A 72089-nucleotide genomic window follows, 5' to 3' on the forward strand; every position below is an offset into this window, starting at 1 on the left:
TGATTATAGGAGTTGGCAAGACAGCACAAACAGATGTGGGACCAGGCTGTGACCTACCAAACTGCTCCAGTGATTCTGGATGTCAGCGTAGCACTGGAAGGGGCTCTCGGTGGGCATCCGGTGACTGATGCTGACGATCTGACCCCTTTTCATGCTACACACAACACAGACGGAAGCTATATATCAAGTGTACCTATAACATATCAGTAAAGACATACAAGATTGACAGGTTGTACAGATGTCGGATCTTAATTTGTCAAATGTGAGAAAGTTTTGAGAAAGGAAAATAATCCCGCAGCAACAGGAAACATGAATTATTATTTGATTATAATTAAATGGACATACTTATCGTAAGGGGAAATCAAGTCTGAAATTTCAAAGTGAAAATTACAAACTTCAGAAGCCCTTTTAAACCTCAAATTAAGATTCAGTAAATTCAGGAGGTAAATTGAAATTGCAAAATGTATGTTAACTTCCTGAATTGAAATGGAATTGAGCCCAACCCTGATTTTGATGTTCTTACATTTTATGTTATTCTCTGTTCATACATAAGTATTCAAGTTCCATGACATATCAACAGTTCAATCCAAACTGTCATCGCAATGTTTTTTTCCCCTCAATTTATGCCATTCCAGCCACTACAATGAGCCTGCCCTCCTATAGCTCCTCCCACCATCCTCCACTGGTTTACACGGTGTCTTCGTTTTCAAACTCCTGCCTGTGTGCACGTACCTGTGTACAAACCCCTGCCCGTGTGCTCGTAACACTTGTTATTATGAATACAGAAAGAATCTGCATGGTGCTTACAACGCTAGGGTTGTGGGTTCGATTCCCACAGGAGACCAGAATGAAAAAAGCAAGAAAATGTACAGTGCCTTCGGAAAGTATTCAAACCACTTGACTTTTTCCACATTTTGTTACGTTACAACCCTATGAAAGAATCCTCAGCAATCTACACACAATAGCCCATAATGACAAAGTGAAAACAGGTTTTTAGACATTTTTTGCAAATGTATTAAAAATACAAAACAGAAATACCTTATTTACATACGTATTCAGACCCTTTGCTATGAGACTCAAAATTGAGCTCAGGTGCATCCTGTTTCCATTGATCATCCTTGAGATGTTTCTACAACTTGATTGTAGTCCACCTGTGGTAAACTCAATTGATTGATCTAGAAGAAAAAGAAATGCACGCCTATTTAGCCGAGGTGCTGGCTAGCGGAGTGGAAAACTTGAAAATAAAGGAGAGCCACACACTCCTGTCTATATACGGTCCCAACAGCTGCAGGGATGCAAACTGGTAAAGACCCAAAAAGATGACACTTTTTTTTGTTGGGCTGAAACATGCACAAAATCTCTGCTAGTGGGAAATGCAGGTTTTAACTAATTAAATAGCAAAGAATATATGAGCTACATGATCAGTCTCTATGTGTAAAATAAAACATTTAAAGAAAGCAATCCAATCTTATTTGTTGCCTAGACTTTACTGCAAATGACACTCATGTCTTGAGAAAAAACAATACACTAATATTGCAGTTAGCCATGACGGCCTTTATAATAGAACGCTTGTGACCACACACGTCTAAATATTGTACTTGGGAAAAAAACATTTTAAAGTAGAAATAGAATGAAACAAATAGGCATTCTATTTTTGCTCTATTATAGTGGTCACTATGGTAGACATTGATCAGGTGCACAAGGCTACATGTGTGCAAAAGTAAAAAATTAAATAATCCCCTCTCACTCACACACAAGTGTTACTGTAAAGTTCAACACAATAAAAGCAATATCTTCGGACTACATTGCACATTATTACATTGTACACTTTCTGCCTGTGGACATCTGTTCTACAACGTGCCAGACACCCTTTCTTGACATAACTGATCTCTTTCAGGCAGAGAGTACACCTGGCATACCCCTTTTAATCCACTGTTTTGAAAAAGTGAGAAAGAGGGAAAGTGTGTGGTGTTCCTTTCACCTCTGGCATGACGTGGCCCTTTCAGGGTATAGATCGCGGCATCCCCCTCCTTCTCTCTCTCTCTCTCTCCCCTACACCCATGTTCTGTTACCTCAGGTCATAAATTCCTGGAGGAGACTCTCTCCCCCTGGCCATGCAGAAAGAGAGACATATAGAGAGAACAAAGGATTTCACATGGCTAACTCCTAAATCCCCAAAATGGGAATTTGATACAAAATGTCCACTTGTGAGAAGGTGGGAATGGTCTGCGGACACTTAAAGGACGGGTAGGACGAGTGTGTTTCATTTGGTGACCTCAGAGAGGACAGGAAACACATAACTTGTAACCATATCTACTGTTTGTTTGTCTATGCATTTCTGTGATTATTTAGTTAGTTAGTAAATAAATGATTAAGACAATTGGCTGGGTTCGTGTAGATAACCAACATTTTGTGAAGTTTGGAATGAGACTAACGTGAGGTAAAGAATAATTCATTAATTAGAAGACTAATTGATCAGATATTAACATATCTGAAGAGTTATATTAGGAAAATTATAACTTTGCAATCTGAAGATTTTCCTTGGTGCCCGACTTCCTAGTTAATTACATTTACATGATTAGTTTAATCACGTAATAATAATGACAGAGAATTGATTTGATAAAATAACCGTCTTCACTTTAATGATACCAAAGACACAACACCTCTGTAGTGGCATCCAGCATAAGCCAGGCCTAGCTCCAGCTACACTTGATCCCTGAATCCACTTGTTTCACAAGCAACGCCTCATTTTCACCTAATTCACTCATTTTGAAAATGAACCACATACTGTCGAGGGAAAACATTAGTTCACTGATAGTAGATAGTTAATTTGCTAGTCACACAAATTGCCAGGGTCCAGTAAGTAACTAATGCGTTATAACTTGAGGAACGGCAAGGAGTCGTATACATGTTAATACTATAGCCAATTGGTTAGGTTACTAACGTTAGCTCATCTGATGTTGTAACGTTAGCTAGCTGTTATTAGCCAGCTAATTTTCACACCAAAAACTCAACTATTTGATCAGTTAAGTTGGCTAATGTTGCTCAACATTTCTCTGGCTAGCTAATGCAGAATTCGATCCAGCTAGCAAGATACTTAACAATGCTAACAATTCTTGTTCCACCACACTTTCTCCCTCACCTCAAACTTTCTAAATGCCAGTTGTTTTTCAGTTACAGCTCATGAAGTACGCTTCATCACCTTCTCACCCCTGTCTCTGTGGTCAGGCTTCTCACCTACCTCTTTGTTATCGTTCAGGGGATGCGTTTCTGTAACTTGGAAACTGCCTTTCCAATCTCTGCTGTCTTTCCAGAGCGCGCACTGATGCTGCAAATTGGTTGTCTCTTCAGTAGCATGCTGCATTCTGTTGTTATGTGAACGATTGGCTGAGCCTTGGATACAGTCAGTATTGCTCCAAATGCGCATCACTCGTTCGCTTACAGCCCGTAGTGATCCAAAGCTCCCATTTGATCTACACGAATCACGTAGGTCACCTATTTTGGATTCAAAACAGCGAATTTCGCCGAAAGGTGACTAGTTTGCAACCCTGCACAGTTGACAGTGCATGTCAGAGCAAGAACCAAGCCATGAGGTCGAAAGAATTGTCCGTAGAGCTCCGAGATAGGATTGTGTCAAGGCACAGATTTTGGGAAGGGTACCAAAACATTTCTGGAGCATTGAAGGTCTCCAAGAACACAATGGTTGAAGGTCCCGAAGAACACAGTGGCCTTCACCATTTTTAAATGGAAGAAGTCCGGAACCACCAAGACTATTCCTAGAGTTGCCGCCCGGTCAAGCTGAGCAATACGGGGAGAAGGGCCTTGGTCAGGGAGGTGACCAAGAACCTGATGGTCACTGACAGAGCTCTGGAGTTCCTCTGTGGAGATGGGAGAACATTCCAGAAAGACAATAATCTCTGCAGCACTCCACCAATCAAGCCTTTATAGTAGAGTGGCCAGACGGAAGCCACTCCTCAGTAAAAGGCACAAAACAGCCCGCTTGGAGTTTGCCAAGAGGTATCTAAAGACTCTCAGACCATGAGAAACAAGATTCTCTAATCTGATTAAACCAAGATTGAACTCTTTGGACTGAAGTACAAGATATTGTGTTGGAGGGAAACAATTGCCAGTGAACCTACTTCTGTTTTAGCAGTATTCTATGGAATATCAGGCAGTGAGACAATTGCTTATTTTACTGCAATATTTAACAGATGGCTGTGTGTGTGTGTGTGTGTGTGTGTGTGTGTGTGTGTGTGTGTGTGTGTGTGTGTGTGTGTGTGTGTGTGTGTGTGTGAGTCTAGTCAGGATTGAGGCAAAGATGAACAGAGCAAAGTACAGAGAGATCCTTGATGAAAACCTGCTCCAGAGTGCCCAGGACCTCAGACTAGGGCAAAGGTTCACCTTCCAACAGGACAACGACACTAAGCACACAGGCAAGACAAAGCAGGAGTGGCTTCGGGACAAGTCTCTGAATGTCCTTGAGTGGCCCAGCCAGAGCCCGGACTTGAACACGATCGAACATCTCTGGAGAGACCTGAAAATAGCTCTGCAGCAACACTCCCCATCTAACCTGACAGAGCTTGAGAGGATCTGCAGAGAAGAATTGGAGAAACCCCCCAAATACAGGCGTGCCAAGCTTGTAGCGTCATACCCAAGAAGACTCAAGGTTGTAATCGCTACCGAAGGCGCTTCAACAAAGTACTGAGTAAAGGGTCTGAATAGTTATGTAAATGTGATATTTCAGATTTAAATGTTTCATACATTTCAAAAATGTATAAAAAACTGTTTTTGCTTTGTCATTATGGGTTATTGTGTGTAGATTGATGAGGGAATTTGTTTTAATCAATTTTAGAATAAGGCTGTAACCAAACAAAAATGTAAAAAAGTCAAGGGGTCTGAATACTTTCCGAATGCATTGTCTAGCTACAGCATATTTTCAGATATTATAAGATTCTCTCTGTAAGCACTCTCTACTGTAAGTCGCTGTGTATAAAAATGTCTACCAAAATGTGATCACGTGACCGCTGTGAAATTGCTGAGTCTACCTTTAAAAGGAAAATAAAATGTGTCAAAGTGCTGACCTTGGCAGAATGTAACACCAGTTGCTGGACATGGAGGTCTGGATAACAGCATCTGGCTGGCTATGGAAGTTCCTCAGGACCATGGGAGGGATGTCAAAGTCTGCCAACTAAAAGTCAACCATACAATCCTTAAAAAGTAAATGTTACGGAGTACAACTAGAGATAACTAATGAGAACAAATGATTATAATGACAACCTGATGAATGGTTAAGGTAGAAATACTTGATGAAGGTGTGTAGTTTGTTAATGTCTGTCTGGCAGTGTGATGCATGGTACAAGATATTGTGTTGGAGGGAAACAATTGCCAGTGAACCTACTTCTGTTTTAGCAGTATTCTATGGAATATCAGGCAGTGAGACAATTGCTTATTTTACTGCAATATTTAACAGATGGCTGTGTGTGTGTGTGTGTGTGTGTGTGTGTGTGTGTGTGTGTGTGTGTGTGTGTGTGTGTGTGTGTGTGTGTGTGTGTGTGTGTGTGTGTGTGTGTGTGTGTGTGTGTGTGTGTGTGTGTGTGAGTATGTAGGGTTGTTTTGACTGGCTGCTGGGCTCACCCTGATTGGAGGGAGTCGGACAGTGTTGGCCTCCACACTGACACACAGCTGGCTTTCATTGGCACTCAGCTCGATCACTGGCAAAGGTAACATAGAACCTTGTCATTCTGCTGGATTAGAGGCCAGTAAACACTTCATTTTAAAGTGGCCTAAATAACCCAAAATATAATTCAGTATAATTCCATCAAATACATATGATGAGGACTGTACAGTACAGGGGTGAATCCTAACATCTTTCTACTCAAGTAGATTTTTCACTTAGTCATGCCATATCAATGTCAGGTTGAAGTTTATATGTGCAGCACAGTCTTGTAGAGTCATCACCATATGTATTTCGACAGTAAAGCTATACTCCAGCAATTTGAATTGGATATCAAATCAAATTTAATTTGTCACATGCGCCGAATACAACAGGTGTAGCCCTTACTGTGAAATGCTTACCTTCAAGCCCTTAACCAACAATGCAGTTCAAGAAATAGAGTTATGAAAATATTTACTAAATAAACTAAAGTAATTTTTTTAATAAAAAGTAACACAATAAAATAACAATAACAAGGCTATATATAGGGGGAACCGGTACCGAGTCAATGTGCGGGGGTACAGGTTAGTCAAGGTAATTAGTACATGTAGGTAGCGGTAAAGTGACTATGCATAGATAATAAACAGCGAGCAGCAGCGTGTAAAAACAAAGGGGGGCGAGGTGTCAATGTAAATAGTCCGGGTGGCTATTTAATTGATTGTTCAGCAGTCTTATGGCTTCGGGGTAGAAGCTGTCAGTATCTGGTGTGACCACCATTTGCCTCATGCAGCGCGACACGTTGTCCCACTCATCTTCAATGGCTCTGCAAAGTAGCTGGATATTGCCGATAACTGGATCAAGCTGTCGTACACGTCAATCCAGAGCATCCCAAACATGCTCAATGGGTGACATGTCTGGTGAGTATGCAGGCCATGGAAGAACTTTGTTTCAGAACATTCTCTAGCAATAGCTCTGGTTGACATTCCTGCAGTCAGCATGCTAATTACACGCACCCTCAAAACTTGAGACATCTGTGGCATTGTGTTGTGTGACTAAACTACACATTTTAGAGTGTGCTTTTATTGTCCCCAGCACAAGGTGCACCTGTGTAATGATAATGCTTTAATCACCTTCTTGATATGCCATACCTGTCAGGTCGATGGATTATCTTGGCAAAGGAGGAATGCTCACTAACAGGGATGTAAACAAATCTGTGCACAGAATTTGAGAGAAATACGCTTTTTATGCGAATGGAAAATGTCTGGGATCTTTTATTTCAGCTCATGAAACTTGGGATCAACACTTAACATGTTGTGTTCATATTTTTGTTCAGTGTAATAAGTAGTCTAGCAGTATTTGGTCCCATATCGTGTGAACCCAATGACATCAAGATTGTGACTACAAACTTGTTGAGTGCATTTGCAGTTTGTTTTGGGTGTATTCTTTCCAATAGCAACTGAATGGGGAATGGTATCTGGAGTAATTTTCTTTGTAAATGAGCAGAGATGTTTCTGAACACTTCTAAATTCATCCTGATGTTGCCATAATTCAGATAATTCATGAATGGATCATGAATAATGCTGAGTACAAAAGTTACAGAGGCTACAATAACAGATGCTAACCACTCACCATGACGAAAAACTGAAAAGTTAGCATTTTTTCGGGGGTATCATCTTTGTGCCTCTGTAACTTTCTCACTCATTATCATTATCTCACTCATGATTTTTTTAATTAACATGGCAGTATCCAAAAGAATATAAGAGCGTTTATAGCCATCTTCTATTTTCACAACTCTCAATTAAAAGGTGACATTCTGTACTGTCGCCTCATATGAACTAATTTGATCTCAAATATAAAATGCTGGAGTACAGAGACACTTTTTTAAATATTTAGCTTCGCTGTCCAAATACATCGTGAGAACTATTTGAATTTACTTTTTGAATTGACTAAGATTTATAATTTACTGAGCAATTAACAATAACTCAGAGTTAAGCCTAATGCACTTGGCTAGAGCATCTAGAATTGTCTTTATAGCCTTTCCACTATAGGAAACCTTCAACCCAGAGCCATATATAGTATGGAGACCTCTATATCTCTATTTATGGCTCCGCGTATACCACTGTGGTTCGAGAGCTAAAGGTTAAAGGCTTTGAGAAATAGCTTAAACAGCTCAAATAACTTCTAAACCAATGTTGTAAAGGATACTGAAAGTGTAACAGCTGAACATTCACACTCAAACACCTACCAATGGCGTTGAGCTTCCCTGAATCAGCCAGAAAATCCCTCCCTAGAAAGTGAACAAGATCAATAGACATGGTTAAGTAATCAAACCTAGAGTACTACATTGTTGCAGTACAATGTAGTTGGATTAGTACTAGTCATCTATTGATGAGTGTGTGCGTTTCTCTCTATGTGTGTGTATACACGTGTGAGACTTGTGTGTGTGTGTGTCTCTCTGTCTGTGTGTGTGCACGCGCATGCATATGTGCGTGTCTACGTGTGTGTCATTCTGGCAGCCATGAAAGACTAGATATAAAATAATAAAGTTGGCAAGGAAGGTTGCGTTTAGCACAGAACAAACTCCCAAGTCGAAGGACAGTCTGGCCTTCCCCCGGTCTGTTATCATAAGACCTGGACACGCTTAATGATGCAGCATTAATGCTAACATTACTGTAGTTGTCTAAGCAGCGCTGTTCTCATAGTCGTAATCTAATTAAGTGCCAGACAGGCTGTTCATGGATCCCATCCATTCAAATAGCGGAATATTTTGGAAGGAAACAAAAGGCAATCCAGGTTAAGTGCAAGTACATTTTCACTTTTTCTCGTTTCATTCAAGGGCAAGAAAACATTTGGGAATAGACAGCGGCCTGTATGTAGGCCCTCATTGTAAATAAGCATTTGTTCTTAACTGACTTGCCTAGTTAAATAAAAGGTTCAATAAAAAAATGAAAATTGTACTAGTCATCTATTGATGAGTGTGTGCGTTTCTCTCTGTGTGTGTTTGTGTGTGTGTGCGTGCGCATGTGTGAGACCTGAGAGTGTCTCTCTGTGTGTGTGTGTATGTGTGTGTGTGTAGCGTCCTGTGTGAACTCAGAATCAAATACACACTATCATATCAAATAGGCCCAAGGTGAAGGTAATGGATGGTGGTGTAACATATTTGCAGAGTCACTACGATTATAGACATGCCTTCTCAACAGGTCTGCGATTAAACAGTGACCTTTGCAACCGCCTAGCGAAATCACTTCCAACTAGAAGCAACATTTCACAAAAGAGGGAAACAATTCAATGTTATCAGGCCCAAGAGAATGGGACCTGTAACAGCTTATTAACTATCCCCTTTTCTTACTTTGTAAATGACAAACGCTTTAATTGGATGATGAGCCATAAAAAAGAGCAAGGGAAAATACCAGGGATTAGGGAGGGGCTTTCAAAAGGGGCTGCAGTTAGGGCCTGCGCTATGGTAAGGGTTAATGTTTTTAAAAAGTGAGACTAGGGTTATGGTTGTGAAAAAGGCTGGAGATATGGGAAGGACTGTGTTTGCACCACTATCAGATTACTAGTCATCTATTGATACCACTGTCAACTTTCTACAGCATGGCCGTTTCTGGGGTTTGTTACTGTGTACAGTGCCTTGCGAAAGTATTCGGCCCCCTTGAACTTTGCGACCTTTTGCCACATTTCAGGCTTCAAACATAAAGATATAACACTGTATTTTTTTGTGAAGATTCAACAACAAGTGGGACACAATCATGAAGTGGAACGACATTTATTGGATATTTCAAACCTTTTTAACAAATCAAAAACTGAAAAATTGGGCGTGCAAAATTATTCAGCCCCTTTACTTTCAGTGCAGCAAACTCTCTCCAGAAGTTCAGTGAGGATCTCTGAATGATCCAATGTTGACCTAAATGACTAATGATGATAAATACAATCCACCTGTGTGTAATCAAGTCTCCGTATAAATGCACCTGCACTGTGATAGTCTCAGAGGTCCGTTAAAAGCGCAGAGAGCATCATGAAGAACAAGGAACACACCAGGCAGGTCCGAGATACTGTTGTGAAGAAGTTTAAAGCCGGATTTGGATACAAAAAGATTTCCCAAGCTTTAAACATCCCAAGGAGCACTGTGCAAGCGATAATATTGAAATGGAAGGAGTATCAGACCACTGCAAATCTACCAAGACCTGGCCGTCCCTCTAAACTTTCAGCTCATACAAGGAGAAGACTGATCGGAGATGCAGCCAAGAGGCCCATGGATCACTCTGGATGAACTGCAGAGATCTACAGCTGAGGTGGGAGACTCTGTCCATAGGACAACAATCAGTCGTATATTGCACAAATCTGGCCTTTATGGAAGAGTGGCAAGAAGAAAGCCATTTCTTAAAGATATCCATAAAAAGTGTCGTTTAAAGTTTGCCACAAGCCACCTGGGAGATACACCAAACATGTGGAAGAAGGTGCTCTGGTCAGATGAAACCAAAATTGAACTTTTTGGCAACAATGCAAAACGTTATGTTTGGCGTAAAAGCAACACAGCTCATCACCCTGAACACACCATCCCCACTGTCAAACATGGTGGTGGCAGCATCATGGTTTGGGCCTGCTTTTCTTCAGCAGGGACAGGGAAGATGGTTAAAATTGATGGGAAGATGGATGGAGCCAAATACAGGACCATTCTGGAAGAAAACCTGATGGAGTCTGCAAAAGACCTGAGACTGGGACGGAGATTTGTCTTCCAACAAGACAATGATCCAAAACATAAAGCAAAATCTACAATGGAATGGTTCAAAAATAAACATATCCAGGTGTTCGAATGGCCAAGTCAAAGTCCAGACCTGAATCCAATCAAGAATCTGTGGAAAGAACTGAAAACTGCTGTTCACAAATGCTCTCCATCCAACCTCACTGAGCTCAAGCTGTTTTGCAAGGAGGAATGGGAAAAAATTTCAGTCTCTCGATGTGCAAAACTGATAGAGACATACCCCAAGCGACTTACAGCTGTACGCCCAATTTTTCAGTTTTTGATTTGTTAAAAAAGTTTGAAATATCCAATAAATGTCGTTCCACTTCATGATTGTGTCCCACTTGTTGTTGATTCTTCACAAAAAAATACAGTTTTATATCTTTATGTTTGAAGCCTGAAATGTGGCAAAAGGTCGCAAAGTTCAAGGGGGCCGAATACTTTCGCAAGGCACTGTAAATGTGAAATTCTGTCACCCATGAGCTGTTTAAGCTCTCCTAGATAAAACAGACTGGTAATAGGCTAACTACTGTATATCATTTTAACTAGCCCATAACAATATTACTAAGTTAAAACAGTACCATTATATTAATTCCATATTCCTTTATACAGTACTAGTACAAACCAGCAATAAGGAACTGTCCGACTTTGTTCCAGTTTGGAGCCAGCCTGCTGGTCAAGGAGTAGGACAGACAGGTCTGCAGAATACCAGGGAGAACCCTCTGAGGAGAGCCCATCTGCCCAAACACAACACAGAGAGACTGTAACTTAACTGACTAGACGGGACAGCATCCACCCGTCTATGATACAGCATTCTATATCAGTGATTCTCAACCAGGAGACCTAGTACTGAGCCCGGTGGGGCCTCGGAGAGTTTTCAAGGGGTCACAAGATAAGCAGGGAAAGACCTCTCAAGTAGTAAATAACAGAAGTAAGAACATAATATCTCACATTTATCTCACATTTATTTAAAATGTGGATGTGGATCATGAATGTAAAACTAGCATACATGTAAAAATGTATCTGAATTGGTTTCTAAACTTGGTCAAAATTGCAGAAGTAATGAGTGAAAGTGAATGACAAGTAGGCCAGCCCAAGCTTACCTGCAGACTGTGTCGTTGTACATAAGCTTGTACTATTCCTCTTTTAAAAAAGGGAATCTGTTGGGGGAAAAGTTTGAATTCAACAATATGAAACAAACAATTATTTGGTCAAATAAGGGATCATTGACTCTTCTGATAACACACTTCTGAGACACTCGGTTAAAGGGAAGATAGTTAAACAACTGCAACACAGTCAATGATTCACCAGAACTGTGTTTATTTATTTATTTTACTAGGAAAGTCAGTTACAAACAAATTCTTATTTTCAATGACAGTGGGTTAACTGCCTGTTCAGGGGGAGAACGACAGATTTGTACCTTGTCAGCTCAGGGATTTGAACTTGCAACCTTCCGGTTACTAGTCCAACACTCTAACCACTAGGCTACCCTGCCACCCCAGGCACTACTGAAAGCAAATGGAGTGCTGGAGCAGATGCACAATGTAGATTACATGTTTACATGCAGGGGTTAATTAATAATGTGGATTTTCCAGTTAGGAAGTTATTGGTGTTTCACAAATAGAAAACCATTGATTGTTTTTGTTTGAAATTAAGATTCAAATATGGAGAACCTGTTGTTTTTGTAAAGCAGCTCAAACCGTTATACGCAGCTTAAAATTATATTACATTTGGACAATCCAGAAGGGGTGAAAAAAATGACAGTGTTTGGAATGCAGACCAACTATTTTGGGTTGCATGCAACATGCCTCTGCACGATATGTTTAGGCACGCACACACATACGTTACACTCACTCACACATTTCAAATTTTCTCACACACTATTAACCTGTTTACATCATCCATTCAAACCAGAGAACATATTTCAGCAGATGAATGAATGAATGAATGAAAGAGTACCCTTTTATGTTGCATTATGCTACCCATTCCATGTAAGATTAGTAAACACTACTATTTAATTAGTTACAATGATAAATTAGAGAGAGAAGCCTATTCTGTAATCGTGCAATATGAAAGAGGGTAAATCCCTCCTCAAAATCCCAAGAAAATCCAGGGTCGTGTTCATTAGGGCATGCAACGGAAACTGCTTTCAAACTTTTTGCAACTGAAATCGACAGTCCTTTCCCATTTCAGTCCATTGTCTTCCATTTGGTGCCTAACCCATATATCTCCCTCTAAGGAAAATAAACAATTTCCTATGGCTGGAGAGTCGTGACAAAGCCTCCCTTGCGTGCACACCTGGTTGGTGTCATGTTACATGGCATGTGAAGGTGGTGTTTTACTCACTGTGCACTTACATAACCTCCAACAATTGGTAAACAAGCCAGATCAAAGGCTCCAATGACCTGCTTTAGTGCAGTCATTGGTAACCATACTAATGAAAGTGTATGAGACAAAGAATACAGGGGAACTACTGACAATACTGAGTAAAATACATTTCACAGAATTCATAAATGCATGATTTTCAACTAATTGGTTCAAAAAGTGTATCATCATCTTACTCAAATATATGCAGGAGAAAATGTATTGTGTTGGCTGGTTTCCACAAGTACATTTAGCCAAACATGAACCAGAAGTAAATTATTGTGTAACTTGGTCAGCTGCCTGAATCATTTCTGTGTTCAAATGTGTTAGAAATTGAGTGTTCTGGCAAAAATGAAGTCTTCACCTTCACAAATGGAAACTCACAGCCAAATCACCCCCCCCCTTTCCGACCTGTGTGGGCACACGAACAAAGCACTCGTGGGCAAGCGGTTTAAGCACCGCCTTCGCCCAATCCTGATATGTCCAAATTACCAAACATGAAAACAGGAGCTTGGACTGCTCGGATATCACACATCCCATTCAGTCCTGGCAGATTCCCTTGGTCTACACTCAGAATCTGCACACGGGAGATTAGTCTGTCTGTTTCGTGGACTATTAAATATGGACTTGAGTGCACACTTACCGCCATCACCATTGTGATCTCCGAGAAGCACCCCAAAACCGGAGAGGCAATGATGTCTGCATACAATAACAACAGCTCCCTGAAAGTGAATATAGGAAAGTTAATTAAAATGGTCCGCTTATTAACCTGAGAACAGCAACAATGCACTTTAATACAATATAAAAAGTTGATTTTTAAACTAGAGAATAACTGTGCAATCTTTCTGCGCATCCTTTCTGCATCTCAAAGGTTTTTATATTTCATTCAAAAAACAACCTGAGTTTCTTACAGAAAGATAAATACAATACCATTGGGTTAAGAAGAGATTGGGCATTTTGAGGTGTGCATTCCTTTAATTCATTAATCAAAAAATAAGAACCTGTATTTATTCAAGCAACCTCCAAGCAAACTCTGAGCAGCTGTCTCACCTGCATGTTTTCACCTGCTTGTTTCTCACTTCTCCATCATCAGACTGCAAGGACAGGGTGACACAGCACAGCTTCCTCAGTTCAGGGAGAATGAGAAAGAACAGGGACTGCTCTCCACCTTCAGTTCCACTCATCCTGCTGAAAGACAGAAATATAATTGAAAGGGTCTTAGCCTGTGTCAAGCAATGAACAATTGCTCTGTTGGCACAGTGTCATACAGTGCCTTGCGAAAGTATTCACCCCCTTGACATTTTTCCTATTTTGTTGCCTTACAACCTGGAATTAAAATAGATTTTTGGGGGTTTGTATCTTTTGATTTACACAACATGCCTACCACTTTGAAGATGCAAAACATGTTTTATTGTGAAACAAACAAGAAATAAGACAAAAAAACTGAAAACAAGAGTAACCCCCAAAAAGTCAATACTTTGTAGAGCCACCTTTAGCAGCAATTATAGCTGCATGTCTCTTGGGATGTGTCTCTATAAGCTTGGCACATCTAGCCACTGGGATTTTTGCCCATTCTTCAAGGCAAAACTGTTCCATCTCCTTCAAGTTGGATGGGTTCCTGATGGTGTACAGCAATTTTTAAGTCATACCACAGATTCTGAATTAGATTGAGGTTTGGGCTTTGACTACGCCATTCCAAGACATTTAAATGTTTCCCCTTAAAACCTCTTTGGGATAGGCGGGATGCAAATGTCCCAACTGGCCAATTGCCAGGGAAAATGCAGAGCGCCAGATTCAAATAAAATACTATAACATTCTAACTTTCATTAAATCACACATGTAAGATACTTAATTAAAGCGCACTCATTTGTGAATCCAGCCAACATGTCAGATTTTAAAAATGCTTTTCGGCGAAAGCATAAGACGCTATTATCTGATGATAGCACCAGCAGTAAACAAAGGGGTTAGCATATTTCAACCCTGCAGGCGCTACACAAAACGCTGAAATAAAATATAAAACATGCATTACCTTTGACGAGCTTCTTTTGTTGGCACTTCAATATGTCCCATAAACATCACAATTGGTCCTTTTGTTCGATTAATTCTGTCCATATGTATCCAAAATATCCATTTATAAAGCGGGTTTGATCCAGAAAAAAACAGCTTACAAAAAACGCACTACAAAATATTTCAAAAGTTGCCTATAAACTTTGCCAAGATATTTCAAACTACTTTTGTAATACAACTTTAGGTATTTTTAAATGTTAATAATCGATCAAATTGTAGACGGGGCAATCTGTGTTCAACACAGGAATGAAAACAAACCAGCGCTACTTTTCACATCTTTTGCAACTCACAAAAGTGTTATTCAGTTCCTAGTTGGCCTACTTCTTCATTGCACAAAGGAATAACCTCAACCAAATTCCAAAGACTGGTGACATCCAGTGGAAGCGGTAGGAACTGAAAACAGGTTCCTAAGAAATATCCCTTGGCAATGACAACTTTAGGGAACAGAGAGAGGGGAAGAAAAATCTGAACAGTTAGTCCTCTGGGTTTTGCCTGCTACATAAGTTCTGTTATACTCACAGACATGATTCAAACAGTTTTAGAAACTTCAGAGTGTTTTCTATCCAAATCTATGAATAATATGCATATCTTATATTCTTGGCATGAGTAGCACGAAGTTGAAATTGGGCACGCTATTTATCCAAAAGTGAAAATTCTGCCCCCTAGCCCCAAGATGATTTATTTTAAACCACTCGAGTGTTGCTTTAGCACTATGCTTAGGGTCATTGTCCTGCTGAAAGGTGAACCTCCGCCCCGTCTCAAATCTCTGGAAGACCGAAACAGGTTTCCCTCAAGAATTTCCCTGTATTTAGCGCCATCTATCATTCCTTCAATTCTGACCAGTTTCCCAGTCCCTGCCGATGAAAAACATTCCCACAGCATGATGCTGCCACCACCATGCTTCACTGTGGGGATAGTATTCTCGGGGTGATGAGAGGTGTTGGGTTTGCGCCAGACATAGCGTTTTCCTTGATGGCCAAAAAGCTCAAATTTAGTCTCATCTGACAAGAGTACCTTCTTCCATATGTTTGGGGAGTCTCCCACATGTCTTTTGGCGAACACCAAACGTGTTTGCTTAATTTTTTCTTTAAGCAATGGCTTTTTTTCTGGCCACTCTTCCGTAAAGCCCAGTTCTGTAGAGTGTACGGCTTAAAGTGTTCCTATGGACAGATACTCCAATCTCAGCTGTGGAGCTTTGCAGCTCATTCAGGGTTACCTTTGGTCTCTTTGTTGCCTCTCTGATTAATGCTCTCCTTGCCTGGTCTGTGAGATTTGGTGGGCGGCCCTCTCTCGGCAGCTTTGTTGTGGTGCCATATTCTTTCAATTTTTTAAATAATGGATTTAATGGTGCTCCGTGAGATGTTCAAAGTTTCTGATATTTTTTTATAACCCAACCCTGATCTTTACTTCTCCACAACTTTGTCCCGGACCTGTTTGGAGAGTTCCTTGGTCTTCATGGTGCTGCTTGCTTGGTGGTACCCCTTTCTTAGTGATGTTGCAGACTCTGGGGCCATGTGATAGATCATGTGACACTTAGATTGCACACAAGTGGACTTTATTTAATGAATTATGTGACTTCTGAAGGTAATTGGTTGCACCAGATCTTATTTAGGGGCTTCATAGCAAAGGGGGTGAATACATATGCACGCACCACTTTTCCATTTTTTATTTCTTAGACATTTTTGAAACAAGTAATTCTTTAAATTTCACTTCACCAATTTGGACTATTTTGTGTATGTCCATTACATGAAATCCAAATAAAAATCCATGTAAATTACAGGTTGTAATGCAACAAAATAGGAAAAATGCCAAGGGGCTGAATACTTTTGCAAGGCACTGCATGTTCTTTTCATTGTGCTCAAGGCTTCCAATAACTGTGGAATTGATGCCTTTGCAAGCATCTTTAGTGTACCGCTCTCTAACATTAACTTACAAGTGATATTGCAGTGTAGAGTGTAACAGCTAGTGTGCTACACACAGTGCTGGTGACAATCATGTGTAGCTAGATCAATTTGGTTTAACATTCTAGCTAGTTATAGCCTAACATTACCGAGCATATAGGTTTGAGGGTAACCTCAAACCTATCTGAAGCAAGACATATATATTTTTTAAATTAACCTACCTATGAACAACCAAAACATAAACATGGAGTTGAAGCTAGCTAGGTCCTTTTTTGTTGTTGTTGTTATGAATCATAAGGTGTTAAAGCAAATTGTAGAGCAGGTGTTCTCAAACTTTTTTGGGGTCGGTGACCCCTTTTGTGATCGCAAATTCATCAGGGACCCTCTCACAATCGGAACACAACTCGAGTGAGGAAAAATAGCATACAAGGAGTTTTACTCTGACATCGACAGTGCATGGCCGGAGAACCAAGTCTCAGGCCCTGGGAAGGAACACTTTAAAGGCCTGGCATGGGAGAGAACATTTTGCACATTTCAAGCTATTGTGATTTCCTGCAATTCTACACATTTTGTTGTTGCAGCTTTAAAGGACGCCACCAGAGGGCAATGCCAGCCCTATTTCAACGTAATTCCTGTTCTAGAGTGGAAATGTAGAGTAGTCTTCATTATAGCCAGGGGGCAACTAATTTTGCAGCGCATAGTAAAAATGTTAGCAGCTGGCATGGAGGAGAGTTTAACCCTATTAGTTTACTTTCTCGTTTAGGTTCCACCTCTGAAGAATGACTTATACACGATACTTATAAAAAATATTCACAAATTGGGGGTGGGAAGGAACACAGAGGTGATTTCCAATTGAAGTGGAGAAACATCAACAAATAAGGCACTGATAGCTGTCAGTGTAGCTAACTATGTTAACCTTATCTAGCTAACCTTATCTAGTTGCATTATCTCCAAAGTTTTGGCATTTTCCATAAATTGCAGCCGCAAATCTGCCATAGAAAGAGTAATAAGATGAAGCTCTGGTAATATGGTTAACTATTGAAAGGTTTAGAGACATGCGTTCTTCTACATTGGAATGGACAAGGTGCCACCTTTGGAACAGTAGGTAGGCTGCTGGCAGGCTTCGGGTGTGGTACAGCAAAACCAAATTTTCCCCTGATCATGGTTCTCACAAGGGATGTGAAATGATAGGTTACAATGACTTTGTTCATGATGCACGTCACAAATGACACCTAACAACACCCTGAGCGAATCGGACTCGAAGCACTAATACAAATGTAACAACAGCACACCAAAATAAGTAAAGAGGTTCCTTGAATTTTCTTTTGCGGGGCCTTTTCATTATAGGACAGACACTTGTGGTTCCTAGATGCACCAACCAAAACAGTGGAGCATGTAGTGAAGCAAAACTTTAGTGGTCAAAATCATTCATCTTGGGGTGACGGGGGAGAGAGAACTCAATCATATCACACAATTATACAAAAACAAATGTAAAATTAAATACAGACTAGCTCAAAAATAAGTGAAAATTTACAGATTATCCAATGGATTTTAATAATTTCTGGTAAAAAAAAACAAGTGGAGCTGCAAAAACAAGTTTGCTCCCCCTATTTTAATTTGCTCCATGGCTCAAGTGGACGAAAGGCTGTTTGGCTCAGCTCAGTAGCGAAGATGAAGAACTTTGCAGCTGGGTGGGTGGTAACAAAACGTTGTCTGAAAAGTATTTGAAAGTCATCTAATAAGGAAACACAGCATTGCCAAGTATTTCCACAAATCTCCCACTTCGGATTTCCCACTTCAAGCCAAATATATCATACTTTGACTAAAACAATGACTTGTTTACTTAAATCGGTGTGCAACATCATGAGTAAGCTCTGGGCATCGTCTTTCAGTTGAAAAAATGTAAATTTTCCGCTGGTACTTTCAAGCTAATATCCTGCAATTCTACAAATTTTGCCATGAGGCAGAGAGAAAACTTTGCTGTTTTAAATCTTAAATTGCAGCGCATTTATGTTAAAGAAAAACACAATTTTGGGGGAATACAAGTATTGAGTTGAAAAATAGATAACTGGTCAAGTACTGTTGATACCAATATCCCTGTGAGCCTCGAACATAAATTGTAGATTAATAATATGACATTATATTGTATTGAATTACACCCTCTAAAATTATTTTGCTGATCCCTTGGCCAAAATGTGTTTAATGTGTCCTTAGTAATATTGATTCAAAAGACGGCGCTGACGGAGAAGAACGACATCTTACGAGTTCCAACCCAATTTTTCCATTTAGTGTTTACCTTAACTTTTTGTATAGAAAGGTCATACTATTATCACATATGACCGTCAAGCACTTCTGGACATGAGATTGTCAGTTACTAACCTCGATTTTGACATCAACTCTGACTGAGCTGTTTCCCTGTTCATACCGGACCCTATCTATTCCTTTGTTCCATGGGCTACCAAAGTGCCGCAAGCATAGACGCAGTAGAAGAGTTGGAGTCCTGGTGAAAATCTAACGGTGCTCTCCTCTGTTCTATTGGCAAATGTCCAGTCACTCGAGAATAAGCTGGATGAACTTCGTTTGAGTCTCCTATCAGAGAGACTTGAAAAGCTGCAATATTATACCAGCTCTCAGTCTCACGTCAGAATTAGACATTCATCCATGCTTCTCAAACATCAAATTTTGAAGTTCTTCCAAACGTCAAATCTCAAAGTGTTTGAGGTTAGGTTTAGCGTTAAGTTCAGGCATTAACTCTAAATTCTTAAGGCTAGGCATGAACTCCGAATGGTTAAGGTAAGGGTTATAAGGTTTGGGATAGGCTTAAAACACAAAAAACTTTCTATCGTTTGATTTGAACTTGCAACCTTTGGAATCAGAGGCAGATGCTTACGCCCATCTACCATCCCAACACCATAAACCTACTTGAAGGTAACTAGTGGCCGGTTTACATGTCATCTCCTGACGTCCTCAGACATGGATGGACATCAAATACTGACTTGTATCACGATTGACCTGGCTGGCAATATTATGTCTTACAGGGACGTGGCAGGATGATGACACATAGTACTTAGTGGATTCTTCATGCAGCAGCATGATCGGACGGTGGCTTCAGGCAACTCTAAATGCATAGACGATGTCGTCCCCACAGTGACTATATGAACATATTAGAAACAAGGCACAGACATGGACGCATACAAGAAAGCATGCTACAACCTCCGACGAGACATCAAACATGCAAAAGGACAATATAGGAGGAAGGTGTAATCTAATTACAAGGGCTCCGACCCTCATCTTATGTGGCAGGGCTTGCAGACGATAACAGATTACAAAGGGAAACCCAGACGTGAGTTGCCCAGTGATGCAGAACTCCCATACAAGCTAAAAGCCTTTTCTGCTCACTTCGAGGAATACAACACTGTGTCTTGCATGAAAGCCCCTGTTTTTCTGGATGATCTCGAGCACCGTGGCTGATACGAGCAACATTTTTAAACAGGTTAACAATCACAAGAAATAACAGGGCGCGTTCTCAAAGCATGCACAGACTAGCTGGCAAGTGTCTTCACTGATCTCTCATTGCCCCAGTCTGTAATCCCAACATGTTTCAAGCTGACCACCATTGTCCCTGTTCCCAAGAACTCCAAATTTAACCTGCCTAAATGACTATCGCCCTGTGGCACTCACATCTGTAATTATGAAATGCTTTGAAGGGCTGCACATGACACACATCAACACCATCATCCCAGACACCCTAGACCCACTCCAATTCGCAATACCGCCCCAACAGATCAACAATCTCAATTGCACTTCACACTGCCCTGTCTCACCTTGACAAGAGGGGAAATAACTATGTGAGAATGGTGTTGATAGACTACAGCACAATGTTCAACACCATAGTCCCTACCAAGATCACCACCAAGCTAGGGACCCTGGGACTGAACTAGAGGTCGACCGCTTAATCGGAATGGCCGATTAATTAGGGCCGATTTCAAGTTTTCATAACAATCAGAAATCTGTATTTTTGGGGTGCCGATTTAGCATTTTTTTCTTCATTTTTTATATTCCTTTATTTAACTAGGCTAGTCAGTTAAGAACACATTCTTATTTTCAATGACGGCCTAGGAACGGTGGGTTAACTGCCTTGTTCAGGGGCAGAACGACAGATTTTCACCTTGTCAGCTCAGGGGATCCAATCTTGCAACACTAACAGTTAACTAGTCCAACGCTATAACCACCTGCCTTTCGTTGCACTCCACGAGGAGACTGCCTATTACGCGAATGCAGTAAGCCAAGTTAAGTTGCTAGCTATCATTAAATGTATCTTATAAAAAACAACCAATCAATCATAATCACTAGTTATAACTACACATGGTTGATGATATTACTAGTTTATCTAGCATGTCCTGTGTTGCATATAATCGATGCAACGCTGGGGGATGATTTAACAAAAGCGCATTTGCGAAAAAAGCACAATCGTTGGACGACTGTACCTAACCATAAACACCAATGCCTTTCTTAAAATCAATACACAGAAGTATATATTTTTTTACCTGCATATTTAGCTAAAAGAAATCCAGGTTAGCAGGCAGTATTAACCAGGTGAAATTGTGTCACTTCTCTTGCACGCAGAGTCAGGGTATATGCAACAGTTTGGGCAGCCTGGCTCATTGCGAACTAATTTGCCAGAATTGTACATAATTATGACATAACATTGAAGGTTAGACTTATATATTTAGACTTAGGGATGCCACCCGTTAGATAAAATACCGAACGGTTCCGTATTTCACTGAAATAATAAACGTTTTGTTTTCGAAATGATAGTTTCCGTATTCGACCATATTAATGACCAAAGGCTCATAGTTCTGTGTGTTATTATGTTATAACTAAGTCTATGATTTGATAGAGCAGTCTGACTGAGCGATGGTAGGCAGCAGCAGGCTCGTAAGCATTCATTCAAACAGCACTTTCGTGCGTTTTGCCAGCAGCTCTTTGCAAGCACAGCGCTGTTTATAACTTCAAGCCTATCAGCCTATTGGCTGGTGTAACCGATGTGAAATGGCTAGCTAGTTAGCGGGGTGCGCACTAATAGCGTTTCAAACGTCACTCGCTCTGAGACTTGGAGTGGTTGTTCCCCTTGCTCTGCATGGGTAACGCTGCTTCGAGTGTAGCTGTTGTCGATGTGTTCCTGGTTCGAGCCCAGGTAGGGGCGAGGAGAGGGACGGAAGCTATACTGTTACACTGGCAATACTATAGTGCCTATAAGAACATCCAATAGTCAAAGGTATATGAAATACAAATGGTATAGAGAGAAATAGTCCTATAAATACTATATTAACTACAACCTAAGACCTCTTACCTTGGAATATTGAAGTCTCATGTTAAAAGGAACCACCAACTTTCATATGTTCTCATGTTCTGAGCAAGGAACTCAAACTTTAGCTTTTTTACATGGCACATATTGCACTATTACTTCTCCAACACTTTGTTTTTGCATTATTTAAACCAAATTGAACATGTTTCATTATTTATTTGAGGCTAAATTGATTTTTATTTATGTATTATATTAAGTTAAAATAAGTGTTCATTCAGTATTGTTGTAATTGTCATTATTACAAATAAATAAATAAAAATCGTCCGATTAATCTGTATCTGCATTTTTTGGTCCTCCAATAATCGGTATCGGCGTTGAAAAATCATAATCGGTCGACCTCTAGACTGACCACCTCTGTCTGCAACTGGATCTGAGACAGCTTCTACCCCCAAGCCATAAGACCACTAAATAGCTGTAAGACTGCTAAATGGTCAATTAATGGTTACCAGAACTATCTCTACTGACCCTATCTTGCACTGACCCGACGAACACTCACTAGACAATGTATAAACACTATATACACACTCACACACACTATACATTGACACTGCCACACAAAACCCGACACAACACAAACACACACACATACACACACTTTTATACTAATCATTTACGGCTGCTACTCTGTTCTTTATTTTACACTTATTATTATCTATCCTGATGACTATTCACTTTACCCTGCCTTAATGTACATACAGCGCATTCGGTAAGTATTCAGACACCTTGACTTTTTCCACATTTTGTTACATTAAAGCCTTATTCTAAAATGAATTAAATAAAAATTATCATCATCAATCTACACACAATACCCCATAATGACTAAGCGAAAACAGGTTTTTAGAATTATATATATTTTTTATAGTGCCTTCATAAAGTTTTCACACCCCTTGATTTTTTTCTACATTTTGGATTAAATTTTTTTTGTGAACGATCTACACAAAATAATCTGTAATGCAAAGTGGAACAAAAACTATAACATTTGTCAAAAAAATTATGAAAAATAAAACACTAATATATCTTGATTAGATATGTATTCAACCCTGAGTTAATACATTTTAGAATCACCTTTGCCAGCAATTACAACTGTGACAATTCTGGGTAAGTCTCTAAGAGTTTTCCATACCTGGATTGTGCAACATTTGCCCATTATGCTTTTCAAAATTCGTCAAGCTCTGTCAAATTGATTGTTGATCATTGATAGACAACCATTTTCAGGTATTGCCATTGATTTTCAAGTAGATTTAAGTCAAAACTGTAACTCGGACACTCAGGAACATTCACTCTTTTCTTGGTAAGAAACTCCAGTGTAAATTTGGCCTTGTGTTTTAGGTTATTGTCCTGCTAAAGGGTGAATTAATCTCCCAGGGTCTGGTGGAAAGCAGTCTGAACCAGGTTTTCCTCTAGGATTTTGATTGTGCTGAGCTTTATTGCATTTATTTTTTATCCTGAAAAACTCCCCAGTCCTAAACGATTAAAAGCATACCCATGAAAAGCATATACCCATATCATGATGCAGCCACCACCATGCTTGAAAATATGAAGAGTGGTACTGTCCTCAGTGTTGTATTGTATTTGCCCCAAACATAACACTTTGTATTCAAGACAAAAAGTTAATTGCTTTGACACATTTTTTACAGTATTACTTTAGTGTCTTATTCCAAACAGGATGCATGTTTTGGAATATTTGTATTTTGTACAGGTTTCTTTCTTTTCACTCTGTCAATTAGGTTAGTATTGTGGAGTAACTACAATGTTGTTGATCCATTACTCATTTTTATCCTATCACACCATTGAACTCTGTAGCTATTTTAAAGTCACCATTGGCCTCATTGTGAAATCCCTTAGCAGCTTCCGTCCTCTCTGGCAACTGAGTTAGGAAGGACACCTGTATTTTTGTAGTGACTGGGTGTATTAATACACCATCCAAAGTGTAATTAATAACTTCACCATGCTCAAAGGGATAAGCTTTTTTTGACTGAGGGACATTACAGATATTGTACAGTTGGGGGTACTGAAAATGAGGTTAAACACTATTGTTCCATACAGTGAGTCCATGCAACTTATTATGTAACTCATTTAGCAGATTTTTACTCCTTAACTTATTTAGGCTTGACATAACAAATACTTATTGACTCAAGACATTTAACATTTTCATTTTGAATTAATTTGTTTTAAAAAAGAATGAAAAACTGTATTTCACTTTGACATTATGAGGTATTGTGTGTAGCCCAGCGCCAAAACCAATCGTAATGTAATCGATTTTAAATTCAGGCTGTAACACAACAAAATGTATAAAAAAGTAAAGGTGTGTAAATAACTTACTTTCTGAAGGCACAGTATTTACCTAAACTACCTCGTACCTCTGCACATTGATCTGGTACTGGTACTCCCTGTATAATATATAGCTCCATTATTGTGTAATTAATTCCATTCCTGTTGTGTTACTATTTTTTATTTATTTTTACTCTGCATCCTTGGGAAAGGTTCAAAGCAAGGATTTCACAGTAAATTCTACACCAGCTGTATTCGGTGCATGTGACAAAAAAAGTATTTTAATTTCATTTTAAAAAATCCATGTAAATATAGCTAGCTATGTATAACGTTATACTTTGAGATCTGGGCATGGACCCACTGCACTGCAGTACCTCCACAGACCACTTTGAGTCCTGTTGTGGAGAACACAATCATGAGCTTTGGAAACCTTTCACCATCATTGTAGAGTTGAACAATACAACTTAGCTAGGTATCTCCCAACAATGATAACTCACCTGCAGAACAGTTGTGTCACAGATACGTTATTGGGTGGAACTGGATTCTGTACCTAGCTAACTACCGTTAGCTAGCCACCTTTATTTAGTAACCTTGTCCTCTTCTTTGACTAGCTAGCTAAATAACTGACCTGGGTAGGCTACACAAGTCTATAAGCAAGAACACTATCTGGCTTGACTGGCTAACAATATTTTACAATTGTATGACCGCTAACTAGCTAAGCTACCAACGAAAATATCAGAAAGCATCAGAAATTCGAAATAGCCCACTCTTCGTGGCACATTCATGTTGCTCATTCTGGCGGGAAAACCATCGCGTGCAACCCGAACTATGCTCTGTCTGCATCATGTTATCATCAGTCATCACAAAAGAGTACTCTGCTGCACAATGTTTCATCAAGTGTGTGGTTGCAATGTTTAAAGTCAAAATTGATATCAGTGCATAGTTCCCTAGGTTATCTAGCCGATGTATAATCAATAGCATTCACTGTAGCCCATACATAACGCATATACGTTTTTCTTTTTGTTGTTTCTGTATTTAGTGATTTACATTAGACTAAGCGAAAGAGTCGCCTAAACAGCATTTCTTTAACAGGCTTGCACACAGTAGGAAAGGACAATGCCTTTTTGCACTTCACATTGCATTTTTTTGTGGCAACATTCCTGGTTTGATGCAATTTACATACACAACGCACAGGTAGAAATGCATGCCCATGTTATTGCGTGAGAGATAGGTTTATCCAGATGAACTTTTGTCAACCTTAGCCGAGTCACCCTGCGTGCTATTTTGTCAGGGACAGACTGACATGGAGTACACCAATAAGAGCGCCTCAGAATGAAAAGGAAATATTAAAATAACCAATCACCGCATTCATGGGCAAGTCTGGGGGAGCTTCCTGGGGCGTGCCAGGAATTACATAGAAATCTCTGAACTCACTTTGTCATCTAGACTAAATGTCGTTACCTGTGTACTTGTGCATAGTCACTGCATCGAATGATTTGTAAGATTGGAACATAATTCTTTCCTGGATTCACATTAGGTGTATTTATTGAAAATATAAATGGAGGATAAAGGGGAGAACGGACAAGCTGTAAAATACTACCGACTGTCAGAAATCGAGGAACAGAATACGTTCAAGAGTACATGGATTATAATCAATTTTAACGTCTACGATGTCACCAAATTTCTGGAAGAGGTGAGAAAGTTAGGCTACACGAATGGTTCATATTATAGCCCATCAAATGTTACTTGATTTAGGCTAATGTCCATATGGCAACAGTCAACTAAACCAGTGTTTCTCAAGCCTAGAACCAGGGTGGAGAAACACTGGCCAGTTTTTCTCAGCAATCATCCAAGGCTTAATTTCATATAGGCCTACGATTGTGTGAACATCACATAAATATTGTTTTTATGTGAGGATAGTAACGTCACATTGTAGCATAAATAACTATCGGACCATTCTCTAGCAATCAAACTTGCTGAGGGTTTGTAGCATTTTGGTTCCCGGTAGCCAGCAGATTAAGACCCTACCATTACGCTTGTTTACACTGAGCTGCACTGGGGTCGGAACGCAATCACTGTTACATTAAGACGCTGTGGAGCCAGCGCTGGATGTGGGTCGTAAAACGTACCTCAATGCAGGGATGGGATGTGCCACTGTACTCCAAATTGTACCGTTATCCACACTGATACATTGAGAAGATTTAAATACTGCTAGTTGTCCCAGAAAACTGCCCTTTTTGTCCTCATGCTAACTAGCAGTAGCCACATGGAATGGCACTTGCAGTGAACAACAAAGGAGCTGATTAGCTGACACTGCCATTCCTAAATGGCTACTTGTAGCTAGCATGAGGACGAAAAGGTGTTTCCAGGAAAACTAACAGTATTTCAATCTTCCCTGTGTATAACATTTTAAGTATTTCACAGATTAAATGTCTAGGATTATAGGGTTTCCAAATGGACTGTTATAAATTGGTTCATAGCACATTGCCATAATCAACTAAATTTACACAAATATGATTGGTCTAAGTCAGCTGTATGGTTTTAAGAAGGTATCTTAAAACAGTTTATAGTGGAATGTGGGGAATCCTTATTTAGCCCAATGACACGCAGTCAATAGGTCAAGCATGACAAATCTTACTGTTCCATTATTAAATATTTGAACCTGTTATACAGTCTCCAAATGTAGGTGAGTGTTCTAGACTTTTTATGTTTCTGTATTATGCAAAAAATACTATGTTTACATTATTGCTTCCGGTCCTCTCCTTTCCCAATTGTCCATTTAGCTACAGTTTAACATTAGCATGGTTGAGAATTAAACAGTGATATGCCCTCAATAAGCCTAAATTTCTTGAAAAGAACTACTCTGACATGTACAGTATATTACAGCACCCAGGTGGAGAGGAGGTCTTGAGGGAACAGGCGGGCGGCGATGCCACGGAGAGCTTTGAAGACGTCGGGCACTCATCGGATGCCAAGGAGATGGCTGCCAACATGGTCATTGGAGAACTGCATCCAGTAAGCACTCTTCATGTTTCAAATATGCCTTTAAAAAAGCTTTACCTAACTTTTGTCTCTGGCAATCAGAAACGGGGGTTCTACCGAGTGTTATTGTAGTATCCCAAAACCCCATAATATGGTGTTATTTGGTCATGGGGAAGAGAGGTATGTTTAGGGTACTACAGTGTAAATGCTCTAATTTGACATTACTACAGTATACTAACAACCTGTATACAAAACTATTTTTAGCACTTGCGGTACTGGTTACACTACAATTCAACTGTTAGTGTTTGTCTTAATGAATTCCAATTCATAGGTTGTTATTGTTTCTAAGTAAGTACCCGTCATCTTCTTTACCGTAAAATTAAGTTGTATAGGTTTCAGAGTTAGCAGGCAAATTCTTCTCTCTTTTGAGGCATGAGACTGGATTGTTAGAGTACAATATGGTATTGTGGTTGTGTTGTCCGCCCTGTTGTGTTCATTGAATATAAGCATACTGACATTGGCTATCCTTCCATTCTCTATTTGTCATCTTGATTGAAGGCATATGACCAAGATGTTGTGTAGGACGTTTCAGTGGTCCCATTGTCCTGCTATGGCAATGATATGGAAGAGACCTCTTAATTTTCATTTGGTATATTTGTTGAATAATGAATCATTCTGGTTTCAGTTGGCTGATGTGACACTCAATAGCTCTACATTTTGTCTGTTTTTGTGAACTGTTTTGCTGCAGTGTATAGAAATAATTTAGTTCTCAACCTTCATCAGGGTTGCAAAGGGTCTGAACTTTTCTGTACATTTCCTGAATTTCTCCGGAAATTTTCCTTGGTAAGTTAAGACCCGGGAATTTTGCTTAAATTCATCAAAAAAGTTAGCTTATAACCGTGAACCTTTTTTTTTATGGGATTTGCATAAGGCAATTCTATGTCTTGTGGCATATTTTGGTTAAACAATCCCCAATTCAATGGAATTGCAAACCTCTGCATGCACAGTGCATTCTTCCATCACATGTACAGCTGATTCTCAAGATCTTGCACACTAATGAGATGCTATTGAGTCCACACTAGACACTGTGTGAGCCAAGGACTACATGTTTTCTGGTAAGTTTTGATTACAATACTAGGTGGGGTGGAAATATTTTATATATTACATACATGATTTTTTTGTTAACTAGTAAATAGTGGCCTACAGTAAAGTGTGTTTAAATCATTTCTAACTTGTTAACAATTTCTGCTAGTTAGTTTTCGCTACCATGTGGGTTTTAGCTTGCTTGAGCCTGCTAATTGATGAGTGTTAATTCACCTGTTTCCATACATGTTTCATTTTAAAACATTTATCTTACGAAGGAGTTGTTTAATCTAACTGCTTAATTATCTGTACATGGAATTCTATATATCATTTTTTGACTTCTTCTTCTAATCTTTACAGGAAAATGCCAAGCACTATCTGATGTGTGGAGACATTTCACTGCAGCTAATGTAGAAGGAAAAGCTGTGTACATTTGCAAATACTTTGCCAAATCATATGTGAAGAATTCAACAAAGATGCAGAATCATCTGGCCAAGTGCATAAAGTTCCCTCAGCGCTCACAACAAGCAACCTCAACTTCTATTCGAGGTGAAAATGATGAATCAGACACTTTATCGATAGCAACAGCTCATGGTCCTCCTGGAATCAGAGGAAGGAACGTAGTCAGAGAAATGCTGATTAATGTCTGGTTCACCTCTGATGCTCATTGTCAATGTGCATTAGAAGAGATTTCTGAATGTTCTTCGCCCAGCGTACACCCCTCCAACCAGACATGCTTTATCTACTAATTTGCTGGATGCAGAGTTCAACAGAGTTCAAGTGAAGGTTAAGCAAATCATAGAGAAAGCAGAATGTATTGCAATCATTTCTGATGTGTAGTTGAAGGTTCGTGGGTAAGGAATAATTAACTACATCATCTCCACCTATCAACCAGTATTCTACAAGAGCACAAACACAAGGGACAACAGACACACCAGTCTCTACTTTGCAGATGAGCTGAAGGCAGTCAATGACCTTGGAACACAGAAGGATTTGCACTGGTGACAGACTGCTACGAACATGAAGGCTACTTGGTCTAAAGTGGAGGAGTCCTACCCTCACATCACACCCATTGGCTGTGCTGCTCATGCATTGAATCTGCTCCTCAAAGGCATCATGGCACTGAAAACAATGGATACACTCTACAAGAGAGCCAAGGAAATGGTTAGGTATGTGAAGAGTCATCAAGTTATAGCAGCAATCTACCTCACCAAGCAAAGTGAAAATAATAAGAGCACCACATTGAAGCTGCCTAACCACACCCGTTGGGGTGGTGTTGTCATCATGTTTGACAGTCTCCTGGAGGGGAAGGAGTCTCCAAGAAATGGCCATATGACAGTCTGCCGATATAGACAGCCCCATCAAGAGGATCCTCCTGGATGATGTATTTTGGGAGAGAGTGGTAAGCAGCTTGAAACCTATAGCAGTAGCCATTGCACAGATTGAGGGAGACAATGCCATCCTGTCTGATGTTCAGACCCTGCTTGCCGATGTAAGAGAATAAATCCATACTGCCCTACCCACTTCACTGTTTCTCCCAGCAGAGGAAACTGCATTTCTGAAATACATCAAAAAGCATGAAGACCTCTGCCTGAAGCCCATACACACCGCAGCATACATGTTTGGACCCCAAGTATGCTGGCAAGAGCATCCTGTCTGGTGCGGAGATAATCACTACCGTGTCTGGCCACCTTGGCCTGAATGAGGGCAAGGTTCCTGGCAGTCTTTGGGATGGAGATGCAATATGGCAGTCGTGCCAACATATCTCATCAGCCACCTGGTGGAAGGGACTTTGTGGATCTGAGGTTCTTTCCCCTGTTGCCTCCATCATCCTCCAAATCCCACCAACATCAGCCGCCTCAGAACGCAACTGGTCCTTGTTTTGGAACACACACACACCAAAGCACGCAACAGGCTGACCAATACAAAGGTTGAAAAATTGGTGGCCATCTGGGCAAACTTGAGGCTTTTTGAGCCTGACAATGAGCCATCCTCAACAAGGTTGGAAAATGACAGTGAAGATGAGGCCTCAGAGTCTGATGTTCAAGAGGTGGACATTGAGGAGGTCCAGGGAGAAGACATGGAAACCTGAGAGGAAGACAACCAAAGCTTTTGTTTCTAGACTATCATTTTACAGATGTATGTTGCATTTTTTTTTGGAGATGCTATGGATGATTGGGGATCATTCAATATTTCCTTTCTTTTGTTGTTCAGTGAAGTCATTCCATGTGAAGAGTCAACTCATTTAATTAAAGTTAAATTCCTAACTAAATTGTTTTGTTTTTTATTTCTATTGGAAGGATTTAATTATGTTGACTTATGATAAGGTAAAAGGTTTATGTTTCTGTCTCCATATGATTTGGTAAATATATCCCATGCAAAACAATCTACATTTAAATGGTATTAATATTCATTTGCATATATTCCCACAGAAAATGTCCACCTCCGAATATTCCCCAAAATGTGCAACCCTAGCCTTCATCCACATCTAGTGTAATCTAAAGGGGAAGGATGGCCTGGTCTTATTTATTTTATGCCTGCCAACTCATAGCATAATAAACAACCTCTCCCTCTCTTCCTTCCTCTCTCTTGTGTAGGATGATCGGCCAAAGATGGCCAAACCTTCAGTAAGTTAAACAACGATCTCAAATGTGAAAAGTTACACTACTCAAATTTAAGCACACATAGTAAGGCGTGACCATATGTTTTTGATCCGATGATAATAAGTCACTGACATTTCGATGGCAAGCTGCCTTCATCCAGGTTTATTTTGAAAACTGTAGTTCACATGTACAGTACATATAAAACAATATAATGAATCATAAAGATAGGTTTACTCAAACATAGAGATATCCATGTAAAGATTTGTGAGGTCTTACAGACTTTCCTTTTCTAACAGGTGTCACTTGCCACCACAATCGAGGAAACCTCAAGGTATGTTGGCACCCCTGATGCCATTTTCATATTCTTGGTTTTGAATCAGGTTGAAACAAAACTGATTAAAATCAGAATTTATTTGAGCAAGTTTGCATCTGCATGAGCTATGAATATTTTCTACATTGTAGAATTAAAGTGAAGACATCAAAACTATAAAATAACACATGGAATCATGTAGTAACCAAAAACGTGTTAAACAAGATTTTAGATTCTTCAGAGTAGCCACCCTTTGCCTTGACTACTGCTTTGCACACTCTTGGCATTCTCTCAACCAGCTTCATGAGGTAGTCACCTGGAATGCATTTCAATTAACCGGTGTGCCTTGTTAATTTGTGGGTTTGATGCGTTTGAGCCAATCAGTTGTGTTGTGACAAGGTAGGAGGGGTATACAAAAGATAACCCAATTTGGTAAAATACCAAGTCCATATTATGGCAAGAACAGCTCAAATAAGCAAAGAGAAACAACAGTCCATCAATACTTTAAGACATGAAGGTCAGTCAATCCGGGAAAATTAAAATAACTTTGAAAGTTTTTTCCAGTGCAGTCGTAAAAACCATCAAGCGCTATGATGAAATTGGCTCTCATGAGGACCGCCACAGGATAGGAAGACCCATAGTTACCTTTGCTGCAGAGGATAAGTTCATTAGAGTTACCAGCCTCAGAAATTGCAGCCCAAATAAATGCTTCACAGATTTCATGTAACAGGCACATGTCAACATCAACTGTTCAGAGGAGACTGCGTGAATCAGGCCTTCATGGTCAAATTTCTGCAAAGAAACCACTACAAAAGGGCACCAATAAGAAGAAGAGACTTGCTTAGGTCAAGAAACATGAGCAATGGACATTAGACCGGTGGAAATGTATCCTTTGGTCTGATGAGTCCAAATGTGTGAACTTCAAGACTGTTGGAAAAGCATTTCTTATGAAGCTGGTTGAGAGAATGCTACTTTGAAGAATCAAAAATTCAAAACATACTTTTTTTTGGTCCATACATGATTCCATATGTGTCATTTCATAGTTTTGATGTCTTCACTATTATTCTACAACGTAGAATACATTGAGTGTGGCCAAACTTTTGACTGATTCAGAAATTTTATGGGATGATTTTTCAAGTGCAGGTTGGCAGAACTATTGTTTGCTATTCTATGACATTAATGTTCATCATTTTTGTACCGTTTCAGCTGTCCGTTTTACTGATGTACTATATCTGAGTTCTTGTTCTTCCTCTACCCTCAACAGTTGGTGGACAAACTGGTTGATCCCCTGTTTGGTCGCGGCAGTTATCACAGTTATGTACCGCATGTACACGTCCGTGGAGCAGTGACCGTGCCACCGGTCCATCACCTTTGCCAATCAAATGTAAATCACAATCACTGGCTACAAAATGACCACTACAGAGTCTGCATTTGACCCCTGAAAAACCACTGCTAGTTTTGGGGGGATTTGCACAGCTCAAATGCAGCATTGCAATATCCATGATTCATTTAATGTTTTTCATCCAATCACTCGGCATCATGATAATGAAGGCATATACTTTTCTTATTGTGTTAATCTTATTTTTCCTCTCCTGATTTACATATTGATATTTTAGACAGATTAACATGAATGTATTCAGAATGTAAAATTGTTATGTTATTGTAATATCTTACGATTCACTATTACTCGAACGTACTGTAATAACCCTGCGATTGAATCTGAAAATTGCAGTTTAGCTTAAAAGAGCAGGCTACATCTTACCTGTGCATAGCTAGACTGAATTTACCTTCATTTTGGAACGGAACTAATGAGTCTGCAGCTCAACCCCACTGCCATTTAAATTCAAAGGCTCAGATTACATAAAATTTTGCATTAGCTGTCTTGTTTTATTCAATATGCATATAGCAAGAGACATGCTTTAAATTGCACAATGTATGTCAGTAGAGTACTGTGTGCATAATATATGCTATAAAGAGTGAATGAGTTCAATATGCAAAACTGTAGACCCAATGGTCCCACATTTCTGGTGCCATTGGTATCAACATTCCATAGACCAAGTAGGCCAAAAGCTTGCATTGTGCAACAACTAAGTTGGGGATTAAGTTGACCCCATGTGACTTCCCTTGAACCATACAATGTGTTTTTTGAAATTGAAAATATCCTGGTTGTCCCTACTTGCTGCTAATGTGTGTAAGAAGCTCACCACTTAATTTTCTAATCGACAGTCCAATCAAATGTAATTGTACAGCGGCCATTTTAGTTTTTTTTCAATAAAATGATTAATAAAAGTGTTAGTTGTCTAATTTGACCATAAACAATTGTGCAGTGGTACACAGTGGGTATTAAACCATCAAAGTATGCTAATTTGTCACATGCCTAACTTTATCACACTGATTAAATATTCTTTTTGCAAAACCAACCTCTGTGCAGGCTCATTATACTGTTAAGTTTGTACTTGTAGATTGTGATAGAGCACCATCTACTGGATAAAAATTTACTGTGATGAGAAAAGTTTTATTATAGAGCCAACACCTAGGATTTTGCTTGTCATCAGGAAATCTTTGGTTGTTCACGCAATCTCACTTGTGTCAGTGGTTGTAAAAGCTAATACAGCTTTTTTAAATGTGTTTTATATATATTTTAGCTTTATGGAGATAGTGATAGGCCTAGATTTGAATAAGGGGGAGACCAAGAGAGAGAGAGGTACAACTTTTCACTTTCATAGTCTGGATGAAACATTAACCTAAGAAGTACTGACAAACATTGAAGCACTTGATATAATCTACACAGAGACACAAAATAGGCCACAAAATAACAGTACGTACTAGATGCCGTTGATGTTAACAGATATCCCCACTTGCTTGAACAAATATGGTGAGGAAATCTAACAAAATGTTAACCAAATGTCGTAGGTATGATGTGCGTGCAGCTGACCTCTATTGATTTTGTTAGCGGTTTTGTCTACTGTGACGCAACTGGAACTAAAGCAGGCTATCACTTATGCAATTGTGTTGTTTTGTTGGCTTAAATAACAGCCATGATCTTTTATCAGAGTAAAAACAATAGGTAACACTTAATTTTAAGGGTTACTTATTACAGTGTAATTACATATGTAATTACACTAACAAGTATTGTAGTTAACTGTAATAACTCATATTCACACTGTAATAACGACAGGTAACTGGTTGTAATTGCAGTCTGTAATTACAGAGGTGTTCTTGTTACAAATGGGCACATTTCCACTATATTCACCAATTTTAGTTTATTCTAAGCTGCATCCGATTCACTCTTGTGGACAGATGGGCTGGGTATCTGAGATTGCAAAGATTGGAGGCTCTAATTGGATCCCCAGACAGATTCATGTAAGATTATCCCTGTTTTGTTCCGTTTGCTTCTGTTTAAGAAACATTTTTCAACAGAATTGGTGGAATTAATACACCCCTGATCACAAGCAAACAGGTCACTTTCATAGCAGCCACATAAAAACAGTGTGATCACTTTGCTCGTTGTATATATATACAGTGGGGCAAAAAAGTATTTAGTCAGCCACCAATTGTGCAAGTTCTCCCACTTAAAAAGATGAGAGAGGAGAAAAACGAAAAGAAAATCCAGAAAATCACATTGTAGGATTTTTAATGAATTTATTTGCAAATTATGGTGGAAAATAAGTATTTGGTCAATAATCAAAGTTTATCTCAATACTTTGTTATATACCCTTTGTTGGCAATGACAGAGGTCAAATGTTTTCTGTAAGTCTTCACAAGGTTTTCACACACTGTTGCTGGTATTTTGGCCCATTCCTCCATGCAGATCTCCTCTAGAGCAGTGATGTTTTGGGGCTATTGCTGGGCAACACGGACTTTCAACTCCCTCCAAAGATTTTCTATGGGGTTGAGATATGGAGACTGGCTAGGCCACTCCAGGACCTTGAAATGCTTCTTACGAAGCCAATCCTTCGTTGCCCGGGCGGTGTGTTTGGGATCATTGTCATGCTGAAAGACCCAGCCACGTTTCATCTTCAATGCCCTTGATGATGGAAGGCGGTTTTCACTCAAAATCTCACGATACATGGCCCCATTCATTCATTCCTTTACACGGATCAGTCATCCTGGTCCCTTTGCAGAAAAACAGCCCCAAAGCATGATGTTTCCACCCCCATGCTTCACAGTAGGTATGGTGTTCATTGGATACAACTCAGCATTCTTTGTCCTTCAAACACGACAAGATGAGTTTTTACCAAAAAGTTATATTTTGGTTTCATCTGGACCACATTCTCCCAATCTTCTTCTGGATCATCCAAATGCTCTCTAGCAAACTTCAGACAGGCCTGGACATGTACTGGCTTAAGCAGGGTGGCACGTCTGGCAATGCAGGATTTGAGTCCCTGGCGGCGTAGTGTGTTACTGATGGTAGGGTTTGTTACTTTGGTCCCAGCTCTCTGCAGGTCATTCACTAGGTCCCCCCGTGTGGTTCTGGGATTTTTGCTCACCATTCTTGTGATAATTTTGACCCCACGGGGTGAGATCTTGCGTGGAGCCCCAGATCGAGGGAGATTATCAGTGGTCTTGTATGTCTTCCATTTCCTAATAATTGCTCCCACAGTTGATTTCTTCAAACCAAGCTGCTTACCTATTGCAGATTCAGTCTTCCCAGCCTGGTGCAGGTCTACAATTTTCTTTCTGGTGTCCTTTGACAGCTCTTTGGTCTTGGCCATAGTGGAGTTTGGAGTGTGACTGTTTGAGGTTGTGGACAGGTGTCTTTTATACTGATAACAAGTTCAAACAGGTGCCATTAATACAAGTAACGAGTGGAGGACAGAGGAGCCTCTTAATTCTTTTTACTCATTTTGTCTGTCATAGTTGAAGTGTACCTATGATGAAAATTACAGGCCTCTCTCATCTTTTTAAGTGGGAGAACTTGCACAATTGGTGGCTGACTTAATTTTTGCCCCACTGTAATTCCTTCTCGCAACTATATGTGCTCTCCTCCTCTCACCTTTTCCCTTCGCTTGTGGACTTCAGTGCACAACACATCAGCTGTCACATCAGCTGTTTAGGCTAAACTAGCTAACTATAGCTGCATTCAATAGCTAAGTGAAAGTTTATTAAAAAAATACAACCAAATATAGCTAACTGTCTCTCTTTTGCTACTCCTTAATTTTGGAAGAAATGTATTGTTTCAAAACTGTTCAACTATGTCTTTCTCTGAGACAACTACTCACCACATTTTATGCACTGCAGTGCTAGCTAGCTGTAGCTTTATTCTCTGATATTTTGATTGGTTGGACAACATGTCAGTTCATGCTGCCAAAACTCTGATAGGTTGGAGGACATCCTCCGGAAGTTGTATTAATTACTGTGTAAGTCTATGGACGGGGGTGAGAACCATGAGCCTCCTAGGTTTGTATTGAAGTTAATGTACCCAGAGGAGGACAGAAAGTAGCTTTCCTTCGGCTACACCATGGTGCTACCCTACAGAGTGCTGCTGAGGCTACTGTAGACCTTCATTGCAAAAAAAATGTTTTAATCAATTATTTGGGGACATGAGAGTCGCCAATATTTAATCTATTTTTACCTCAAAAGGATAACTTTTTAAATGTTTTACTATTTTTGTTTTTATGAAATTCACTGAGGATGGTCCTTTTCTGAGGAGCCTCCACTGCTTGAGGTGTACTTACTTGTGATTATTGTGTACCTACAAAGTACTTTACCCATTCTGACAATCTCATCGTCAGCTTCTGAAAGCGCACTAATACACCACAGAGTACATATCTGTAAAATCTACATAAGTACATGGTTGTCACTAGTTCTTAAACAGGATTTAGCTATTTAGAGTGAAGTGTAACCCGAGCAATTCCTATATATAATTACTTATTAATCATTACCAAGTGAAAATACCTACAAACAAAAGACAAGCTTCTACTTTAAGTCAACTTTATTGCCACATGTAAACAGACCTTACATTTCTTACAGAATAATAAGGATTTTTATTGTTAGATTCATAATTTGATTAATTAGATTAAGCAAATATACAGTGCATTCGGAAACTATTCAGACCCCTTGACTTTTTCCACATTTTGTTACATTACAGCGTTCTGAAATGGGTTAAATCATTGTGTTTCCTCATCAATCTGCGCACAATACCCCATAATGACGAAGGTTTTTAGACATTTTTGCTAATTTATTCAAAATAAAAACAGAAATATCTTATTCACATAAATATTCAGACCCTTTGCCATGAGACTCGAAATTGAGCTCAGGTGCATCCTGTTTGCATTGATTATCCTTGAGATGTTTCTACAACTTGATTGGAGTCCACCTGTGATAAATTCAATTGATTGGACATGATTTGGAAAGGCGCACACCCGTCTGTATAAAGTCCCACATTTGACAGTACATGTCAGAGCAAAAACCAAGTCATGAGGTGAAGGGAATTGTCCGTAGATCTACGAGACAGGATTGTGTCGAGGCACAGATCTGGGGAAGGGTAGCAAAACATTTCTGCAGTATTGAAGGTCCCCAAGAACACAGTGGTTATTATTCTTAAATGGGAGAAGTTTGGAACCACCCTTCCTAGAGTTGGCTGAGCAATTGGGGGAGAAGGGCCTTGGTCAGGGAGGTGACCAAGAACCCAATGGTCACTCTGACATGGCTCCAGAGTTCCTCTGTGGAGATGGGAGAATCTTCCAGAAGGACAACCATCTCTGCAGCACTCCACCAATCAGGCCTTTACAGTAGAGTGGCCAGACGGAAGCCACTCCTTAGTAAAAAGCACATGACAGCGCGTGTGCATTTTGCCAAAAGGCACCTAAAGACTCTCAGACCATGAGAAACAAGATTCTCTTGTCTGATGAAACCAAGATGGAACTCTTTGGCCTGAATGCCAAGTGTCACATCTGGAGGAAACCTGGCACCATCCATACAGTGAAGCATGGTGGAGGCAGTATCATGCTGTGGGGATCTTTTTCAGCGGCAGGGACTGGAAGACTAGTCAGAATAGAGGGGGAAATGAATGGAGCATTGTACAGAGAGATCCTTGATGAAAATCTGCTCCACATTGCTCAGGATCTCAGACTGGGGTGAAGGTTCACCTTTCAACTGGACAACGATCCTAAGCACACAGCCAAGACACCGTAGGAGTGGCTCCGGGACAAGTCTCTGAATGTCCTTGAGTGGCCCAGCCAGAGCCCGGACTTGAACCCGATCGTACATCTCTGGAGAGACCTGAAAATAGCTGTGCAGCGATGCTGCTCTTCCAACCTGACAGAGCTTGAGAGGATCTGCAGAGAGAATGGGAGAAACTCCCAAAATACAGGTGTGCCAAGCTTGTAGCATCATACTCAAGAAGACTCGAGGCTGTAATCGCTGCCAAAGGCGCTTCAACAAAGTACTGAGTAAAGGGTCTGAATATTTATGTAAATGTCATATTTCAGTTGAATATTTTTATACATTTGCAAAAATGTCATTATGGGGTATTGTGTGTAGATTGATGTGTCGAAAAATTGATTTAATCCATTTTAGAATAAGGCTGTAACGTAACAAAGTGGAAAAAGTTATTTCACCTTTATTTAACCAGGTAGGCCAGTTGAGAACAAGTTCTCATTTACAACTGAGACCTGGCTAAGATAAAGCAAAGCAGTGTGACAAAAACAACAACACAGAGTTACACATGGAATAAACAAACATACAGTCAATAACACAATAGAAAATCTGTATACAGTGTGTGCAAATTAAGTAAGGAAGTAAGGCAATAAATAGGCCATAGTGGCGAAGTAATTACAATTTAGCAATTAACACTGGAGTGATAGATGTGCAGATGTGTAAGTATAAATACGGGTATAAATACTGGTGTGCAAAAGAGCAAGAAAAAATTACAACAAAAAAATATATATGAGGATGAGGTAGGTAGTTGGTTGGTGGATGGGCTATTTACAGATGGGCTGTGTACAGCTGCAGCGATCGGTGAGCTGCTCTGACAGCCGATGCTTGAAGTTAGTGAGGGAGATAAAAGTCTCCAACTTCAGTGATTTTTGCAATTTGTTCCAGTCATTGGCAGCAGAGAACTGGAAGGAAAGGCCAAAGGAGGTGTTGGCTTTGGGGATGACCAGTGAAATATACCTGCTGGAGCGCATGCTACGGGTGGGTGTTGCTATGGTGACCTGAGATAAGGCAGAGCTTTACCTAGTAAAGACTTATAGATGACCTGGATCCAGTGGGTTTGGCGATGAATATGTAGCGAGGACCAGCCAACGAGCATACATGTCGCAATGGTGGGTAGTATATGGGGCTTTGGTGACAAACCGGATGGCACTGTGATAGACTACATCCAATTTGCTGAGTAGAGTGTTGGGGGCAATTTTAGTTAACATGCTGAGTGTCTCACGTAATACCCTTTGGGCATGGATAGCCTGAGAAATAGGTTCAGGGAAGATAAGACCATATAGCCCAGCTAACGTTAGCTAGCGAGTAGAGACCATAGCCCATTTGCCAGCTTCAGGTAGCTAGCTACACTGAACAAAATATAAACGCAACATGCAACAATTTAAAAGATTTTACGAAGCTACAGTTGAAATAACGAAATCAGTCAATTGAAATAAATTCATTATGCCCTAATCTGGATTTCACATGACTGGGAATACAAATATGCCTGTTGGTCACAGATACATTTTTAAAAAGGAAGAGATGTGTGTCAGAAAACCAGTCAGTATCTGGTGCGACCACACTTTTGCCTCATGCAGCGTGACACACCTTCTTCACATAGAGTTGATCAGGCTGTGGAATGTGGTCCCTCTCCTCTTCAATGGCTGTGCAAAGTTGCTGGATATAGGCAGGAACTGGAAAACGCTGTCGTACACGTCGTTCCAGAGCATCACAAACATGCTCAATAGTTGACATGTCTGGTGAGTTACACAGGCCATGGAAGAACTCAGACATTTTCAGCTTCCAGGAATTGTGTACAGATCCTTGCGACATGCATTATCATGTTGAAACATGATGTGATGGCGGCGGATTAATGGCATGACAATGGGCCTCAGGATCTCGTCATGGTATCTCTGTGCATTCAAATTGCCATAGATAAAAAGTAATTGTGTTCATTGTCCGTAGCTGAATTACTACCATACCATGACCCCGCTGCCACCATGGGGCACTCTGTTCAAAACATTGACATCAGCAAACCGCACTACCACACATGCCATACAGCTGTCTTCCATCTGCCTGGTACAGATGAAACCGGGATTCGTTGTGAACCCGTTTTTGCCATGGGGCCTATTGCATAGTTGTGTCAATGAGGTGGTCGGTTTTCAACTGATTTACACGTATCACGTGGTTTGTGCAGGCTGAAATATGGTGCATCTGGATGCTATCAGATAAAATGTTTACATTTGTAACAAGCACTTTTATAAGCAATCATTGTTCTTACAGACTACAATTACTACCAGTTACATATTGTTAATACAGTGTAACTATGCATTATTTTAGTTAATTACAATACTTGCTAGTGTAATTAATTATGTTTTTTACACTGTAATAAGGACCCCCTAAAATGAAATGTTAACAAAAAGGTATGCAAGGTTATTTGAAAGAGTTTGAGTGTCGCCAATTTAGGTGTATTTTATTCACCAAATGATATGTATCCTAGATGTTGGCATAAAACAGTCATTTGTTTATAGTGAATATTGAAAATGACTTATTGATAATGAATATTTCGATGACTTTGTAGCCTAATAACGCGCTCCTGCGCGCTGGCCAGGTGAGCTGTTGTTTGTAAACTTGAATTAGGCCTACGTTGCAATGACGTGTTACAATGACGCTGAATACAGCAATAGGCAGTTAGTTGTATGATGAGCTTTTAAGTGGGCGTATCACTCTTAAGTGAAAAGTTCCATCGAGAATCTAAACTCCCGGAACTGTTCCGGTGCATATCCATAACGTACGCATAGCCGATATGTCCGATTCAGCCCTCCTGCGTGATTCCAAGCAGTGTTCTCCAAATTCAGGGGGAACCATGCTATCAGGGAGTGAAGATGAGCCAACGGAGAATGGTGACGAGGACTTGGAAGATGGCTTAATCCTACCACCAGAAATGTATAAGAAAGACAGGCGAAGGGCGAAATCTCTGCCCGCATATCCGGAGCAGGCTATGCTTTTTGAAGAAATAGCCAATAACGGCCGAAAACGGGTGAAGTTCGCAGACTCCATGGGGCTTGATTTAGCAAGCGTGAAGCACTTCAGCACAGCAGAAGACCCGAAAATCCCTTCCAAAGTTTTGTCGAGATTGCAGAGCTTTCTCCCTCAACCACAGGACCGAGAGTATACAATCGGGGACCTGTGCGTAAACTTGAAATCTACCTTGACCATGAACCGTCTCATCCCAACTTTCAAGATGCCAGTTGAGGCTGATGATTTTGAAACCAAGGTATTGCAGCGGCACGTCCACCTGGAGAAGGTGACCATCACTCAGTTTGACATCCGTGGGCAGATTCGGACGAATACTCAAAACTGTTGCAAGAGGGAAGTTGGTGTGAGGTACACATTCAACGAGTGGCTCTCTTTCGTGAACGCGCAGGCGATACCCATGCCTTTCGATGAGAATACAGTCGGTGAGCGCTACACATTTACCATGTACACACCTCCATTCCTAGACCCATCTTCCTCTGTGCACTTCGCCGTGTACACCAGGAATGACCAGGGCGAGTTTTGGGATAACAACCATGGACAAAACTATACCTTGAAGTATCACTGTGCGGGTATGCCGACCTACGAGAGCGCAGCATTCCATGCCACCTGAAATTCGCCGTTACGCACGTGCGTAAAGATGGTGTCGCTCAACCAGGTCCCTTATGAAGTTGTTCTCCATCACGTGGATTGATATATACTTTTCAGTGAAGTGAATGTATTTTCTTCTTGCTCTCCGAGACCACCGTTTTGTTATCAAGGTGTTCATGAGTTCATCATGATTGTTATGATGTTAGGCCGACTGTACCATCCTTCTTTAAAGTAAAACATGGAGTTGCCAAGTTTGCCTCTGTCCAATTGTGTCTTCTGTTCTGGAATGACATTTAATGGCACAAGAATTTACAATAATAGTCGTTGGACTGATTTGCAGTTAGATCTCATTTTCTGAAATGAGGAAGTCAACAAATCAGGACCCATGGATGGACTGATGAACATTTCTCAGCTACACTGCCAATGGGGTTTACACAGACCCGAGACTACACAGACACGGGACCATACTAAAATACTTTAAATTAGGCATTTTAGGATACATGATACACAGTACATCTCATATCCAAGAGGACTTCAACCTGTTCTACATCACATTTGCCTATAATGTCGTCAAATCAGGAGAGCTATCTTACTGTGCTGAGTTGTGAATTCAGTTCAGTCATTTATAGGAATTGTGTTGTGTTATTCATTTTCATGATTTTGCTAAAACTTGTGGCACCCTATTTCCTATAGATAGCACTACTTTTGACTGAATGGAAGGGCTGGTCAAAAGTAGTATACTTTAAAGGGAATAGTGTACCATTTCAGACATTGCCTTTGATTCAGAGCCCAGAATAATGCAGAGTATGAACATGTGTGATTTATCCAAGTCATAATGCCATCATGGGAAGCAACATCTGTCAAAGAGTTCTCTGCCATAAAATATATGATTTCTTGTTTATACTCCCCTGGGCACAGAGGAATGATTAACGAGCAATCTGTCTGTCATATTAGTGTGCGTGGCTACTCAGTGAACAGCTTGATCAAATGGTCTGATGCAGCAAGTCCATGGAACATGATGCACAAAACGCGTTTACTGCTCTGTAGAGCATTGGTTTCCCAGTGTTGTTAACAGCATTTCTGTCCCAATTACAGCTATGACTGCATTATATATATTCTACATGTTATGTTTGGGGGTCCTAATAGTTATCAACAACTGTATATTACAAAGCATACATTACACATCTACGTAGCTATAAAGTCATACAATAGGCTCATTACAATATTCTGTAATACAGTTGTTTAATGTAAAACATATCTGTTGACATTATGACATCCATACAATTATATAGGATCTGTATATCACCTTATCAAAACTCCTCCACTGCTTTCTCTACAATCAGAACATTCAGAGGGCGTTTGTAATACTGTTGATGGGTATGTGAGCAGCACACGACTGATGCCAGTGATGTTTCTTCCCTTGTTTGGCCTGTCATGTACCCTTTAATAAAATACTACATGGTGGCTGTCAGGTTGTTGTCCCATACCTGTCCCCTGACCAAAGTTCAAGAGACAAATCAGCAAATCACGTGGAGCTGTTTACTCTGTCAACAGAGAATGCCTAGTTTCTAGGCTTCAGCTCTGCAGTGATCTCCCCGGGCAATATCCACACAGGCCTGGGTTCAAGTACTATTTGAAATCATTTAGAATAGTTTTAGCACCCAGGTCTGGCATCTGGACAACATCCATGCTGATGGAGCGTGTACTCGTTCATGTAACTGTTCAGTCGGTCTCAGAATCTTGGGGCTACTGAACTGAATGTAAAAATAGACTATAGACAATGTGAAAATGCAAAGTTAACCCCAATCTTAAATGGTACATGTATGTATGTTGATGTAACAGTAACATGATATGGTGACATTAACCTTGGGATTCATGCACTGTGCATGCCATCAACTGGGCTATTGAATATCAACCAATGAAATAGACCACATTTTCAAATGCAGAATCCTCTTTTTTTTCTTCCAATAGTACATGACATATTGAAAATGATTGTAAACTGTCCTTATCAAGTATCCTTTCATATTATTCAAATGCCATCAGTCCCAGTTGTCTTACAGTGATGCCTCCTGGGTTTAAATACTATTTCAAATCTTTCAAATACTTTTGAGTGTTCGCGCTAGCCTGCCTGGAGTACTAGATGTTCGAGGTTTGCCATTTGGGACTGTTCTATTGGATAAAGTATAAAGTATTTCAAACAGTATTTGAACTCAGATCTCCTCCAACTTGATGTTCATGTATTTCAAATCGGCCTTTGTTGATCACCCTAAAACGCTGATCAGAAGCAGAAAATATATTTAGAGAGGGACCTCTGGGGGAGCTTTCAACTTTGACTCTTATTTGTTGAGTAATATGATCTTTACACCCGTCTCGATCGAGTACTAGGCCACTGCTCATTCAAAACAAACAAAAGGGGCCTTTTTTTTTAGAACAGGTGGCCTTGTGGGATACATTCACCCTCTTACCCAACCCGGATTTCAAGTAGACAATATCATCCATTTCCATTATTATTGGCCATTGCATATTATTATTCTGCTGGTATAATGTGTTGTGATGCATATTTAATGCATTATAACACTTATGGTAGAATAATAATATATGCCATTTAACAGTTGCTTTTATGTAAAGCAACTTAGTCATGCCTGCATACATGTTACGTATGAGTGGCCCCAGCAGGAATCGAACCAACGACCCCTGGTGTTGCAAGTGCCATGCTCTACTGACTGAGTCATGACTAAAGGATAGAGAGACAGTAAATTCAATTCAGATATGCATATCTTTAATCCATTTATACACCACCTTACATGACGACAAATCATATATACAATACACAATTAAAAGACTGGCAAAAACATCAAGAAATCAAGGCTGTCTGTACGGCTCACAAAAGAAACGTGAAAAGCGAAATATACTATGGTGAAGAGAGGGTATATAGTGACCAAGAACAATAGTTATGTAATCGACGCAGGACAGTTGCCCAGTCCGAAATCAACCAACCCCTCACCTCTTCCCTATTCCCACCTCATAGATCTGTATTATACTTTGAATCTAGTTGCCTCCCACAATGCTTTCCCCCATATCCATCCAAAGGTTGCGGGAAATTAAGCTTCCGTGTGGAAAGTGAAGTTAGGTTGAGGTTCAGTGCTCCATCTGCCATGGTCTCTTAGACATCGTTTCCTATCGTTTTAAGGCAGTCCATTACTGCCCCATCAGAGGCTCCTCTTTGACCCCTACCCCTCAACGATAGTCTTCTGGGTCAGGTACAGCTTACCTATGGTCACCTGTGGAGAGAAACAAAAAGTCCACAATTTGATATGTTGTTCTTCATATAGAGATGTGTTACGGTAAGTTGTGTTGGAAATCTAAACAAATGGGTTGTAAAACTGGTTAATTTTGTAAATTCACGTTACTTTATAGGGAGCATTTGCGTTCCAAAAAATACTATAAATACTTGGCTGGCGAGGATGTCAGACAACTAAGACTTCATTTCTCCACAACATTTCAGTGATTCAGATAAATACTGTAGGGGAGACTATGTGTAACAAATCAATATTGAACTGTAACCCTGGGAACAAAGCTCAGCTCATCCATACTACAAGTTACAACAGTGACCGACAGTATCAATATCTGGTGACCTGTTCGGACAGTCCGCTGTGAAATTGGAATAGACAGTCCGGACTCCTCATGAGTTGCACATTAGATAAATGTTCAATCTGTTTCAATGTGCTGCCAGTTCAACAGTTCAGATTCAAATGCATTTCTTGCACTTGCATATAATGCACGGATTCATGACAGTCACCAGCTGTTGCAAATATCAAGATTTGATATTTGCCTTTGCTGTTAAGTTGTTCACAGCTTTTAACTCTTATCAGCACTCAGTACACATACGGCACACACACACACACAAAAAAAAAACTGCTGTATCGACAGAACCAAAGCAGCCCATCCATCTCTCCCCCCTTGCAAACACTTTCTTGACTGACACCGGGGCTAAACCTAACATATGGCTTTGGCATTAAAGACACCTCAAAGTGAGTCAAGGAAGCCATTGGTTAAAAGCCTGGCTTGTAAAGTGCGGCAAATTGTTGCCCCCGCGGGAAAAGGGAAAAAGCAGAAGTGAGAGAGAGAGGGGAGAGCGACGGTCAAAAGATGCAAGGTCAGCTAAGGCTGCGCCCGTTCATTTCTCAAAGAGATGGCTCAGCAAAGAGGAGCATTAAGATCCATTTCGCCGAGCCCCCGCCCCTGTGTAAATATGTCCCGCGTCCTGTTGACATGGGCCATCCGTCAGAACCCCCTACGGCTGCCTTTAAAAAGAGCCACAGCCAGAACAGGGAGCACAGCCATCTACTGTATGTGGACATATAAACCAACCAGCCTTGTAACTGTATATCACAGTTTGCACCTGCTTATATGGACGGTTTTAAAAAGAGTAGAGCTTCAGTACTGTGCCTGTTTATAAACCTACCAAGCCCCCCCCCCCCCCCCCCGGCTTTAAAAGAGCAGGGAGTACTGCAGTGTTCCCCTCCCCCACCAGAGTGGCTTGTTCACAATTTTGATGCCAAAGGGCCTTGGTGTTATTTTAGGAGGTCTTTCCCTGGACATTAAAATATCTGTCAAACTGTATAAAGGCCTGGGTCCTGGTTTGCCATTTTGTAGTATGGGACCGGTATAAGAACCCACTCTTGATTGCATATTGAACGCCAGTTCAATATCATGTTTTAACCAAGACAGCACAGGCTTTGCTGTGTGTGATAAAACTATACGTTCATCTGGTATGTGCTGTGCTGCTCAGTGTATTATTTATGACTGACTGCTCGGGCGGGTGACAAGAAGAAAAAAAACGTATTTTTTTCATTCACCCAGCATCTCTCTCTCTCTATTGCACTCTATCACGCTTGCATTATTTCGCACAAGTCACCACCGTCGTTTGCTGGGCTTCTCTCCGACGTGGGCATTGAATAGTGAGAGCACACCCAAAAGCGGACCACTGTTACGCTTTCTTAATGGACAGAGTACAATAGGTTCATGGCATAGCGGATTCTCATACTAGAGAAGGGGCAATTACCAACCTATTCCTTATATACTTTTGACCAGGACCTTTCATAGGGAATAGTGTGAGATTTCAGACTCAGACTTGCCAAGTCTACCCTCTATGCTCTTACCCTTGCCCTGTGTCATCCCTACAGTGTTTCAACCTCATGCCCTTTAACGGTGTGCCAGTCCTGCAGTGCTACTTGCCCTGGGGCCAATGTGGAGTGGCAATGCAGATCTCTTTTTCCTTGACATCAGCAGGGCATGGGGATGGCAGGCACCCCAGGGGGGCACCTGTGTTCTCACAGATAAACTGCAGTCAGGCAGACAGGCAGTCGGGCGGGCATGCCCTCGCCCTTCAGCTCCTACATCAGTGGCAGCAGATATTCTTCTCTTTTGCCCATACCTCAGGGTTAAACCTGCTCTGTCTGGATACAAATTGCCAGTAAGCACTGGGTATAGATCTAGAATCAGCTTGCCCTCTCCCGATCTTAACCTTAATCATTAGGCACATCTAGGATCAATCGTAACCTTTAGTATTAGTAGGCACAGATCTAGAATCCGTTTTCCCTCCCCCAATCGCAACCTTCGCTATTAGCATGCACAGATCTAAGATCATTGTCCTGCCCCAATCCAATCCTGAACCATTAATCACAGATCTAGGATCACTTTGCCCTTCTCCAATCCTAACAATTGCTGATCAGTCTAGGGGCAACTGCGTTTGACTTATACAAACCAACCCACCACACACTAGTTCCATCACAATAGTACCGTTGCTGCTTTAACAGTATAGTCATTTGGGTGTACGTGCGTTTGTCTACAACCTTTATGTAGATTTCACTATTCGGGTGGCACAAAACAAATCTTCTGGTAAATACCACAACCACCACCGCAGATCATTTGTGTACTGTGCTTAAAACTATATTTACAGGTGATACCATTGCGATTTAAAATGGAGACATGTTCCCGAGACAGACAGAGGATGCACTTTATAGGTTTTTATTTAGCAGTGCTATTTCTCGAGGTGAAGAACATTCTACGGTGTGGGGAATACGGTGTGGGGAACCGTTATCTCGTTAAACTCGCACGCATTTCCCGACCTCCTAGTGCTTTTTCTATATTTAATCTCCTCGCGGCTGGTGCGAGGCCAGATGTTTCCAGCGAATTTCAAAGACGTGTGAACAGCTGGTTGCGTGTCAAACAGGGAAGACTTTTGAAGGGCGAAAGAGAGAGAAGGTGGGAGAGAAGAGAAAGAGGCGGGTAAGGGAGAAGGAGAGAGAGCGAGAGAGTTGAAATGCATCGTTCCCTCCCCTGCTAGAATTCCAATTCCTTATCTGACAAAGTTTGTACCATAGTTTGTACCATATTGCTCTCACCGATCAACATCAGCAAACTCCTCAGGGAAAGAAGGAAGGAAGGAATGGAAGGTTGCCCTTGGTCGTATTGGAACGGGGCCCATCCTTCAGCCTGGCTGATTGTCCCCTCCTCTCAACCTGTCCAAGGTTGCCACAACTAGTGGTATCTCTACATTCTGACACTCCCCCTCTAACGAGCCAGTGCTGTCAATACACACCTCAATTAGGTGAATAAACGTGTGTGTATGCCTGTCCTCTGTGGTGCCATTAGAATCCGCCCCAATTTACATGGCAGACCATACGGGTTGGGAAAGCCATCTGAAGTAGGGTTGTCACGATAGTCAGCCATGTACATACGGGTTGGGAAAGCCATGGGTTGTCACGATAGTCAAAAGTATTTAGCCAGCCACCAATTGTGCAAGTTCTCCCACTTAAAAAGATGGGAGAGGCCTGTAATTTTCATCATAGGTACACTGCAACTATGACAGACAAAATGAGAAAAAAATCCAGTAAAATCACATTGTAGGATTTTTAATGAATTTATTTGCAAATTATGGTGGAAAATAAGTATTTGGTCACCTGCAAACAAGCAAGATTTCTGGCCCTCACAGACCTGTAACTTCTTTTTTAAGAGGCTCCTCTGTCCTCCACTCGTTACCTGTATTAATGGCACCTGTTTGAACTTGTTATCAGTATAAAAGACACCTGTCCACAACCTCAAACAGTCACACTCCAAACTCCACTATGGCCAAGACCAAAGAGCTGTCAATGGACACCAGAAAGAAAATTGTAGACCTGCACCAGGCTGGGAAGACTGAATCTGCAATAGGTAAGCAGCTTGGTTTGAAGAAATCAACTGTGGGAGCAATTATTAGGAAATGGAAGACATACAAGACCACTGATAATCTCCATCGATCTGGGGCTCCACGCAAGATCTCACCCTGTGGGGTCAAAATGATCACAAGAACGGTGAGCAAAAATCCCAGAACCACACGGGGGGACCTAGTGAATGACCTGCAGAGAGCTGGGACCAAAGTAACAATCGGTGTGGGGAACCAAAGAATCCAAAGAACACCATACCTACTGTGAAGCATGGGGGTGGAAACATCATGCTTTGGGGCTGTTTTTTTAATCATGAGATTTTGAGTGAAAACCTCCTTCCATCAGCAAGGGCATTGAAGATGATGCGTGGCTGGGTCTTTCAGCATGACAATGATCCCAAACACACTGCCCGGGTAACGAAGGAGTGGCTTCGTAAGAAGCATTTCAAGGTCCTGGAGTGGCCTGGCCAGTCTCCAGATCTCAACTCCATAGAAAATCTTTGGAGGGAGTTGAAAGTCCATGTTGCCCAGTAACAGCCCCAAAACATCACTGCTCTAGAGGAGATCTGCATGGAGGAATGGGCCAAAATACCAGGAACAGTGTCACGACTTCTACCGAAGGTAACTCCTCTCCCTGTTCGGGCGGCGCTCGGCGTCGCCGGTCTACTAGCCGCTACCGATCCCTTTTTCTTTTTCTGGTTGTTTTGTCTGTGTTCCTTTTCACACCTGGTTTCAATTGCTTTGATTTCTGTGGGTATATAGGGCACCTGTTACCTGCTGTAATTCGTGCAGGATTAAGTTTGTGAGTATTCGTGTTCAGTATTCTATGCGGTTTATTGTTTTCGCATTGACGTATGTGTATGTAGTGTCGGCACTGTGGTTGTTCCTCCGTGTACTGACACGAGTTTGTTTTCCTTCGAGCGCGTTGTTTGGACATTCATCTGGGCCAATTTTGTATTGGTGGACTATGTGTACAGATCTCTACATTAAACACGCTTCTCAAAGAAAAATCCCTGCTCTCCTGCGCCTGACTCCTACCGAGACGCACTTTATCACAAACAGTGTGTGAAAACCTTGTGAAGACTTACAGAAAACGTTTGACCTCTGTCATTGCCAACAAAGGGTATATAACAAAGTATTGTGATAGACTTTTGTTATTGACCAAATACTTATTTTCCACCATAATTAGCAAATAGATTCATAAAAAATCCTACAATGTGATTTTCTGGATTTTTTCTTCTCATTTTGTCTGGCATAGTTGACGTGTACCTATGATGAATATTACAGGCCTCTCTCATCTTTTTAAGTGGGATAACTTGCACAATTGGTGGCTGACTGAATACCTTTTTGCCCTGCTGTACGTATATATTTTTTAAATCAACAAATTGTCTAGGCCCAATGTCTGGCACGCAAACGAGTAACAACAAACAGCAAAAAGGCAGTATAACCCAGGGGAGACGGTTGCGCGAGCAAGACATGCAAGACAGTCAGTCAAGCCAAGAAACATGCTTGCTAGACTCAGACAGCCCACACAAATGCCTTGTTGTTGCCAGTGGCTTTTCAAACAGACATGTTTGATGTATCCAGTGGCTCCATTGAAAGAAAATGATGTATATCTCAAACGGGACTCGTCTTGGTTAAATAAAAGATGCATCAATAAGTTCATATGTGATTTATATAGGAGGGTTAGTCTGGCCTTTGCTTGGAATTGTAGGCCTCCCTGAATGGGTGATGCTGTTGTGTGGTCATGTTTCAGCAGTACCACAAGAAGGCAGCAGTTACCTACTCAATCTGTGTAAGTCTCCTACTACTTCATTCTGTCTTTCACATTCTTTCCGTCTCCCTCTTATTCTCTGACGCGCACACACACACACACACACACGCACCATTCGCTTGTGGGTGTATCCCGGTACGTGAGATGCATCCCGAGCCTCCAGAAAAACACACACAAATGTTTCTTTAAAATCCTCCGATGTGTGGCTGTGAAGTGGAGGGGGAGGGAAGGCGTGACTTGTTGCCGCTGTAGAAAGCAGGCGGCTGATGGCAAGGATGTCACACCGCGGATTCCCAACACGTGCACGCACGTCCACACACACTGTGCAAAGACAAGCAAACTGAAGACACAAACCTTTCAAACATGGCAGCGTGATGTGATTGTACAGGAGAACCACACACACCATGCCACGCATCATGCCATGATCACATATGATCATGAAAACCCCACCAGTGCACAGACAGAGAAAGGTACAAGAAGAAACAGAACCATGTTCAGTACATACAAACACCGTTCTCTCTGTAGTCACACGCTCGCATGCACGCGCACACACACACATTCCTCTCTCAACTCTCGGTTGGCTGGGAGAAAGGGGGAATCACAACTCAAACAACAGAAAGGCAAACAGAAAGACAAACAACGCAGCTTCCAGAGTTGAAGGTTAATGTTGGATTCCCTCTCTTTCCCACAATTCGTGACTGCTTCTGTACCAAGCCCGGAGATCATCTCACACAACACACAAAACACACACACACACACAGGTTATTTATTATTCACAGCATTCAGTGTAACCTTAAAATAAGACTATGTGGTCTCTCAGCAAAAAGAAGAGGCACATTATATTATTAGTGGAGAAGATACCGATAGATATTGGGAGATACCGGTATCGGGTGTCAGGCATGGGTGGTGTGTGTGTGCGTGGGGGGGGGGGGGGGGGGGGGGTGGATGGAGGAGACAGAACAGAAGGTCAGGGAGGGATTAGGGATTCCCCTCTTCTAAGGGAAGCTCCTAACTAGAGTAATGAGGTCAGCTATGTTGGACTAGGTACGTCTCAACACCCTCTATACTACACGTTCCCTGTCCTCCTCATTATCCTCACTTCGAGTAAAGGGTGCCATTCCGTACGGTTGCCTCGTGTTCACCATTTTACCTCCAATCCAAATTGATGGAGTATAGAGCTTCACTGTCCAAACACTTATGGAGGGCTCTGTATCCATCTGTCTGTCCGTCTTGGAATGGTATTGTACTGATATACCCGACAAGACCGATTCTTGACAATACATAGTACTTTTACCAGGGGGATTTCAATATAGAGCTGGTAAGTGGTAACTGATATAGTATGAATCTCTAGTCATCTTCAGAAGGTCATCAAAAAAACATTATGGTTTTAAGTAGGGACTATAAAAAGGTACGAAGCTGAATGGGAGAGCAGTCATCATTTACAAACCTAACATTCAGGATTCATAGTAGAATCATGTTCCTTAGAGTCATGTCTCAAGGTAAAAAGCTATTTTTAATCCGACCACTTCACATTTAACAATGTGCAATAAGAGGATCTCTTTATCACTGGGGTTGACTGCAGCACAGCGGAGTCCAAGGACCGTGTTACGGTATTTTAAATATTAATAGTAAGCGCTCCTTCAATCACTAACGCAAGATTCCAGCTAGAGTAGGGTTGCGTTCATTAGGCACTTAAATGGAAGAAAACCAAGTGAATCGGGAAGGTACTACCTGGACTTGTCCAATTAGAAACTTTTATTTTCATTTTCGGTTGTGAAATGTTTTAAAATGTTTCTGTTGTGTGCTTGTCTATTGATTTACAACCCAGGTGACGAAAACGTACAGACAAGATGGAGTCCACGGGTGAAAAGAGAATGGGAGAAAGATAGCTGGAGATGGGAACATTGACAGAGAGAGAAACCCCAGACTTCAGTCAATTAAAAAAAGCGTTTTGCCTCCTACTGACAATTTTTTTGGAATAAACAGGCCCTAAAGAAAACTGAGTATAGTGTGTCAGATGTCGCTTGTCAGATCTCTCTCTCACAGAGTTTTTGCCCATCCTCAAGCTAGCTTTTCAGCAGGCGGTAAGCTGCGGGTAACACAGCCACAGAACATGAACAGATTTTTTATTTATATTTTTTTAAAGCAACTCAACTTGAGCGTATGTCTGTGTTTTTTTAAAGCAACTCAACTTGAGCGTATGTCTGTGTTTTTTAAAATATAAATAATAAACACGAGCTGGGGCTGGTTACGTTCTCAACAGCTTCTCAATCTCGTTTCAATTTTTACTTTTGTTATCGCTCTCTCTCTCAAAACACACACTTTCTCTAAGTCACACACTGACACACATATAAACACACACCGCAAAGTCTTTTCACTACTCTGCAGCACAGCGCCTCTCTACAGGAGCGAATGCAACGAGACCCTCCCAGAGCGCCTTGATGGAGTGCAGAGAGACAGGAGCCACGAAAGAGTAGAAGGGTGTAACATCATCACACGCAGCGGTTGGCATTTTTGGACATCTATCCCCCTCCACCCGACCCTCCTTCATCCAGCTCCTGTGTCCCAGGAGTGGGGTTCTGGGACCTCTTTGATTCCAGTTTTCATCTACAGTTGCCATAGGCACCATTGACTGTGGAGACAAGCCTTTGAAACCGGGGGAGAGCGATGCCCCCATTGTCCCCCAGCTAACTCTGCCCCTCATAGGGTTACACAAGCGCGCTGCGGCTCCACTGCACACAAAATGGCTGCCATCCACTCCCCTATATTAGTTACGGTATCTTCTCGGCCAGAAGTATGAAAAGACAGACACGATAGGTTAGCATGAGTGCGAATGGGAATGTGCGTAACTCAAATGAACGACACTACGCGTCAGTGTCATGGCTCCACCCGGTCAAGGGGGAGGAGTATCTCTTCTTACTTTCTTATTTCTTCCTGTCCATGTGGTGAGCTGTGGAAAGATTTCCCTCTTGATGGATAACAACAAACAAATTCATTCATATAGGTTAGTACACGTACAAAAGACCAAGTCAGTCAGAATGTAAGACTCCTATCACTGACCTTTTGGGAGGAGGGAAACACTACCGTACATTGACTTTCTTGTCAAAGCTATCTTTTTTTTGCGTCCAGCTCCTGTACTGCGTTTGGGCTGGCGTGCGATTACAGTTCTCTGCTTTTACAAATGTACAGTAAAAAGCGGAGTGTGCAGTGGTTTTCTGACGGTCACACCCCTCTCCAATCTCCCTCTCCACACACACACACACACACACACACACACCTCTCATCTCTCTGCAGCGGTGGCATTCATTATAGTTTAATGATGTGTTTTTCATGGCCACGGGCCTGCCACTAGTTTTACTCATCGTTGTTGATGGTGTGTCGATGTTCAGTGCGTGTGTGTGTGTGTGTGCGTGTGTGCGAGGCTGAGAATGTGGGTTAGTGATTCTGATGTCTTCATGGCTTGGTTTTCTGATGGCTAACAATATCTGTTTTAGGTCTGATTTTATTTATTATTTATTTACCTTTATTTAACCAGGTAGGCAAGTTGAGAACAAGTTCTCATTTACAATTACGACCTGGCCAAGATAAAGCAAAGCAGTTCGACAGATAAAACGACACAGAGTTACACATGGAGTAAAAACAAACATACAGTCAATAATGCAGTATAAACAAGTCTATATACAATGTGAGCAAATGAGGTGAGAAGGGAGGTAAAGGCAAAAAAGGCCATGATGGCAAAGTAAATACAATATAGCAAGTAAAATACTGGAATGGTAGTTTTGCAATGGAAGAATGTGCAAAGTAGAAATAAAAATAATGGGGTGCAAAGGAGCAAAATAAATAAATAAATTAAAATTAAATACAGTTGGGAAAGAGGTAGTTGTTTGGGCTAAATTATAGGTGGTCTATGTACAGGTGCAGTAATCTGTGAGCTGCTCTGACAGTTGGTGCTTAAAGCTAGTGAGGGAGATAAGTGTTTCCAGTTTCAGAGATTTTTGTAGTTCGTTCCAGTCATTGGCAGCAGAGAACTGGAAGGAGAGGCGGCCAAAGAAAGAATTGGTTTTGGGGGTGACTAGAGAGATATACCTGCTGGAGCGTGTGCTACAGGTGGGAGATGCTATGGTGACCAGCGAGCTGAGATAAGGGGGGACTTTACCTAGCAGGGTCTTGTAGATGACATGGAGCCAGTGGGTTTGGCCACGAGTATGAAGCGAGGGCCAGCCAACGAGAGCGTACAGGTCGCAATGGTAGGTAGTATATGGGGCTTTGGTGATAAAACGGATTGCACTGTGATAGACTGCATCCAATTTGTTGAGTAGGGTATTGGAGGCTATTTTGTAAATGACATCGCCAAAGTCGAGGATTGGTAGGATGGTCAGTTTTACAAGGGTATGTTTGGCAGCATGAGTGAAGGATGCTTTGTTGCGAAATAGGAAGCCAATTCTAGATTTAACTTTGGATTGGAGATGTTTGATATGGGTCTGGAAGGAGAGTTTACAGTCTAACCAGACACCTAAGTATTTGTAGTTGTCCACGTATTCTAAGTCAGAGCCGTCCAGAGTAGTGATGTTGGACAGGCGGGTAGGTGCAGGTAGCGATCGGTTGAAGAGCATGCATTTAGTTTTACTTGTATTTAAGAGCAATTGGAGGCCACGGAAGGAGAGTTGTATGGCATTGAAGCTTGCCTGGAGGGTTGTTAACACAGTGTCCAAAGAAGGGCCGGAAGTATACAGAATGGTGTCGTCTGCGTAGAGGTGGATCAGGGACTCACCAGCAGCAAGAGCGACCTCATTGATGTATACAGAGAAGAGAGTCGGTCCAAGAATTGAACCCTGTGGCACCCCCATAGAGACTGCCAGAGGTCCGGACAGCAGACCCTCCGATTTGACACACTGAACTCTATCAGAGAAGTAGTTGGTGAACCAGGCGAGGCAATCATTTGAGAAACCAAGAGTGTCGAGTCTGCCGATGAGGATATGGTGATTGACAGAGTCGAAAGCCTTGGCCAGGATCAATGAATACGGCTGCACAGTAATGTTTCTTATCGATGGCGGTTAAGATATCGTTTAGGACCTTGAGCGTGGCTGAGGTGCACCCATGACCAGCTCTGAAACCAGATTGCATAGCAGAGAAGGTATGGTGAGATTCGAAATGGTCGGTAATCTGTTTGTTGACTTGGCTTTCGAAGACCTTAGAAAGGCACGGTAGGATAGATATAGGTCTGTAGCAGTTTGGGTCAAGAGTGTCCCCCCCTTTGAAGAGGGGGATGACTGCAGCTGCTTTCCAATCTTTGGGAATCTCAGACGACACGAAAGAGAGGTTGAACAGGCTAGTAATAGGGGTGGCAACAATTTCGGCAGATAATTTTAGAAAGAAAGGGTCCAGATTGTCTAGCCCAGCTGATTTGTAGGGGTCCAGATTTTGCAGCTCTTTCAGAACATCAGCTGAATGGATTTGGGAGAAGGAGAAATGGGGAAGGCTTGGGCGAGTTGCTGTTGGGGGTGCAGTGCTGTTGTCCGGGGTAGGAGTAGCCAGGTGGAAAGCATGGCCAGCCGTAGAAAAATGCTTATTGAAATTCTCAATTATGGTGGATTTATCAGTGGTGACAGTGTTTCCTATCTTCAGTGCAGTGGGCAGCTGGGAGGAGGTGTTCTTATTCTCCATGGACTTTACAGTGTCCCAGAACTTTTTTGAGTTAGTGTTGCAGGAAGCAAATTTCTGCTTGAAAAAGCTAGCCTTGGCTTTTCTAACTGCCTGTGTATAATGGTTTCTAGCTTCCCTGAACAGCTGCATATCACGGGGGCTGTTCGATGCTAATGCAGAACGCCATAGGATGTTTTTGTGTTGGTTAAGGGCAGTCAGGTCTGGGGAGACCAAGGGCTATATCTGTTCCTGGTTCTAAATTTCTTGAATGGGGCATGTTTATTTAAGATGGTTAGGAAGGCATTTTTAAAAGATATCCAGGCATCCTCTACTGACGGGATGAGATCAATATCCTTCCAGGATACCCCGGCCAGGTCGATTAGAAAGGCCTGCTCGCAGAAGTGTTTCAGGGAGCGTTTTACAGTGATGAGTGGAGGTCGTTTGACCACTGACCCATTACGGATGCAGGCAATGAGGCAGTGATCGCTGAGATCTTGGTTGAAGACAGCAGAGGTGTATTTAGAGGGGAAGTTGGTTAGGATGATATCTATGAGGGTGCCCGTGTTTAAGGCTTTGGGGAGGTACCTGGTAGGTTCATTGATAATTTGTGTGAGATTGAGGGCATCAAGTTTAGATTGTAGGATGGCTGGGGTGTTAAGCATGTTCCAGTTTAGGTCGCCTAGCAGCACGAACTCTGAAGATAGATGGGGGGCAATCAGTTCACATATGGTGTCCAGAGCACAGCTGGGGGCAGAGGGTGGTCTATAGCAGGCGGCAACGGTGAGAGACTTGTTTTTAGAGAGGTGGATTTTTAAAAGTAGAAGTTCAAATTGTTTGGGTACAGACCTGGATAGTAGGACAGAACTCTGCAGGCTATCTTTGCAGTAGATTGCAACTGCCCTTTGGCAGTTCTATCTTGTCTGAAAATGTTGTAGTTTGGAATTAAAATGTCTGAATTTTTGGTGGTCTTCCTAAGCCAGGATTCAGACACAGCTAGAACATCCGGGTTGGCAGAGTGTGCTAAAGCAGTGAATAGAACAAACTTAGGGAGGAGGCTTCTAATGTTAACATGCATGAAACGGAGGAAGGAGAGTGAGGAAGAGGGAGGAAGAGGAAGGGAGAGAGCCTGCCCTGATTTGTTATGGTGGTGCCCATATCACAGCAGCCTCGGGCACTCCTGGACAATTCAATACCTGGGTCCCCCTGCATTACCTACTTCCTAACGTTTCGTATATCGCATCACGGCTATTTACTGAATCAAGGCTATTTTCAGGAGAGCCTCCAGCTACAAGACTTGGGCTGCATCACAAATGGCACCTATTCTCTATATAGTGCACTACGACAAAAAGTTGTACACAAAAAAAAAGGGAATAGAGTGCCATTTGGGACGCTGACCTGGCTGGCGGTGGTTCCGTGTCCAGAGTACACACGTGCGGAGAGAAGCTCTCCACTGAGAGGAAAAGCAATACAATGGGGCTCATCTGAAAATGGAGAGTGTTGTTTGTTTTTGGGAGATAGCGGAGGCCTAAGGCCATTAGAAATGCAGCATAACTGAACACACCTGTTGTTGTGGACAATGGCCCAGTAGAGTCCTTAGAACAAACACACAAGCACACACACACACACACCAGTTAACAGGTCTTCAGGTCTGCTTCACACTGCACACACTTGCAGGACTGAACAACGGCGATCGTTTCCCTTTTTCGAGGAATTTGTTCTCCCCGTGCCCGTAAACTACATATTAAAGTCACTGCTCTGTGGCTGGTTGCCAGTTGATGAATAATGAATTGCATATAAAACTGTTCTGAAATGACTCCCCACGTTGAAGAGCCTTTTAACAAGATATGCAATCTGTTAAGTTCCACCTCCACGCCGCTCTGAGTGCCGCAGTGATAAAGCAGATTTTATTAACGACCCAATCCCCGGCCCTGAAGGGGGGGGAAAAAAAGGGAGACGAACTTTCAGTTGGCGGCCAAATTTAAACAAAAACATATTTTTCGAGACCGATGTAGCATGACGCCCAACTAACTTTTTGCAGGCTGCATGAAAATTAGGGACACTATGCTAAACAAGCTAGCTCGTCTGTGTGTTTGTCGTCTAATTGGGCCCGCACGCATACACAAAGGCCATGGCCCAATAAGCTTTGCCTGATCAAACGACGGGAACCAATGAAATACCATTATGCCTAATTCGAATGAAGTCACCATATCCGATTAGCTCTTGCCCGGTCTGACCACACCCAGCTAATAATGAGGTATAACCACGTCACCAGGATAAAAGTGGAGGTTCATTCAAGCTTCACCCCAATCAAAAGAGCTCTCTCCACATCCACACACGGGCTTTACTAAACTAATGAGCATGGCTTCTCCGCTATAGTGAGTGAGTGCGTGTATGTGTGTTTGGAGAACTGAGCTGTCTCTGCCTCATATCTCATCACAGAGAACACACATGCTCTAATTGGGGATGGTGAAGAGATGAAGACACCCCAGTGGCACCGTATGTGTGTGTGTGTGTGTGTGTGTGTGTGTGTTCATGGAGTTCCCTCAGCACCACTGTTCACACAGACTAGCTCTGATCCTTCGCTTCAGTCCACTGCACAGTACAGCATAGCGAAGAGTGCGGGTTAAAAATAGCTAGCCCAGTTAAACTCTCATTGTTCCCCAGCTCTCTTTCTGAGGCTCCTCATCTCCAGCCTCTTCTCATGTTTCTGTCTGAACAAAACTTATGTGGGAGTTTTGCTGCAGTGAGAGGTCTGGACTCTGTTGGGATCAAATTCCAGGGGACCAGGCACTGGCTTGGCGCACTGTCCCTTAAAAAGGGCTCCATCCATTTAAGTGAGCTCCATCCCCTTCAGTGGCTGTAATCAATAAGCACTTAGGGGCCACTGGCCGACAAGGCCTATCCAGCACAGCCAGGCCAGATGTAGGCGACTGGCTCTTGACTTGCTCTCTCAGAGCCGAAAGGCCATCTGATCCCAAGTGGGAGAGAGAAGGATGGAGAGAGAGAGAGAGAGAGAGAGAGAGAGAGAGAGAGAGAGAGAGAGAGAGAAGTGGAACAGAAAGAGAGAGGGCAAAAGTGAGAGAGAAGGGGGGAGGAAAGGGAAAGATATGGAGGAGTAGAACAACGGAGAGAGACAAAAAATGAGAGTAGGCTTATGTGAGAGACAGCAAGAGAGGGAGGGGAATGAGCAACACAATTAGAGCCAACCAAATCATGAGAAAACAAAAATATCTTTCTTTCCATTGGGTCAAGTAACAAAAAAACAGATCAAACTAGAATGCTATTTGGCCTTAAACAGAGGAATACCTGACCACTGTGACTGACCTAAACTTAAGGAAAGCTTTGACTATGTACAGACTCAGTGAGTATAGTCTTACTATTGAGAGAGTCTGTCGTAGGCAGACCTGGCTCTCAAGAGAAGACAGGCTATGTGCACACTGCCCACAAAATGAGCTGCACTTCCTAACCTCATCCAAAATGTATGACCTGTTGCCACAAGAAAAGGGCAATCAGTGAAACACAAACACCATTGTAAATACAACCCATATTTATTTTCCCTTTGTACTTCAACTATTTGTACATCGTTACAACACTGTATATAGCCATAATATGACATTTGAAATGTCTTTATTCTTTTGGAACTTTTGTGAGTGTAATGTTAACCGTACATTTTTTATTGTTTATTTCACTTTTGTTCATGATCTATTTCACTTGCTTTGGCAATGTAAACACATGTTTCCCATGCCAATAAGGCCATTTGAGTGAGTGAGTGAGTGAGTGAGTGAGTGAGTGAGTGAGTGAGTGAGTGAGTGAGTGAGTGAGAGAGAGAGATGAGCAGACCGAAAGAGATTGAGTGGCAGACTGAAGAGTGAGAGAGAGAGAGAGAGAGGCAAAGAGTGGGAGAGAGCATGAGATGGGCAGATCGAAAGAGATGAAGAGAGAGAGCTAGGCAGACCAAAAGAGAGAGCGAGAGTGAGAGCGACAGGCAGACTCACCGACCTCAACCCAGAGTCTCTCAGAGCCTTCACATTCAGCCCACTAACACCTCTCTCAGACCACAGTAAAATCACAGTTTATCTGACAAGAGCGGAACCTAACCATGAAGCATCATGGCCCAATAAATGACATGCCACTAAACAGGCCTACAGATGGAGTGCAAACAGTACAGAAATCAAAAATAATAGATCATGAAAAATGGTCTGATAATGATTGCAAAAATCTAAGGAAGTCATTGAGAAATACATCTAATCAAAAACACAGAACCAGACAACAAAAATACACACCTTCAATATGGGGAAACAATACAAACACACCCCAAGAACAAAAAAGGAACAGCACATTAGAAATTAGCTGGATGGAATTGAGGAATCCATAGAATCAAACCACTTCTGGGAATTTGAATAAATTAAACAAACCACATGAGATATTGGCTATCCATAATGGTGATAAGTGGAGAAATCACTTTGCAAACCTCTACAGCAATATAACAAAGAGCCCAAAACAACAAGATATACAAGAAAAATGACAAATCCTTGAATCAGAATGAGAATGATCAGAAAAATGATACATTCCACAACCCCAAAAGGCCTGTGGTGCTGATGGTTCTTCAAATGAAATTATTACATTTACAGATGAAAAATTCAAATTGGCTACACTCAAAATGTTCAACATGGTCCTGCAGGTATTTTCCCTGATATTTGGAACCAAGGATTGATCACACCAATCTATAAAAATCGAGACAAATTTGACCGAAATAATTAATGAGGAATTTGCGATAACGGCAACTTGGGGAAAATTCTCTGCGGTATCATAAATAACAGACTATGTCATTTCCTTGATGAACACAACATCCTGAGCAGAAGCCAAATTGGACAAATTACCGGACAACAGACCACATACAGTGGGGCAAAAATGTATTTAGTCAGCCACCAATTGTGCAAGTTCTCCCACTTAAAAAGATGAGAGGCCTGTAATTTTCATCATAGGTAAACTTCAACTATGACAGACAAAATTTGATTTTTTTCTCTCCAGAAAATCACATTGTAGGATTTTTTATGAATTTATTTGCAAATTATGGTGGAAAATAAGTATTTGATCACCTACAAACAAGCAAGATTTCTGGCTCTCACAGACCTTCTTTAAGAGGCTCCTCTGTCCTCCACTCGTTACCTGTATTAATGGCACCTGTTTGAACTTGTTATCAGTATAAAAGACACCTGTCCACAACCTCAAACAGTCACACTCCAAACTCCACTATGGCCAAGACCAAAGAGCTGTCAATGGACACCAGAAAGAAAATTGTAGACCTGCACCAGGCTGGGAAGACTGAATCTGCAATAGGTAAGCAGCTTGGTTTGAAGAAATCAACTGTGGGAGCAATTATTAGGAAATGGAAGACATACAAGACCACTGATAATCTCCATCGATCTGGGGCTCCACGCAAGATCTCGCCCCGAGGGGTCAAAATGATCACAAGAACGGTGAGCAAAAATCCCAGAACCACACGGGGGGACCTAGTGAATGACCTGCAGAGAGCTGGGACCAAAGTAACAAAGCCTACCATCAGTAACACACTACGCCGCCAGGGACTCAAATCCTGCAGTGCCAGACGTGTCCCCCTGCTTAAGCCAGTACATGTCCAGGCCCGTCTGAAGTTTGCTAGAGAGCATTTGGATGACCCAGAAGAAGATTGGGAGAATGTCATATGGTCAGATGAAACCAAAACATAACTTTTTGGTAAAAACTCAACTCGTCGTGTTTGGAGGACAAAGAATGCCGAGTTGCATCCAAAGAACACCATACCTACTGTGAAGCATGGAGGTGGAAACATCATGCTTTGGGGCTGTTTTTCTGCAAAGGGCCCAGGACGACTGATCCGTGTAAAGGAAAGAATGAATGGGGCCATGTATCGTGAGATTGAGTGAAAACCTCCTTCCATCAGCAAGGGCATTGAATATGAAACGTGGCTGAGTCTTTCAGCATGACAATGATCCCAAACACACCGCCCGGGCAACGAAGGAGTGGCTTCGTAAGAAGCATTTCAAGGTCCTGGAGTGGCCTAGCCAGTCTCCAGATCTCAACCCCATAGAAAATCTTTGGAGGGAGTTGAAAGTCTGTGTAGCCCAGCAACAGCCCCAAAACATCACTGCTCTAGAGGAGATCTGCATAGAGGAATGGGCCAAAATACCAGCAACAGTGTGTGAAAACCTTGTGAAGACTTACAGAAAACGTTTGACCTCTGTCATTGCCAACAAAGGGTATATAACAAAGTATTGAGAAACTTTGGTTATTGACCAAATACTTATTTTCCACCATAATTTGCAAATACATTCATTAAAAATCTCTCATTTTGTCTGTCATAGTTGTGCCTATGTGTACCTAATGAAGAAAATCACAGGCCTCTCTATTTTTAAGTGGGAGAACATGCACAATTGGTGACTGACTAAATACTTTTTTGCCCCACTGTACATACAAACATACTGTAGAATGATAAATCATGCAATTATTATTCTCAAGCTAACCAAAACCATTGAGCTATGAACACCTGTTCTTGCCATTTTCAGTTGCATTAATCTAACTTATTTTCATGGCAACTCATAAGCAGGCCATGTCATATTTTGTTTCGTAGTCGATATATAATCATATTTCATGACAGAGTTATGGTTAGCTTTTTTTTACAAGCTTCAAGTAGTATTTGTCTAGTAATGACATTATATTCTATTGTTTGACCTCGTGTCTGTTTTTCAGCATAAAGTACTCTGTAACCACTTAGTGTGGACACCAGGTGAGACCACACACACACACACACACACACACACAATAAGTCTCTCTCTTTCACTTCATCCCTTTCCCCCTAAATCCTCTAGGTTATATCAGCTGTGTTGGTGAAATGATTGACTGACCGACTGAGTTAGATTTTTTTTTTAAACAATGCTTAATCATGCTCTCTCTCTATCCATCTGTCTCTCGCCTGCAGGTAGGTTTTGATGTGAGAGAGGAAGCCAGTCCCGTCATCGCCTCATCACCCGCTCTTAAGATAAGATAACCTTCGGGCCAACTGGGAGCCCAAGGCTGGTTAGGAGATACCGCTAGTTCATCAATTGTGATGAACTGAGAGAATATTAGGGTAGCACTGTAATTCATTAATCATATGCTGTCTGCCTCTGTTCTTACCTTTCCCTTTCTGTCTTCTACACCTCTCTCCCAACCTCATCTTTGTTCCTCTTTTTTTATAATGCACACCATACAGTGGGGAGAACAAGTATTTGATACACTGCCGATTTTGCAGGTTTCCCTACTTACAAAGCATGTAGAGGTCTGTAATTTTTATCATAGGTACACTTTAACTGTGAGAGACGGAAACTAAAACAAAAATCCAGAAAATCACATTGTATGATTTTTAAGTAATTAATTTGCATTTGATTGCATGACATAAGTATTTGATCACCTACAAACCAGTAAGAATTACGGCTCTCACAGACCTGTTAGTTTTTCTTTAAGAAGCCCTCCTGTGTACCTATGATAAAAATTACAGACCTCTACATGCTTTGTAAGTAGGAAACACTGCCGATTTTGCAGGTTATCAAATACTTGTTCTCCCCACTGTATGTGCATTGAAATACAGATTTAACTTGTATTTCTAATATTACAATTATTATAAAGCATGTATTATGTATTTATAACACCTGGATGATGAACTTTCAATAAATCATTTCACATTCTCCACTGGTTGAAATTAAATCTCTCATTGAAATATTCAGATTAATGCAGATGAAGGGAGTTTGATATGCATCGTTTTTTTTTTTGTATACATGAATTACAAATCAGCTTTTAAATCATGTTTCTAGTCTATTGCATAGTTACAATGTGTAATCGTTGATGTCCCAGGAGCAGGAGTGGTAAACACTGTTGAAGTGTAATAATTGTAATACATACATGCAGACACAGCATCATTCAAATAATGGAGTTTGATACACCTGGTATTGGATACGACTGAAAAAGAATCTCACCTGAACCGCACCTTTATTTGCCAAGGAAGAGTACATGATCAGGGAATATACTCAATGTACAGGCTACAATGTGGGTGAACTCATGTGTGGTAATAACTACAGTATATGTATATAGGACTTGCATCCTTGGGCATAAAGTTATTATATTTTACTCTATCCATAGGCTTCATTAATGCCATTCAGACTTGAAGTTGATACCACTATGATAGCTGAGGTTCATAGATAGATGGGTTCTGAACTAATACTCATACCAAACGTTTTAGGGTCCTTACACAGATTGGCTACATACTGTAGCTAGCTACACATCCATAGGCATACAGTTATTTTTATCCTCCACTACACAATAAGCAAGTAGTTAGCTAGCTATGTTACTTGAGCTGCATTGCAAGGCAAGCTTACACCATTGTACATTCAATTTGCAGTAAATGCTTTAGCTAGCTAGATTATTTACATCCACTGTTTCACAAGACAGCCTGGTTTGCTGCTTTTCTCAGGAGTCCCTAAAACATTAAACAACAAGAATGACAAATTCATTCTAACACTAGCAAGCGGGCTAATGTTAGCTAGTCAGAACTTGCTAAATAGCAATTTTCAAAATTAACTTTATGACAAATATGCACAATCGTTTGCCTCTACATTAACGAACATATTCCTTTCAATTGTACATTTTTAGCTTGACTCGTTATGACGTTATAATTACTTACATTTGCTTCCCCCGTAATGTTTTGTCAGCCATCTTTGCTGAAGAAAGCCACAGGGGAGGGGTGGCTCGCGTCAAATTCGTCATTGGAACCACTCGATATAATTGCTCATATAAAAACTTTGGGACCCAAATGCATAATGAGTGCTCTAACTCCCCCTTGTGGTTGCCTGGAGCAATGAAGCCGTGATGCTGGGTACCTCTAAGTCTCGCGGTGTAAGCTCGCAACTTTTAAAGGAGGAACCACCATATACACAAGTATGTGGTCACCCCATCAAATTAGTGGATTCTGCTATTTCAGCCACATCCGTTGCTGACAGGTGTATAAAATTGAGCACACCGCCATGCAATCTCCATAGACAAATATTGGCAGTAGTATGGCCTTACTGAAGAGCTCAGTGACTTTCAACGTGGCAATGTTATAAGATGCCACCTTTCCAACAAGTCTGTTCATCAAATTTCTGCCCTGTTAGTGCTGCCCCCGGTCAACTGTAAGTGCTGTTATTGTGAAGTGGAAATTTCTAGGAGCAACAACTGCACAGCCGAGAGGTGGTAGGCCACACAAGCTCACAGAACGGGACCACCAAGTGCTGTAGTGTGTAAAAATTGTCTGTCCTTGGTTGCAACACTCACTACTGAGTTCCAAACTGCCTCTGGAAGCAGCGTAACTCCCGACGAATAACTGTTCGTCGGGAGCTTCATGAAATGGGTTTCCGTAGATGAGCAGCCACACACAAGCCTAAGATCACCATGTGCAATGCCAAGCGTCGGCTGGAGTTGTGTAAAGCTCGCCGCCATTGGACACTTGAGCAGTGGAAATGCATTCTCTGGAGTGATGAATCACGCTTCACCATCTGGCAGTCGATGGACCAATCTGGGTTTGGAGGATGCCGGGAGAACACTACTTGCCCCAATACGTAGTACCAACTGTAAAGTTTGGAGGAGGGAAAATGGTCTGGGGCTGTTTTTCATGGTTTCGGGCTAGGCCCCTTAGTTGCAGTGAAGGCAAATCTTAACACTCCAGCATACAATGACATTCGATGATTCTGTGTTTCCAACTTTGTGGCAACAGTTTGGGGAAGGCCCTTTCCTGTTTCAGCATGACAATGCCCCCATGCACAAAGCGAGGTCCTTACAGAAAGGGTTTGTCAAGATCTGTGTGAAAGAACTTGACTGGCCTGCACAGAGTACTGACCTGAACCCCATCGAACACCTTTGGGATGAATTGGAATGCCGACTGCGAGCCAGGCCTAATCCTAAATGCCCGAGCTCACTAATGCTCTTGTGGCTGAATGGAAGCAAGTTCGCGCAGCAATGTTCCAACATCTAGTGGAAAGCCTTCCCAGAAGAGTGGAGGCTGCTGCTATAACAAATGGGGGACCAACTCCATATTAATGCCCATGATTTTGGGATGATGTTTGACGAGCAGTTGTCCACATACTTTTGAACATGTAGTGTACTACTACATGTACACATACATAGTCCTAATGTGTTAAGAATCATACCATGTTGTGTTTTGATCCTGGCATTTGTGCCGTCCTATAGACACTGTCTAGGTCATCATCGGGTTGGGGCAAGTTGTTCTCCATCCTCCCATCTAGGCTGTTGACCGTTGCAGCAAGTTGCGACTGCTGAGGTTTCATGTGCTCCATCAGTGTTAGGATGTGGAGTTCAGCTGCTGCTGCTGCAAAAAAAACAAGATTGATAGAATTTGAGTTCCATACCATGTTTCTACATAGTGAGATCGAGGGGATATGATTATTAGCTAGTGTAATACTGTATATGAATATAACTGTTCCCTCCATTGGGAGTCGCTCTGTCAGTATCTCCGTTTGTCTAAAATGGTAGACAACACAGACTTTTATCAGAGTAACTTCCCAGTGGGAACATCGGGTGTATAACAGTAACATTCACACAGTACATGACAAGTACAGATACAGTACATCACACTGACTAAGGAGAAATATGGTTAATATGAATTGGCTATGTTGTAGCTAATCGTTTAAAGATGCATCACAAGCTCAGCAAATCACCAACAAGTCCAAATCAATCTGTGGGTGATGGTGATTTGAGTAAATGTGGCGAGAATTATTTTCTTTTAAAGAAAAATACTCACTACTCCCCCCCCCCCCCCCCTGCCTCCACCCACCTCAGCTTCGGACTGTAAATCTGACAACTCACAGGTCAACAAAGCCTTCAATTTCTGCCTGGCTCGCAAGTCATTATCTAAAAATAAATGTGTATTCTATTAAATACCTATTAGCAGGACACAAGGAAGATTGCAAAATAACTAACCAGTTGAAATTGAATTGTCAACTTTGTCCAAAAGGAACATTTTGTTGAATAACATGTTATTGGAATATAAACTATTGACATTAAACAGTCAAGCAAAATTATTGACCATAGTGATGTACTGTGTACATCAGCCTCAACTTCCCTTACTAGGTGATGCTTCTAAGGGCAGCTGCACTTCCAAAACAGATCTTCAAAAACAGAGCACACAACAAAAAATGCATTGTCAACATACCAGCTTTACCATAGACTCAAATGTGCAGGGACAATTCGGTCATCTTTCTTACAACTAGGCTAGAAGGTCACACCGTCTTGAAATCATTCCTCTGGCACAATATTGGCGTGCGTCCTTGCTTAAAATGAATTGTACTAACAAAAACATCTGAAAAGACAGAACAGGAAATAAGCATTCCATAAATACAGTGTTACAAATACAGCTAGTGTTAGTCATACTCTATCAAAGTGTACATACGTCTATTTTTGTCCAGAAGCAAGTGATGAACGCTGTGATAGTCAGTAACATTTTAATTAAGTCAACCCTTCTAACCACACTCAAAATAATACTTAAGTGTTTTTAAAATATTTTTTATATCAATTAAACTTCATTAAAAAAATAATTTAAAAGTGACACCCACCCCACTAGTCTTTTAGCTTTATTCCTAAATATGCATTAGAGGGAAGGTCACAAATCCCTCCCTATGGGGCAGAACTATGCATTTCTGGAAGATACTTTGGCAAATTTGAGTGTTTCTGATGGTTGGTAAATGCTGGATATGTTAAGGAAGGATAAGCTGAATGGGTAACTGAAGAATTGTGACTTCTCTGAGAACTTTGTACGTAACATACACTCCATCACTACATTTGACAATGTTGTGTATGACACACACATTGTTTCCAATGATAAAAACAATATCCCCTATTGATACTTTAATGGCCCATTGCTCGCTCTACATTTCCTGATATTGTGCTGTCACTGAAAAACCACTGAGAATAAGACTAACAAAGTGTTGCTTTTTCAATGGACAGACCAAACCAGTGTTCTTCACAATATGTTGTTTTACTTCAGACAGTCTCCTAATGACCTGGGTGAGGGGGTATTCTGGCTTCCTCACAAACTTCATCTTGTGAAGATAATTTTCAAACGGAAACGCAGTGTTTTTTTTAGGTCCACAGTGAAGTCCAATTACAACAGGTTCCTTCATGTTTGCACTAATTAACAGTCCTAAGATGGGCCATACATAGCTGAATGCTGGAGCTATCTATGTTGATTTGTAAGAGGGTACAGCCATCTGTAGAGAGATGTAAGAATTCCAAAATACTGATACTGACCTCCAGCCTTTTCAAGGATGGTGTATTGAGTTTTGGCCCTATGCACAGTCCTAGCATCTTTGGGCAGGTCCCGGTGGTAGAACCATAAGACTCGGTAGAGCTGTCAAAGCAACCATTGAGATGCCAAAGGTGAGGGCCCAGTTGGATAGCCTATCAGTGAGGTTACTTGGTGGTTCTAAATATGGTTAATCAGAATCCTGATTTTTTGAATCAGATTTCCTCATACCAATCTACATTATCCTCATAACCACCCGGATCTGTATCCATGTCCTCATTATCTATGGGATCAGAGTTGTCTATGGGGTTAGTCACATTCTGCAACTGATTCATCATCTACAGCTAGGCCTACGTCACTTGCTACCCCCATCCTATAGTCATCCCTAATGTGTCCAAGTCACCTATCTAAGTCTACACATGCCCTCTGCCTTAGTCGAGTTAGACACTGGTGCTGTCTTCCTATTCATTTCTATTTTCTAAAAAGGAATTTTCAAAGACACAAGAACAAGCTTTCAGCCTGTTGAGTTATAAATATAAATATTTTTGTTCAAGCAACGATGTGAAAAACTAACCTCAACCAGTTGGAAGGAAAAGTAACAGCACAGAGACTAGGTGATCGAGACTAGGAGAGAGAGGAAAAACAGTATAGTCATTCACATGTTGAGGCGAGAAGCAACTGCATAACAACTACTAGTTGTAATATTAATATTAGTAACTCACTCTGAAAGAGAGGAGAGTTGCAGGTCTTGGCACAGAAACCAGGATTGATTACCGCTCTGAGATGTTTGAGACTATCGGAGAGAAAGAGACTGAGAAAGGACAACAAAATGTAACTGTACTGAATGACTGTAGGCTTCTTTAAAGAGAATCAACTGCTATATACACTTGCTGAAATATTATTATAGCAAATTTGGGGAAAATGCTTCCGGGACACCATCTTGCTCCTGCCTTCCGATAGGCAGAAACTCAGCACGTGTACTTCTTGTTTAAGGTCTAGTCAACGCTGGTCTGACCAATCGGAATCCATGCTTCAAGATTGTTTTGATCACGGGGTACTGGGACATGTTCCAGGTTGCCTCTGAGAATAACACGGTGACCGAGTTCAAAAGGAAGTGTATAGGGGATGGTCCTACTGTGACTATTAAAACCTAACCAAACCAAAAATCATTGATAGATGCCAGCATTTGCGCAAAACTTCATGCGCAAACCACTGCATTTAACAACGAGAAGGTGACTGGGATTATGGTTAAATGCAAACAGTGTAGTTATTTCCTCCATAAGGCAATCAAACAGGTAAAACGTCAGCACAGAGACAAAGTGGAGTCGCAATTTAATGACTCAGACACAGGACATATGTGGCAGGGTCTACAGACGATCACGGATTACAAAGGGAAAATCAGCCATGTCGTGGACACTGACGTCTTGCTCCCAGACATGCTAAACCCCTTTGTCGCCTGCTTTGAGGATAGCACAGTGGCACCGACACGGTCCTCTCCCAAGGACTGTGCACTCTCGTTCTCCTTGGTCGATGTGAAATAAGACATTTAACCGCAAGGCTGCCGGCCCAGACGGCATTCCTAGCCGTGTCCTCCGAGCATGTGCAGACCAGCTGGCTGGTATTTTACGGACATATTCAATCTCTCCCTATCCCAGTCTGCTGTCCCCACTTGCTTTGTGCCTGTAACCAAGAAAGCAAAGGTAACTGAACTAAATGACTATTGCCCCATGTCATCATGAAGTGCTTTGAGAGGCTATCCCATCTGGACAAGAGGAATACCTATGTAAGAATGCTGTTTATTGACTATAGCTCAGCCTTCAACACTATAGTACCCTCAACTCATTGTTAAGCATGGGGCCCTGGGTTTGAACTCTGCCCTGTGCAACTGGGTCCTGGACAGCCTGATGGGCCGCCCCAGGTGGTGGCGGTAGGAAACACCACCTCCACTATGCTAATCCTCAACAGAGGCTCCACACGTGTGTGTGCTCAGCCCTCTTCTATACTCCCTGTTCACCCATGACTGCATGGCCATGCATGCCTCCAACATCAAAGTTTGCAGACTACACAACAGTAGTAGGCCTGCTTACCAACAATGATGAGACAGCCTACAGGTAGGTGAGGGCCCTGGCAGAGTGGTGCCAGGAAATAACCTCTCTCTCAATGTCAACAAAATTAAGGAGCTGATCGTGGACTTCAGGAGACAACCAAGAGAGCATGTGAAAAGCTTCAAATTCCTCTGCGTACACATCACTGACAAATGGTCCACCCACACACAGTGCGGTGAAGAAAGTGCCTCTTCAACCTCAAGAAGGTGAAGAAATTTGGCTTGGCCCCTAAGACTCTCACAATCTTCTGCAGGTGTACAATTGGGAGCATCCTGTCGGGCTGTATCACTGGCTGGTATGGCAACTGCACCGTCCGCAACCGCAAGGCTCTCCAGAGGGTGGTACAGCACCTGATGTCACAGGAAGGCCAAAAAGATGATCAAGAACATCAACCACCCGAGATATGGCCTGTTCACCCCGCTACCATCCAGAAGGCAATGTCCGTACAGGTGCATCAAAGCTGGGACCAAGAGACTGAAAAACAGCTTCTAGCACGTCTAAGGCCATCAGACTGTTAACTTCTTAGTGATCCCTTCGCCAAATTCAAAAACAGAAATACTCATAATAATAATTCATGAATCATACAAGTGTTATACATCGGTTTAAAGATGAACTTCTTGTTAATCCAGCCACCATGTCAGATTTCCAAAAGGCTTTACGGCGAAAGCAAACCATGCTATTATCTGAGGACAGCACCCCATCAACAAACACATGAAAATCACATTTCAACCCGCCAGGCGCGACACAAAAGTCAGAAATAACAATATAATTTATGCCTTTGAAGATCTTCTTCTGTTGGAACGCCAATATGTCCATTAAACATCAAATGGTTCTTTTGTTCGATAAATTCTGTCGTTATATTTCCAAAATGTCCATTTATTTGGCGCGTTTGATCCAGAAAAACACTCATTCTTTCCTTTAC

General features: G+C 41.4%; 2 protein-coding genes and 2 long non-coding RNA genes across 4 annotated transcripts in view; 2 read left to right on the forward strand and 2 right to left on the reverse strand.

Annotated features, from left to right (window-relative positions):
• Positions 1-13404: 13404 nt before the first annotated feature.
• Positions 13405-25151, reverse strand: LOC116376277 (uncharacterized). The gene is made up of 3 exons (XR_004211695.1): positions 24866-25151; positions 13812-13949; positions 13405-13483 (listed from the first exon to the last, which is right to left on the reverse strand). It is a non-coding gene; the product is annotated as an uncharacterized LOC116376277 (long non-coding RNA).
• A 586-nt stretch (positions 25152-25737) lies between these two features.
• On the forward strand, positions 25738-33766 carry cyb5a (cytochrome b5 type A (microsomal)). Its single transcript, XM_020468319.2, has 5 exons — positions 25738-26061; positions 27255-27383; positions 31031-31060; positions 31333-31367; positions 32611-33766. Exons 1-5 carry the CDS (start codon positions 25927-25929, stop codon positions 32693-32695), a joined length of 414 nt encoding a protein of 137 aa, XP_020323908.1. The 5' UTR covers positions 25738-25926; the 3' UTR covers positions 32696-33766.
• A 7441-nt stretch (positions 33767-41207) lies between these two features.
• ppp1r3g (protein phosphatase 1 regulatory subunit 3G) lies at positions 41208-44316 on the forward strand. The gene has a single exon (XM_020468325.2). The coding sequence runs from the start codon at positions 41293-41295 to the stop codon at positions 42133-42135; it is 843 nt and encodes a 280-aa protein (XP_020323914.1). The 5' UTR covers positions 41208-41292; the 3' UTR covers positions 42136-44316.
• Positions 44317-44870: 554 nt separating this feature from the next.
• Positions 44871-72089, reverse strand: part of LOC116376278 (uncharacterized) — a 68473-nt gene continuing 41254 nt past the window's right edge. Inside the window, exons 3-4 of the long non-coding RNA XR_004211697.1 lie at positions 66952-67130; positions 44871-45394 (exon numbers count right to left, since the gene is read on the reverse strand). This is a non-coding gene — a long non-coding RNA (uncharacterized LOC116376278). The remainder of the gene's footprint in view (positions 45395-66951; positions 67131-72089) is intronic.

The sequence above is a fragment of the Oncorhynchus kisutch genome, linkage group LG11, assembly GCF_002021735.2.
Source record: "Oncorhynchus kisutch isolate 150728-3 linkage group LG11, Okis_V2, whole genome shotgun sequence".
Lineage (NCBI taxonomy): Eukaryota > Metazoa > Chordata > Actinopteri > Salmoniformes > Salmonidae > Oncorhynchus > Oncorhynchus kisutch.

What these genes read in the sequence shown, in the direction of transcription:
- cyb5a (XM_020468319.2), top strand. Translation starts at nt 25,927, where the DNA reads ATGGAGGATAAAGGGGAGAACGGACAAGCTGTAAAATACTACCGACTG. An exon ending in TCACCAAATTTCTGGAAGAG is followed by an intron (nt 26,062 to 27,254) that starts GTGAGAAAGTTA and finishes AGTATATTACAG; the next exon opens with CACCCAGGTGGAGAGGAGGT. An exon ending in TCATTGGAGAACTGCATCCA is followed by an intron (nt 27,384 to 31,030) that starts GTAAGCACTCTT and finishes TCTCTTGTGTAG; the next exon opens with GATGATCGGCCAAAGATGGC.
- ppp1r3g (XM_020468325.2), top strand. Translation starts at nt 41,293, where the DNA reads ATGTCCGATTCAGCCCTCCTGCGTGATTCCAAGCAGTGTTCTCCAAAT.